The 72,089-nt window shown below is 41.6% G+C and overlaps 1 protein-coding gene across 1 annotated transcript; it reads left to right on the top strand.

The window, feature by feature from the left end:
• Window positions 1-14,014: 14,014 nt before the first annotated feature.
• slc1a9 (solute carrier family 1 member 9) lies at window positions 14,015-56,730 on the top strand. Its single transcript, XM_060902454.1, has 10 exons — window positions 14,015-14,153; window positions 16,437-16,589; window positions 17,634-17,887; window positions 25,310-25,415; window positions 30,925-31,051; window positions 35,582-35,815; window positions 42,393-42,587; window positions 49,471-49,605; window positions 52,302-52,758; window positions 55,468-56,730. The coding sequence occupies exons 1-10, from the start codon at window positions 14,015-14,017 to the stop codon at window positions 55,675-55,677; spliced, it is 2,010 nt and encodes a 669-aa protein (XP_060758437.1). The 3' UTR covers window positions 55,678-56,730.
• Window positions 56,731-72,089: the final 15,359 nt, after the last annotated feature.

Genomic DNA, 72,089 nt, shown 5'->3' with positions numbered 1-72,089 from the left:
CGTGTCCGCGTGGGTTTCCTCCGGGTGCTCCGGTTTCCCCCACAGTCCAAAGACATGCAGGTTAGGTTAACTGGTGACTCTAAATTGAGCGTAGGTGTGAATGTGAGTGTGAATGGTTGTCTGTGTCTATGTGTCAGCCCTGTGATGACCTGGCGACTTGTCCAGGGTGTACCCCGCCTTTCGCCCGTAGTCAGCTGGGATAGGCTCCAGCTCGCCTGCGACCCTGTAGAAGGATAAAGCGGCTAGAGATAATGAGATGAGATGAGATTGGTGGATGCAACATCGAAGCACTACCCCAGTCCTAAGGACCCAGAGTTTAACATACACGATATAGGCCTCCTTACCCTAACTTTACCTTGTGTTCACTTTTTGGTATGAACGCCAATAAAGCAAGATGCTAGCTTAGTCACATCTAGACTAGACTTGTACTCTTTGAAACGTGTTTCAGCTAGCATCCTTTGGTTTGTCCCTATAGGTTAGCACTTATATGTAAAGATTATAAGTAGACTGAGGATTTAGAAACAGTTCCCTTTTAGAAAAGCTGTTTCCTAAATTGCTATGGTATCAGAGGAATAAAACACTTCACAAGCTGGTATTATTTAAAAAAATGCTAAAACTTCAGGGTGGTAACTGTATCTACGTTTCATCATTTTGTCACAAGAGCCCAAGTGGCATCTCAGTTTCAGATCTGCAATAAGTGTCGCAGCCATGGGCGCCACCGGGGGGGAAAGGTTAGAACAATTCTAGGGGCCCAGCACTGCCATGGGGCCCTTTAAGGGGCTGATAATATGCTTTTAATGATTTTAATAAGACTTTTGAAATAACAATGCAATATTCCATCTGGTAAAATGAGCTAACTGAACAAGGTTGTCTATTTCTTGAGTTCTTCAACATATTGTCATTTAACCCTCCCCCTTTTGCGAAATGGTACGGTCCAGTTCTGGTAGAAGCGCGATGCGTTAAATCTGTGTGCTGATCAGTGCAACGCTACTTGCTGCTGTGTCGCGGTGCAGCAGCCAGCCAGCCAGCAGTGGAGTGCGTACAGTCTATGATCGCTAAATATGAAGAGTGGCTGTCAAAAACGTAAAGAAAGGCAGCTGAAAGCTGAGAGGGACCGGAGAGGCAGGCAACTGGTCACTCAGTTTTTCCCAAAGAAAGGTAGCTATCACTCACATGTGTGTTCAAAATATTAGCGAATGGTAAATGAACAGTATGAACGTGGTTGGATTAGCCTATCAAGAGAACACTTTTACAGTTTGTACAGTGACATTTTTTCCATTTTAATAACTGAACTGACTTGTGTGATAAACAAGATGAAATATTACGTTATGCTGGTGCTAATAACTAGTGCTAATAACCAGTTTCATAACTAATGGGGTGCTCTAAATATGCACAGATTCAGCCTCAGGGGGACCTCCGCCCTACCAAACCACTGAACCCCCCTTTGGAGAAGGAGGTAAGCAGCAATACAACCCATAAATGCTTTAGGATTGAAGTTTTTAATGAGCGAGCGCCATATACAGTTTGCTAGATTAAAGTGTTGCTAATAGTTTGCTAGATTAAAGTGTTGCTTAGCGGTCACATCACACATTTCACTACCAATTGTCCTAGCACAAGAAGGCATGTGGCAAAATCTTGAATTTTCATTTGTGATTGTAAATGCACCAGAATTAGTCACTGACCAGTTTTCATCTAGTCCCTGGTAGGTTAATACATAAAATGTAATAACAAAGTCACAAACTCAAGGTCCATGGGCTATCAAAAGTCAAATAATGACAATAGTGCAATTGTGACGAGGGTGGGCAAAGTTGGGGGGCCCAAAATTCTAATCTTTCATGGGGCCCAAAATTTCTGGCGGCGCCCCTGGTTGCAGCAAGACAGAGCAGGATGAACCGAGATCTCAGGCCAAGGCACGAGAAACAGGTTACTCACAGCATGCTGCTGCAGAGCTCCATGGTCCATGCGCAAGACGGGTCATGGTGGAGACAGCTGTGTTGTGAATATGAAGTCACTTTTGTTTATGAGCTGGGTTGGATGGTGCAGTGCTCATGCCTTGTGTGTGTGTGTGTGTGTTTGTTTTTCTGCTGATCTTCGCCATGCAGATGTTTGTAATAAATCTGAGTTAATTAGATAAGGTGTCTCTTTTTCACTGTAAATAATTCTGCCTTCATAGAGTTCTGAGTTTGTTCAGGAACAGGCATTGACACAGGAAGCCTTTTAGGGTGCAATCTAGAGGCCATGAAAAACTTTAACATCACACCTGTTTGGTCTGGAGTGTAGCTCGTTATGAGGTGAGGTGAGTGAGCTTGGAATAAGCTGGGCGTGGAATAAAAAAGGCATGGATTTGGATGGGCGTGGAATAGGACAAGTATGGATTAGGATGTATGTGGATTAATATGGCCATGGATTAGGAAGGGTGTGGAATAAATCAGGCATGGATTAGGATAGGCATGGAAAAGATGTGCATGGAATAAGATAGGCATGAATTAGGATGGACATGGAATAGGACAAGCATGGATTAGGACATGTGTGGATTAGGAAGGGTGTGGAATAAAATGGGTATGGGTTAGGATTGGCATGGATTAGGATGGGTGTGGAATAAAATGGGCAGTGATTTAGGATGGGCGTGGATTAGGAAAGGTGTGGAATAAAATGGGCATGGATTAGGATGGGTGTGGATTAGGAAGGGTGTGGAATAAAATGGGCATGGATTAGGGTGGGCGTGGATTAGGAAGGGTATGGAATAAAATGGGCATGGATTAAGATGGGCATGGAATAGGATGTGTATGAATTAGGATGGGTGTGGAATAAAATGGGCATGGAATAAGATAGGCACGTATGAGAATGGGCATGGAATAGGACAAGCATGGATTAGGATGTGTGTGAATTAGATGGTCGTGGATTAGGATGGGTGTGGATTAAGATGGCCATGGATTAGGATGGGTGTGGAATAAAATGGGCATGGATTAGGATGGGATTAGGATTCCACGCACATGTTATGTGTGGAATAAGATGGGCATGGATTAGGCATAGATTAGGACGGGCATGGTATAAGACAAACATGGATTAGAATTAGTATGGAATAAAATGGGCATGTATTAGGATTAGCGTGGAATAAGATAGGCATAGTTTATGATGGGCGTGGAATCACATAAGTACTGCCCTCTTCAGTTAAAAGAGTCTTTATGGTAAAGACATTTCGCATCCATGTTAATCATACATGCTCAGTAACAGGAGGAACATGAAACATCCTCTACTGTGTTATTGGAGTCAATGTCCACACATTCCTTATAACAGTTTTGTCAGATTTTTAATGTGTATGCTGCTTCTTAGAATAGTCTTTGTCGACAAAGCATTGGAGTCGATCACGTCACTGCTTGCAGAAAATTGGCCATCACTCGTCTCCAACTCAGACGGAACATTGCTGTTCTCACAGTGCTCGACAAAATGCATACCAGTCACTGTCCCAGAAACCTCCAGGCAATGTTACCAAACTTATATACATCCTGCAGAATTACTTGTGCCAGCACATCTTTGCCTGATCATACCCTGGCAATGCCAAATGCAGAAACATCAACACTGGACAGAAGTTTCCTTCACTCCACAATAAGAACCTTCCGGACACGACTGTAGGAAAAATTAGGAAAGCTTGATGGTGTCCAGTCTTTTAAACAGCAAGTGAATAAACATTTGATGACCCCATTCACAGGCAGACTTCAATTTGTGTAACTATTCATGTTGTCCTTGGCAGGTGATCTTTGTTTGGAGTCCAGGAGGGTGGTATGCATGACTGGATGACTCATGTGTTGGAGGTAAATCACCTGGTGGACTAGAGCACTTGTGATTTATGAGCTAGCTGGACTTGCTCCTTAAACTGCTGGAGAACAGTGCAGTAAGACCTGGTTCTGTCTTTTCTGGTTGGGTTAAGTTCTTTTCTGATCACATGGGTTTCCAGCCTTGCATGCTTCCTCCTCCATGAATTTTAGTTCCATGTGATAAACAACTTTTGTCCCTCGGATAGGACGTAAAATGGAGGTCCTGTGTATTATGGAGCAACACTCAATGCACGTTAAAGAACACACTCCACTTTACTTTTAAAGAGTAAGTAGGGTGTAAACCCGATGTAGTGTTTTGTACTGGCTTATTTTCTTCTAAATACTTTTTCATAATTATTTTGGTTTAATAATCCTGAGCAGCAGCGAACCAGTTTGATTGGCCGATTTGGGAGCACAGATACCTGAATAGGCTATTGTTCCCAATTGCACAATATATACAAAAAAAGCAGCTTTAGAGAAATCTGGATGTAGGTTTATATTTAGATCCTTAAAGAACAATCCATTGGTGAAGAAAAACTCCCTGAAGAAACCCTGTGAGGAACCAGACTCAAAATGGATCCCATCCTCTTCTGAGTTAACTGGATAAATCATACATCTCAAATCTGTGTCTGATTTTGGGCTCTCTTCCTGATATTAAAGGACTGAAAACAAGTGCTGAAAAGTGTTTCCAAGGTGCCCAATGAGTGGACAAGAAGGTTTTTGTGTGGAATGGGGTGTCTTCAGGCTGCAGTAAGACTCTTGAGCCTTCGCTGGACAGAATATTGATGTAATGGGTTGGGGAAGAAGTCGAGGTGGATGGGATAGATGATTGGTAGTGTCATGGTTGAAGGGGTGATGGGGTCAAGGGTTTGTCTATGGCCATCCGTCTTTACTTCAGACCCTTGAGGACTGAATCCAACTTATGTTGAGCAATCTAGCTTATACAGTGGTGCTTGAAAGTTTGTGAACCCTTTAGAATTTTCTATATTTCTGCATAAATATGACCTAAAACATCATCAGATTTTCACACAAGTCCTAAAAGTAGATAAAGAGAACCCAGTTAAACAAATGAGACAAAAATATTATACTTGGTCATTTATTTATTGAGGAAAATGATCCAATATTACATATGTGTGAGTGGCAAAAGTATGTGAACCTTTGCTTTCAGTCTCTGGTGTGAACCCCTTGTGCAGCAATAACTGCAGCTAAATGTTTCCGGTAACTGTTGATCAGTCCTGCACACCGGCTTGGAGGAATTTAGCCCATTCTTCCATACAGAACAGCTTCAACACTGGGATGTTGGTGGGTTTCCTCACATGAACTGCTTGCTTCAGGTCCTTCCACAACATTTTGGTCAGGACTTTGACTTGGCCATTCCAAAATATTAACTTCATTCTTCCTTAACCATTCTTTGGTAGAACGACTTGTGTGCTAAGGGTCGTTGTCTTGCTGCATGACCCACCTTCTCTTGAGATTCAGTTCATGGACAGATATCCTGACATTTTCCTTTAGAATTCACTGGTATAATTCAGAATTCATTGTTCCATCAATGATGGCAAGCCGTCCTGGCCCAGATGCAGCAAAACAGGCCCAAACCATGATACTACCACCACCATGTTTCACAGATGGGATAAGGTTCTTATGCTGGAATGCAGTGTTTTCCTTTCTCCAAACATAATGTATCTCATTTAAACCAAAAAGTTCTATTTTGGTCTCATCTGTCCACAAAACATCTTTCCAATAGCCTTCTGGCTTGTCCACGTGATCTTTAGCAAACTGCAGACAAGCAGTAGTGCTCTTTTTGGAGAGCAGTGGCTTTCTCCTTGCAACCCTGCCATGCACACCATTGTTGTTCAGTGTTCTCCTGATGGTGGACTCATGAACATTAACATTAGTCAATGTGAGAGAGGCCTTCAGTTGCCTAGAAGTTACCCTGGGGTCCTTTGTGACCTCGCCGACTATTACATGCCTTGCTCTTGGAGTGATCTTTGTTGGTCGACCACTCCTGGGGAGGGTAACAATGGTCTTGAATTTCCTCCATTTGTACCCAATCTGTCTGACTGTGGATTGGTGGAGTCCAAACTCTTTAGAGATGGTTTTGTAACCTTTTACAGCCTGATGAGCATCAACAACTCTTTGTCTGAGATCCTCAGAAATCTCCTTTGTTTGTGCCATGATACACTTCCACAAACATGTGTTGTGAAGATCAGACTTTGATAGATCCCTGTTCTTTAAATAAAACAGGGTGCCCACTCACACCTGATTGTCATCCCATTGATTGAAAACACCTGACTCTAATTTCACCTTCAAATTAACTGCTAATCCTAGAGGTTCACATACTTTTGCCACTCACAGATATGTAATATTGGATCATTTTCCTCAGTAAATAAATGACCAAGTATAATATTTTTGTCTCATTTGTTTAACTGGGTTCTCTTTATCTACTTTTAGAACTTGTGTGAAAATCTGATGATGTTTTAGGTCATATTTATGCAGAAATATAGAAAATTCTAAAGGGTTCACAAACTTTCAAGCACCACTGTATGCTTATGTTTAGCTAACTTTTGGTACATAAAGTGAGCTCCATAAAGATATGGTGTGTTAAGGTTGGCATGGAAGAAGCCCTGACTGAAGTCAATCCCACTGAACACCTTTGGGATGAACTGGAATGCTGACTGCACCCCAGACCTCACTATGTCTGTGAAGGTTCTCAATCATTCAGGTCATCGTAACTATAGGTGCTAAAGAAGGCAACTGGACTTGCTTGAAATCCTTGAATATGTTTCACCTCTCATCCAAAAGGCTTTTTCAGTTCTGTCTGACTAGTGGGGAGTTTCAGGTATTTATTCTCTAGTGGACCAAAAGTAACCCTAAACAGAGTTGTTGGGGTCACGTGGATTGTTGACCCTCTTAGTCATCCTGTAGGTTGTTAGGGTCACTGGAGGCCAGGTGTGAATGGTGTTAGCAGCCTAAAGGATCATTACAACCTACAACCTACAGGATGACTGAGAGGGTCAATGACCCATGTGACCTCAACGACTCTCTTTAGGGTTGCTTTTGGTCCACTAGAAGATAAATACCTGAAACTCCCCACTAGTCAGACAGAACTGAAGAAGGCTTTCAGATGAGAGGTGAAACGTCTTCAAGGATTTCAAGCAAGTCCAGTTGCCTTCTTTTGCACCTACAATCCCAGACCTCACTAATGATCTTGTAGCTGAATGAATCCAAATCCCCACAGCGATGCCCCACAATCTAGTGAAAAGCCTTCTGAGAAGAGAAGAGAAGAGAAGAGAAGAGAAGAGAAGAGAAGAGAAGAGAAGAGAAGAGAAGAGAAGAGAAGAGAAGAGTGGAGCTTATTATAAGAGTAAAGGGGGAATAAATCTGGAATGAGATGTTCAACAAGGCGTTTTCAATATGGATGTGATGGTCCAGGGTACACAAACTTTTGGCAATATAGAAGAAAGACAAAGGTGCAGTGCTGATCCCATTGGGCATTGCAATCCAAAAGTTTTTAGAATCATAACATTCTTGGGATGGGAACATACAATCTACTGGATACCACTTTTACTATTCTCCAGTCAATGTACAAAAGGTACGCAGGTGAGCACATGAACGATGCTGTTCATCGACATTGAAAATGTTCTGCGGATCTAAATTAGTAGTCGGAGTCTCTCTGATGTCACTGGGAGCAGCTCACTTCATGTATTACTTCACGTCTCAAATCCTGAAACTAGTACGGATAAATCTGGAAAATGACTTGCAAAAAGTTTTGGGAGAGGTTTCATTCTTTTTTAATTTTGTCATGTTCCATATTCAGTGGGGTTTTTTCCCCCAGTTTTTCCTGCAGATTTGACCTGCTTTTCTGCTGTGCTGGCAACCGTTCACTCCGAGCATCAGTTTATCCCTCTCTAATCAAAACAGTGTCTGGGAAGATGGAGATTCTTGACTCACAAACAGCTGGAAGCTGTCTGATGTGCTCATACTGCAAGTGTGTTTGTGCGATTTTAAGACCTGGAACACATCGGCTTTCTGACAGAGATCTCACCGAAAATAAAGCGTGCTTTTTCTGTCCGACTCCGCCCAAGCTCCAAGTAGAACAAGGGTTACAAAATTACACACAGGAACAACAACCATGCACATCAGCGACACTTAAACACTGGTATCTGTACTCCAGGTATTTGTAACAGGCTGAGTTATTGCGCAAAATATAGATAGATTTATTTTATCTCATTGCCAAGATTTTTTAATGAAAAAAAAGTAAGGAGCAGGGGGATGATGTGAGCAAAACCTAAGCAACAAAAACTAAACAAAACTTTAGCTCCATCACTTCCAGTTAGTCGGGGCGGCACGGTGGTGCAGTGGTTAGTGCTGTCGCCTCACAGCAAGAAGGTCCTGGGTTCGAGCCCCGGGGCCGGCGAGGGCCTTTCTGTGCGGAGTTTGCATGTTCTCCCCGTGTCCGCGTGGGTTTCCTCCGGGTGCTCCGGTTTCCCCCACAGTCCAAAGACATGCAGGTTAGGTTAACTGGTGACTCTAAATTGAGCGTAGGTGTGAATGTGAGTGTGAATGGTTGTCTGTGTCTATGTGTCAGCCCTGTGATGACCTGGCGACTTGTCCAGGGTGTACCCCGCCTTTCGCCCGTAGTCAGCTGGGATAGGATCCAGCTTGCCTGCGACCCTGTAGAACAGGATAAAGCGGCTAGAGATGATGAGATGAGGTTAATCTTTGGCATGTTTGATTTAGTCGATCAGATGATCTCATGTAATTGTGGTCAGACTTTCATGTCGTGTGGAATGTGGTGTTTAGCTCATGCAGCTGTAGGCCAGGTCGGATAAGCTTATGCGATCACGTGTCATCCGTCCACAATTTACAAAAATCGCTACTCCTCCTACAGGATTGATCGCATTTCAATCAAACTCATATACAATGTTCCCCAGGTGGGTGTGCATAAAAGTTGTCAAGATGGTGGTGCCACCTGTCATATTTAACATTTTATGGGCGTTTAAAAATTTTGGGTGACTCGTCACACCAAACACTACTGTTCGTAAACTGCTGGGACGTTTTCACTGAAACTCACCCAGAAGACTCTAAAGACAGGTGTACCCTGGGTGTACTCTGCCTCTCACCCATAGTCAGCTGGGATAGGCTCCAGCTTGCCCGCGACCCTGTAGAACAGGATAAGTGGCTACAGATAATGGATGGATGGATAGTCTCACTAACAAGTGGTTTTCTTACAGACACACAGCTGTTTAGTCCCAATGCTGTGGGTTCTCATCCCACTGTGAATGGAAATTATCTTAATTTCACAATTAAACACAGCCGTGAGTTCTGCTGAGAATTTTTTTTATGATTCGACTTCACCAAGCATTGAAGTAATCTCTGATCATGGTCAGTCAGGATCTTTTTCCAACCATGTTTTTTCCATGAAGTTGACGGTTCATCACTATCCTTCAGGTTTTAATAATGCGTTGGTCAGTTCTTAACCCAGTTCCAAACATTTTAGCTCAAATCTCCTTAGTTCTTTTCTTTGCTTGATGCGGGACAATAATTTGACCTAATGAAACACAGTAACATCTTTTCCATGAGCATGGAATACGTCTTCCAACATGTTTGTTTAAGAAATGAGAAGCTACTCACTGCATCAGTTAGAGTTAAAAGAATTGTTGCAGCTGAAACAATCACTGCAGCAATGATTGGATAATCAAAGACTTTTACATGTTTACTTATTTAAATCCAAATGCCGAGGTTTTTTTTTTTGACCAAGCAGTCTATTAGAATGAGTGCATGAATTATAAATAAAGCTGTGATTTGCGGTTACACTACTGTCAGAGCTGCTGCTATAGAGAATCAATCAACACCTTCTGACCAATCAGAGTCCAGAATTTAGAAGGTAAGGAAACCTATAACATTTGTCTGAAAGACATTTTAACGAAAGTTTACACACACACACACACATCACAGCATCTACACTTCGCTTAACACATTCATGATACCCTGTGGGATAAAGACACACACGCGCGCAAACCCCATACTGTGTTAATTTGTGCAGGATTTTCAGCCTGAGGCTGGAATGAGGAGCAGATGAGGACGGAATGATGTGGTGAGAGCTCAGAGGAAATGCGAGTGTGTGGACAGGATGTGAGAAATGACATGGGATCTGTGATGTGATCAGAGTACAGTGTGGTGCGAGAGGAATTTCCACATAAACAAGTCATGTGAGAGCATGTCAAAAACGTTCCCTCACTCGCTACAGAGGAGAACGAGGAACAGGAACTCATCCAGGAACTCCTTCATATCTCAAGGTCTTGAGAGGAACCTCAGACTTGAAGATTTGGAGAACTCTAAGAAAATAATGGTTCTTCAAGGGTTCATTAGAGTTCATGAGCTCAGGTGACTTCTTATTAATTAAGGCTTCTTAGCTTTTACTGTACTTCTCACAGGAAACACTCATGGAGGTCTGTCGTAAAAAGAAAGTAGTAACTATTAAAAAGTAAGTTTGAAGGTACACTCCTGAGGGAGCTCTTCTGTTGCTCTTCTGTTGAAATTCTAGAAACAAACATCAAAACAAAGTCAAATGTGTCTCACATTTCCTAATATAACATTATAATTCAATCATTTATAAGATTCTGGACATTTTTGCGAAAACACCAAATCAGAAAAAGTTGTGATGGTGTGTTGAAATTGAAATTAAAACTGAAAACAATGATTTGTAAATAATTTTTGACTTGTATTACACTCAAAACAATACAACAGCACATTATTTGATGTTTTAGCTCACAGTCCCTCCCGTACCAGGACCTGGTCTTCCCAGGCAGTCTCCCGTCCCAGTACTAACCAGGCCCTTAAGGTGTATTGAGCAGCGCCAATCTCAGTTTCTATAGCCCTCGGCCTCTTGTCTACTACATAGTTAGGGTTACAGTGGGGGGCGGGTCACACCTGATTGTCATCCCATACAGAGGGGACACTCACACCTGATTGTCATCCCACTGATTGAAAACACCTGACTCTAATTTCACCTTCAAATTAATTGCTAATCCTAAAGGTTCACATACTTTTGCCACTCACTGATATGTAATATTAGATCATTTTCCTCAATAAATAAATGACCAAGTATAATATTTTTGTCTCATTTGTTTAACTGGGTTCTCTTTATCTACTTTTAGGACTTGTGTGAAAATCTGATGTTGTTTTAGGTCACATTTATGCAGAAATATAGAAAATTCTAAAGGGTTCACAAACTTTCAAGCACCACTGTAGGTACCATTTTTATGATGGTCTTTGGTATGACTCGACCATGAGTAGAACTCACAATCTCCAAATCAAGAGGTGAACACGCTAACCACTAGTTTTACCTCATGAAATTTTTTTCAAAATAAATTTTATTTAAATTCTGTTCTTGCAACACATTTAAAAAAAGTTGGGACGGTAAAATGTTTACCACTTTATAACGTTCCCATTCCTTAAACTGTAGGTGCTAAAGAAAACGACTGGACTTGCTTGAAATTCTTGAAGATGTTTCACCTCTCATCCAAAAGGCTTCTTCAGTTCTGTCTGACTAGTGGGGAGTTCAAGGTATTTATTCTCTAGTGGACCAAAAAACAAACCTAAGGGGAGTCGTTGAGGTCACATGGGTCATTGACACTCTCAGGCCCTGTCCACACGGCAACGGATTCAGGTGAATCTGATACAATTGTTTATCGTTTAGGCCTGGTGTCCACACGGCACCGGCGTTTTGGGTGCCCCAAAACGCAATCTTTTGAGAACGGGTTCCAGAGTGGAAAGATCTGGCAACGTTGTCGTTGCGAAGTCGTCTGGATGAGTAGAACGGATTTGTTTACGATGACGTCACAACCACATGACTGTGAGTGCTTCACGCCGGGTAGAAGTGTAACGAACTCGATGCGAGTTCTCAACAAATCCTATAACTTGGTTCATGAAACGCGCTTACAAAATATTTTCACTGTGAATATTTGTGTAATGGTGCAAAGTGAGAGAGAGAGAGAGAGAGAGAGAGAGAGAGAGAATAGCCCTTAGGGCAGAGTCAATCCCGCCAGCAAAAATAGGGAAAAAAAGGAGCGATCTCACCTCTTCAGATGTTGGTTTAAGTCCTACAATACATTCCTCAAAAAGGGCGTAGAAGAACAAATGAATCCATCAATGTGTAGCATTCAATTTATTCCGGACCATTAAAGACGCCGCCTTCCGCGTAGAATCATACGTCATCCTCACCGCCATATTGGATGGGTCAAAGCGGAGAATAAAGATGCCTCATTCATGTGCTGCGTTTAACTGTACCAACAGGTTTACCGTCCAAACGAGATCACATGGGATTACCTTTCACAGGTGAGACTGGAAAAATACTTTTCATTGTATTTGGTCATTATAATGTAATTTTACAAACAGATTTTTCTGACTTTGTGGCTAATATGAAGTCTTGCGCATAATAGTTTATGCGCATGCGTCCTTACTTCTTCTATTGTTCTGGTGTCTCCGAAGGGACCATCTTACAGCACCCCTAGAGGTGTGGCATGTGTATTGCATCGTTTTCAGCAAGCGTTGCGTTGCCATATGGACCTGATATTTTACTGATCGTTGCCCATGTGGACGCGATATTTTTTTAAATAACATCTCGTTGCCATTGCCGTGTGGATGTAGCCTCAGTCTGTAGGTGTTAAGGTCCCTGGAGGCTGGGTGTGAACAGTGTTAGCAGCCTAGAGGGTCATTAGGGTGATCTGTGGGTCGTTGGCTCTCTGTGCCATCACGTGAGTCATTGAAGTCAGTTGAGTTTTGGTGTGGATGTGTATTCAGTTTTCTGGGACATGTCTCAAGGACTGCACTGTAGGTGGCTCAGACCACCTCCTCTGTTCAGGGATGGTCATTCCAGGTTGACAACAATGGCTTCTTTTACTCCTCTTTCAAACCACTGGTCTTCTCTGGCAAGAATGCATACATTGCAGTCCTGAAACGAGTGTCCTTTGTTCTTGAGATGAAGATAGACTGCAGAGTCCTGGCCTGAGGAACTGGCTCTCCTCTGTTGAGTCATACACTTGTGAAGTGGTTGTTTTGTTTCCCCAATGTGCAGGTCTGTGCATTCCTCACTGCATTGAATTGCACACACTATGTTGTCCTGTTTGTGTCTGGGTATATTCTGTCCTTCAGGTGGACCAATTTCTGCCTCAGAGTGTTCCTGGGTCTGAAGTATACAGGGATGTTGTGTTTGTGGAAGAGCCTCCTGAGTTTCTCAGATAGTCCAGAAATGTAGGGAATGATGATGCCGCCTTCTTTAGCACCTACAGTTTACGATGACCTTGATGACTGAGAACCTTCACAGACATGTTCCCATTCCTTCTCACAACCCTTCAAAGATATTTCAGGACTGAAGACACCAAGTGATGAAGTGCTTCAGGTGTTATTTTGCCCTTTTCTTCCTGTAAACCCGTCGCAAGGTGTGCAGAATCATCACTGTTGTATTTTTCATTTCTAAATTCTCCACACATTCTCTATTGGGGACAGAGGGGACATGTCCTCTCCTTCCACAGCCACACCTTTGTAATGTGAGCAGAATGTGGTTTTGCATTGTCTTGTTGAAATCTCCCCGGAAAAGACGTCGTCTTGAAGGCAGCAGATGTTGCTCCAAAATCTCAGTGCACTTTTCTGCATTAATGCTCCATTACAGAAGTGTAAGTTACCTTTACCAAGGGCACTGACCCAACCCCATACCATGGCACATCCTGGCTTTTGGACTTGTTCCTGGTAACAGTCTGGTTGGTCCTTTTCGTCTTCAGAGCACACGGCATCCATTTCTTCCAAAAAATACCTGGAACACTGATTCGTCTGACCACAATACCCATTCCCACTGTGTGATGGTCCATCCCAGACGCCTCCAAGCCCAGAGAAGTCGACGGCGCTTCTGGACACAGTTAACATCAGGCTTCCTTTTTGCACAGTAAAGTTTTAACTGGCGTTTGTGGATGTGACTCCGTATTGTCGAACTTGGTAAAGGTTTGCCAGAGTAATACCGTGTCTTTCTGTCTATCCACCCGTATGTTCGTTGTTTTCTCACGTTATCTCACTCTTTGTTTTTCTGTCTCTCTTTTTTCTTTTTCTGTTGTTCTCACGCTCTGTTTGTCTCTTTCTCTGTTGTCTCTCATTTGTTTTCTCTTCCCCTCCCCCACCCTCTCTTCTCTCTCTCAGTTAGGATGATGAATGATCAGTTGGAGAAACAGATGGGCGGAGCCAGCCTGGTTGATAAGGAAGTGAAGGCAGAGCCTAAAGAAGACCTTTTACAACAACACTGTGGCTGGTTTGCACGCAACCTCCTGCTTGCCCTCACCATTCTGGGTACGTGTGTGTGTGAATTCAGATATACATGCAGTTCACTTTGCTTGACATCATTTTTTTTGTCACAAAAAACACTTTAGCGCCCCCTATTGGTGTCATTTAGTGTTTAGTGCAGTTTAGTTTTTGTCCTGTTAGTGTTACCATAGCTCATTGCTGTATATCATAGCTGTATTGCTTCCTGAGCTGAATTCTTCTTGTGAACGTGACAAAAACAGTGTGTGAAGTATGCACCCACTGCCATGTTGGAGGATATACAGATCCAAAACGCCATGTCATGCGAACAATAACTGTGATGCATCTCCAACTTTCTCAAAGTATTATGATTCTCTGGAGTCCCCTGCCGAGTCAAGATTCAGAGGAAAATGTTTAAATTTGTGGCTTTGACCTAAAGACGTCCAATTATACAGAGGATTTCGCCTCATTACCACTGATCAAATACCCTAATATCAGTGTGAACTGTCTCATTCCACTCATTCTCTGCTCCCCGGGCGCTGTTAGCATGGCTGCCCACTGCTCTGGGTATGTGTGTGTGTGTGTGTGTGTGTGTGTACTCATTGCTCACGTGTGTGTGCATGTGTGTGTTCACTGCTTCAGATGAGTTAAATGCAGAGAGGAAATTTCACAAGTGTGTAATGAATAAAGTTGTGCTTCCTTTCTTTTTCTTTCATTCTACCAAAAAAAAGTGCATCAGTAAACCGAGATTACTGGAACGGCGTCACTAATCTCTCACCTGGCAGTGTTGACCCACGTTGTTCTCCTTGTGTATCCAAACTCACTAAGCTTTCTCGCGCTGCTTCGAATCTGGCTTTTTTGACAGATCTTTTATTTATCCTGTTGCTTCTTGATACTGCGAGATGAGTTTTTGTCTTGATCCTAATGATCATGTCCTAATGTGAGTGTTGGTGCCCAATCTGGATTTGCTTTATCGTGTAGGTCCCCCAGTGCTCCTGCGAGGTGACAAGCAGAGTGTTCACGCTAAAGCTCAAAAGTTCAATTTAATCAGCAGAAAACATTGCTTTAATTAGCAATGAACTCTTACCAGATATAAAGTGGTCGCCACACACACGCAGGTGTAATTAGCTTTTTCCTCAATTAAGTCCTAATGGTGTATGTTTCTGAACCACAGCATATGCACAACGTTCTCTGAGCAGTTCTTCATCTGTTTTGTTGCTGTTTTTAATTATTTTGGGAATTCTGAAGAACCGTTTCTCTTTGTCACGAGTAGCATTATTACCGCAATAATATCCTGCACACAAAGGAGTTTGAGAGTTTGAGAAAGGCGCTATATAAATGTAACATTTATTATTATTATTATTATTATTAAAGGAGGCATTGTCTTTCTTCAAAGGCAATGAAATCAAAAGAAAATCACGAAGCATTGCAGCAGCTCACACGTGAAGCGCCGCTATCTTGGTTGTTGTTATCATCCAACATGGCCGACTTCCAGTTTGGAAAATAAGTGTGACATCACATGCACATGAAGAATCATGGTCCTGCATGTCATTACACATCAAATCTATCAATATAGATTCAAAGGAGTTAGCAATAAAATCATAAAAATCAGTTCTTCTTCTTCGATAGTGTTATAGTGCTGCATGTAGCTTTAATTCGTTTGATTTTTCCAAAATTTATGAAAAAATATGCAAATGAGATGCTCAGAACAGTGTTTCACTTTTTTTAAAAATCAATAAAAAGCTGTCATACTGTAATGATATTATCAATGAATATTGTGTATTTATTAAATGATTGTACAGGGAAATTATATTGGACACAAAAAACGTCATGACTCGCTTCCGAGTCAACTGGAATGTACCTCAGTAGCATTTTTCTTATATTTTGATTCATAAATATTAGATTTCTACACTTTTTGTGGTCAAACATGTAGAATTAATAAACACAACACAACTCACACCGCCCCTGTACCTGTATATAACGCTGTAATGTATGCAGCTGTATCTCGTGTTGGTGTTAGAGTCTGTGTTTATGGCTGGCAGGATGCAGGGTTGTGTGAGGATGAATCCAGGATGATAAATCAAACACTAATCAGGAATCAGCGTGAGGCTTTCAGACTACAGTACAGATGCTTAGATGATGGAGATGATGTTCTAAGCTGCTCTGAGCACAAATAGTTACCGCCACCGTGACGTCCGTCTGTTTTATTAACTCCAACCTCCTCGAATTGTGACTCTATAGCTGCCAGTGAGGAGCCTTCAATAGTATTGATTTCTCTCTCTCTCTCTCTCTCTCTCTCTCTCTCTCTCTCTCTCTCACTCACATGCACAGGTGTGATAGGAGGCTCAGTGCTTGGCCTACTCTTGCGTTATGTTCCTGATCTGGACTCAGACACGCTGATGCTGGTCTCCTTCCCTGGAGACATCCTCATGAGGATGCTGAAGATGCTCATCCTCCCCCTCATCATCTCCAGTCTCATCACAGGTCTCACACGCACACACAAAATCAGTCAGGAATCAAACACACCATGAAGTACCGTTTATCCATTTATAGTTATATTTCACATTGTCAAACGTTAAACAAGTTACTTGTTTAAAAAAATTAATGCTGAATGATATAAACACGTTTCAGAGCAATACACTGCCATCCAGACAAAATCTTTTTCAGGGAAGGCCTTCTTTCTTTCAGCAAGACAATGTGAAACCGCTTTCTTTCTGCACATGTTAAAACTGCATGGCTCCGTAGTAAAAGAGTCCGGGTGCTAAACTGGCCTGCTGCAGTCCAGACCTGTCTCCCATTTAAAACATTTGGTGCATTATGAAGTGCAAAATAGGACAAAGATGTGAGACCCTGAACTGTTGAGCAACTATAATTGTATATCAGGCAAGAATGGGACAACATTTCTCTTCCAAAACTACGGCAATCGGTCTCCTCAGTTCCCAAACATTTATGGAGTGTTGTTAAAAGTAGAGGTGGTAAACATGCCCCTGTCCAAACTTTTTTTGAAATGTGTTGCTGACATCAAATTCAAAATGAGCACATATTTTTAAAAAAACAATAAAATTTCTCAGTTTCAACAGCTGAAAAAAAGTTACTTCCTGTTCTCACTTACATTATAGCACCTATATATAGTCCTTCCCTCACCAGCCTGTCTTTATTCTCTCTCTTTTAAAGTTAATAAGATGAGAATATACAGATTACCGAGAAACTACAAAGTGTAAAAAAAAAAAAAATCCTCCGTCCTGCAGATGCTGTAAAACTTACAAGTTACAGCTTTTCCTCGGACTATTACAAAGCGCTGACACTGGAGACTCTTCCATAACTGTTAACAAAACATCTCCTTCAATAATTTTAAAATCTGTTTATGTGGAGCGTCTGCTGTACACGTCCCTGTGAATGATTTTAGTTACTATGGAAACGATAACGAGAACATTAAATTGTAAATAAACCTTTGATTTGCGGCTGCGCTACTTTCAGAGCTGCACTTCTAGAGAATTAATCAGCACCTTCTGACCAATCCCTGGTCAGGTCTGGCAGGTCTGGACGCTCGCTCCAGTGGGAGGATGGGCACCAGGGCCATGGTGTACTACATGTCCACTACCATCATCGCGGCTGTGTTGGGCGTCATCCTGGTGCTCGGGATTCACCCAGGAAACCCCAACCTCCGGAGCACTCAGGCCAACGCTGGACCCAACAACCAGGAGGTCAGCAGCCTGGACGCTTTTCTGGACCTGATCCGAAACCTGTTCCCTGAGAACCTGGTCCAGGCCTGCTTCCAACAGGTAGATCCACCTCACACTCCTCACACACTTGGTGAGTTAGGGCTGAGTGATAATGATCCTGTGATATTATCACACCACACATTCTCTACGGGGACAGTTTCCATACTTTAAGAGTTTCTGAGGCTGAGTTAATATTCTGAAGCCACCGTCTTCTTATCTCATAGTGATTTATAAAAGATAGCCACCACGTCACCTCAACAATTCCATAACACAAAGTCATTTGCACATTAAAATGATTTTTGGACCATTTGTTATATTCTCATCTCATCTCATTATCTGTAGCCGCTTTATCCTGTTCTACAGGGTCGCAGGCGAGCTGGAGCCTATCCCAGCTGACTACGGGCGAAAGGTGGGGTTCACCCTGGACAAGTCGCCAGGTCATCACAGGGCTGACACATAGACACAGACAACCATTCACACTCACATTCACACCTACGCTCAATTTAGAGTCACCAGTTAACCTAACCTGCATGTCTTTGGACTGTGGGGGAAACCGGAGCACCCAGAGGAAACCCACGCGGACACGGGGAGAACATGCAAACTCCGCACAGAAAGGCCCTCGCCGGCCACGGGGCTCGAACCCGGACCTTCTTGCTGTGAGGCGACAGCGCTAACCACTACACCACCATGTCGCCCCCATTTGTTATATTTCCCCTCATTTTCTTTATTAAACACTTTCATTTTTATCAAAGCTGGACACAATTCTCTGAACCGAATCTCTACTGATGCTCTGAATTTACTGCAAAACCTCATTGAAAGATACGGAAACTGAATCAACAACTCTGACCAATCAGAACCCAGAACTCACCAGCGCTTTATTGGGAAGTGATTTTCACTAAAAGCCACTGAGTATCATTTCTAAACTTAAAAAAAAGGCATTTTTCAGTGTTATTTCCTGTCTATAACAAAAGAGTCACTGTGAAGTTTATTTGAGAGCATGTTGGATGAATGACTTGGGTGATATGATGAAAATATCATAACACAATACTTCAAGACACAATATGCATCATGATATATAAAAGTTTTTCCAAACATCCTGCCAGTGAAAGCATGAAAGTAGGGTTGCGTCGACAAAAATTCAACAAAACAATGAAAAGGAAGAAAGTTTCAAAATTCTGTGAGGATTTTAACTTTTTAGAAATTTAAACATTCAAAAATGTTCATATGTAATCAGCAGCTTTTCGATCGCGTACCATGAAGATACGTGTGATATCTGAGGAGGAAAATGAAACTATTTAATGTCTAATGATACGAAACAGAGTATCAGGATGTGATTATCATGATATTAGGACCATACTGTCATATTGCTCAACCCTAATGTTGACCATTAACATACTTAGAGAGAGACAGACAGACAGACATATCAAGAGAGCGAGAGAGTATTGTTGGCCAGATGCTAAACTCAGTTGAGTGTAAAGAGATTTCAATTTCAGGTAATCTGTCCAACTACACACACACACACATTTTATATATATATATATATATATATATATGGCGGCACGGTGGTGTAGTGGTTAGCGCTGTCGCCTCACAGCAAGAAGGTCCTGGGTTCGAGCCCCGTGGCCGGCGAGGGCCTTTCTGTGTGGAGTTTGCATGTTCTCCCCGTGTCTGCGTGGGTTTCCTCCGGGTGCTCCGGTTTCCCCCACAGTCCAAAGACATGCAGGTTAGGTTAACTGGTGACTCTAAATTGAGCGTAGGTGTGAATGTGAGTGTGAATGGTTGTCTGTGTCTATGTGTCAGCCCTGTGATGACCTGGCGACTTGTCCAGGGTGTACCCCGCCTTTCGCCCATAGTCAGCTGGGATAGGCTCCAGCTTGCCTGCGACCCTGTAGAAGGATAAAGCAGCTAGAGATAATGAGATGAGATGAGATATATATATATATATATATACTGTATATATATATATATATATGTATGTATATATATATATTATATATATATATACTGTATATATGAGCATAACTTCAGGTTTCTAATCATTGTGATACACTGGCAGGAAGTGAACGGCAGGAAGTTGTAACTCCACCCCTGCACAGTTCATTCGGTTCAGCGTGCATGAACACAGAGCTACAGCTGGAACCCATTCCCTCAGATGTATCCTGCTTAATGCAGTGTGGAGTTTTAGTGTCTTAGCCATGACGTGACACATGCATCCATTAAGACTCTGTTAAACTGAAACACCGCAAAGCAGGAGATAAACGTGACTCTCCTGTCTCACTCACACGCTGATGCTTTCTGTTTCATCATATTCTGATTAAAAAAAACCTTACAATACAGTAAAACAGCAGCTGAGTGGCATGGTATCGTGATCGTTTCTATATATCGTTATCATCATTTTCTATTCAAAGACATGCGGTTAGGTTAACATGGGGTGGCCTTGGGCTGAAGTGCCCTTGAGCAAGGCACGGAACCCTCATCTGCTCTCCGGGCGCTGTAGCACAGCTGCCCACTGCTCTTGGTATGTGTGTGTGCTCATTACTCACGTGTGTGTGTGTGTGTGTGTGTGTGTGTGTGTTCACTACTTCAGATGGGTTAAATGCAGAGGATGAATTTCACTGTGCTTGAGTGTGCATGTGGCAAATAAAGGCTTCTTCTTCTTCTTCTATAGACCCTTTTCAGTCACGTGACCTTCGTAAACGCGACCACCATTTTGGACATGTAGCGGACTTCGGCTCGAATTAGTTTGAATGCGAGGAAGGCGACAAACAGAGAACATACAAGAAAAAGGAGCGAGATGCAGAAAACACCTCCGCTATCCAGCGACGTAGGGCATTTACAGGGCGAGCAGAGGGAAAAATAACAACAGTAACGACACATTAGCAACAGAAATAACGGTTTATGGCACAGACCCTTTCGGTTCTCGCTCATCTAGCTGCTACAATGACTGCTTAGACTGCAACAATAATACCTAACACACATTTAAGTATCCGTCGTAAAGACGTGAAACTCGTCGAGTGACGAGTGTGTTCATTGATAAGCTAACACAATCTAAAAGTAGACATACCATCACACTGCCCTGGCGCTGTGTACAGTTTACCTTCTATGGTTTGTGCACTCACTATTTGCCATTACTTTCTCCAACCGTTGTTACAGATTACAGGGAACGGCCTGGATTTAAGAGACAAATACATGTTCCTCTTGTTTTGAACACTTATTTGTAGGCAGTGCTTAATTTGTAAAGTGGGAGGTCCCGGAGCGCAGAGGATGAGCGGCTCCAGTGCGGGAAAAAAGAGGGGGGGAGGGGGGCGCGGCGCTGCGCTTCTGGGCATCTTTTGTAATAACACTGCAAATTAAGTTCATCTGCAGATATTTTGTGGATGTCGTTTCATGAGAGAAATGACCAACAAGACAGATATCAAAACCAGACATTAACACTAAAACTTGCATTTTTTTATTTAATTATTTGGTTTTTTTTTTTTGTTACATAGTCAAAAGAGGTGTCGGATCACCGGATCCAGTGTAAATAGCTGCCGGAGCCAACGCCCAAGGTTCCGGAGCGCGCTCCGGCTTGCTCCCCCTCAAATTAAGCGCTGTTTGTAGGACACTGCCTCTGATCTGTCCTACAGTCTACCAACAGCAAAGGAACACAACGCTAGCTAATGTCGTTAGCTAATAGCTACTACAGAAGAACAAAGAGGTTACAATGGGTTATTTTAGCCTATTTGGTTACACACTCGCCGCCACAGAACGTTAACAGCAATGTAATGCCTTTTCTGGCTAATTTTATTCGTCTTACCTCCAACAAAGTGGTCACTACACAAGCGTTGGTATGCCGAGGGCTGCCAATCTTTCCTGTTTATGGCCGCTATCCATCTTCTCCGTCGGGATCCGATAAAATGATAAACCTTGCCTTGTTTGTTGATGGTTACTACATCCAGGTGCACAACAATATAGTGGCATGATGGAAGTCTTGCTGAAAATAAACACTTTCTTTGCTGCCGTTCCTCAATGCTGGCTGTGGTAAACTACTGGTAGTACATGTCCAAAATGGCGGCCGCGTTTGTCGTGACGTCACGTGAAAAGGGTCTATAGCAACAGCTTACTCACATGAAGGACGCTTTAGAGCTGTAATCGGGCCTGAAAAGTCAAGCCCAACCCAGCCCGAGCCCAACAGAATTCGACCTGAGCCCGACCCGAGCCCGACAAGTACACCGTTTTAAAAGCCCGAACCCGTTTACAGCCCGACATTAGGCTATTCAAATGTGCGCAGGCACACAGCTCTTTTGCCTTTTGTCAAGAATGAGTCATTTATACATTTTTTAACATCATTTATTCATGACTGATGTACAGTAGGTTATAGGCCACTTGGAAAAAATAAATAAAATGTCCCCTTTTAACATCGTAATATCTCAGGCCTACATATAGTCTATAAATAGGCCAAAGCCTACAGTATTAAGGCCTAAAAAAATGATTAGCGACAAAAAAAAACAAAAACCGACAATTCTAAACTAACATAGGTAGGCCTATTTGGAACTAATGAAATAGGCCTGACACGAAAAGTTACATAAAATTGAGATTAGGCCCAAGACGAATGAAAACTGGGCTTGCTTGTGGTCGCCTTTCTCCACAATCATCACGAATGTGAATAGGCCAATGCACCAATAAAAATGTGTTTTTCTTAACAAATTTAATTAAGATACATTCTAAATTAAGATGTGTATTTGGCAATAACAAAATTAAGATAAAGGCTCCGCAGGCTTTGTTTCCCGACATCTCTCCACAATCCGGCCTCAAAGGATTGTGAACAGCAGCTGAAATTTAATAAAAGAATAATACCTACATTAGCCTATATGCTCTGTCTACATTGTGCGTTTAAGACTCAATTAATGTTTAGTTATAATTTGAAAAACCTTTACTCACCAAGATTAGGCTACATGTTTTTGTGGAGGAAAATGATTGAATCCACTGTAGATGGCTTCAGCGTGGTTCTGCGCTCACTGATGGTGCGTCCAGCAGCACTGAACACCCTTTCACTGCTGCTGCTGCTGCTGGCCGCGATGCATACCGTAGTACTGATCTGGCTAATTTTGCAAGTTTTGGGTAGGATGGTTTGTTTATCTTCCACCAGCCAAGAACATCCATTTCATTTTCCATGACAGCCGTTTCAATGTAGCGAGTGACCTCGTCATCTTCCCAGTCAGCTGCTGTACATTTTCCCACTCTGCAAAATTCGCTCTTTTTGTCGGAGGAGTGGTTTCGACTGCGGAGAGCTCTGGGTCCACATCTTGTGCACCTGCAGCCATGGCTTGCAGAAGAGTGCAGGCATGGGCATGTACGGCATTCCTGTCTAAGTGTGACAGCATTCTAAGTTGGTTAAACTTTGGCCAGAGGAATGTTGCGATCTTGTGGCGGTCCTGTATTATCACTTTACTCGCGAGCCAGTCTTCATGCCGTTTACGCATGACAGCTTGCTGAGGGGAGTCCAGGGCATTGGGTTGACAGTGGCGTTTCAGTTTCTCACACCAGAGACACACACGATTAAGTGTTGGATAGTTGTCTCCCTCAAGTTCCTGCTGTGCATCATAGAACAGCCTCAGAAAGTTAATCAAAAAGCCCAATGTGTCCGGTGCTATTTTTTCAATGCGTGCGCTCTCCCCTCGTGCCTCCAGCTTTTCATGGAGCTCATGATACAGTATATGGCCTGTATAGAGGTCAGTGTGAGGTACACTGTACTGAACTGAGTGTCTCCCATTTGCAGCAATGTTGTTGACAGTTGCGCAGCCAACCCAGACTGTTTAGCGTACCTCACTAATGATTTAGCAGCAGAAATGGTATCTCCTATGTCCGGAGCACCGTAGGCTTTGGATAACTCGGCAATGTCGAGTCCATGGCGCAGTACCGTGTTAATGACATGGTCAATGCAGTCCAATCTCTGGTATGGCCGCAGAGCTAACTTAATGTTTGCCCCCTCATCGGTCACCCATACAATTTTGCTGAGAGAGGAAGCGTCAAGGCCAAACTTTGTCACCAGTAATTTCAATATCTCCTGTCTGATATTTTCTCCCGTCTTTGCCTCTTCCAAAGGGAACATTGCAGTTGTCAGGGTTTTATTCACCAGTTCCATATCCTCACTTATGAAATGGCATGTGATTGTCAAATAACTAATTTTCCGATAATCCTCTGTCCACATGTCTGTGGTCATTGCGACTGTGCCATCCTTCAACAAATTCTTAAGTTTCTGCACTAAAGCTTCTCTCTTTTCTTCTGCCATGTCAGTGCACCTCTTCGCAATTGTCACATGGCGGGGAATAACAGACTTTACAGGAACCCTCCCATATGCAGCCCTGACATTAATTAGTTCTTGCGCCAGCTCTTCAAACCCCTCACCATTTACGACATTAAAAGGCCTAAAGTCTTTACAGCAAAAGCTGACACACGTCTCCGTCACCGAATGTTTCACCGTGGCAGGGATGGGTTTAAATGCTGTAACAAACGATTTGACTGTAGGTTGATCACTGGCAGGTGTTGAACAGCTTCGATCAACATGTCTTATCAGCGACAAATCCCCTGTTGTTTTGCTATCATACTTAAACAGGACGTCACATCTTTTGCATTTCACATAACCCACTGGCTCATCATTCTCATCATGGACATGGTCAAAACTTTTCCACACCTCAGACTTTACTTTCGCTGACGGTGCAACCAAAACGTAATCGCCAGAGGCCAGCCTCCGTTTCACCTCCTCGGCGTCCATTTTTGCATGTTTCTGGCACTAATCGAAATGCATCACCTGACCGCTCATTTACCGTGCAAACCCGAGCCCGGCCCGAGCCCAAGTAAAATGACAGAAATTAAGCCCGAACCCATCGGGTCCCGTCGGGTTCGAGCAAAGATCTTCAGCTCTAGGACGCTTCACATAAATGATGAGCTGCTATAGCTGCTTCATGGACATGCCACAAGGTTAAATGTGCCTATAAAGGGATAAAAACTACAGCATGTCATGCTTTTAATAAATAAATAAATAAATAAATAAATGATTGTAGTCCTTGGCAAATTGAGGAAAAAAACACTTCAGGAGGCGCAATAATCAGCATTATGGTCGAAACCGGAACTCTGCTTCATCACACCACACATGATTATTTTCCTGTAACTGCATGACACGTAGTGTTCTATTCCCAACTTGTAACCTGTACCATTAAGTAACAAGTTGCAAATATGCAAATTAAAAAGTAAAGCAGTGTTACGTGGTTTGTATTTGCATACTGGAATGTGATAGGCTCGTATATTTTGTGATGTAATAACACTTGGCTGTCACATGTTCAGCACTAATTCAGACTTTTACAAGAAGAATGTGGCAAAACTGCTACAGTGAGCATTCCTGCACATGTTCTAAATTTTAGGTGTGACTTTAAACATGTGAGATAATACAATAATAATTTTAAAAAAAAACTATCTTGTATGTGGTGTGTGCTCTTGCTGCAGGTTCAGACGGTGGTGAAGAAAGTATCTGTGCCCATTCGCAACCAGAGCGAGCCTGTTCCTGTCAGCAGGAAGAAGCTGGAGTTCAAGTGGGGGATGAACGTCCTGGGTAAGAAACGCCACTCCTGTGTAAACACTGTGAGTCGTGTACATTTAATCAGCCCGTCACGTGATTCACGCTGATTACTGTTTGATTTCATCATGCTGTTACTTGTTGCTGTTGAGCTTTTTCATGCTGATGAATGGACATGTTTTCCTTCGCTCCGGTTTCCTGATATTTTTGCGAGGATATTTGAAGGAGAATCCTGTCTTATTTATCCGTCCTGAAAACGCATCACTTGTGCACTGAGCTGCAATTTGTCTTCTCAACACTTCTCAAGAAATGTTGTCTTTGTAAAGCTCATGTGATTCTCCGGTGTAAATTGATAGTGTTTTGATGTGGATGAAATTATACACCACTGCTGAACAACGTTTTAATCCAGGGGTTTTTCAAAGTGTGGGAGAGTCAGCCCCCCCCTCAGAGAGCAAATAAACAACAGCGCCCCCCCTTACAATTTTTGTTGTTGCTATACTTAATGTTTCATTCGTATTTAAAAAAATGGTTGTTGTACACATTTTTATTTTTTTTCTTTTGCACATTTTAAACATCTGTGCTTTTTTAAAATCTCTTTTGTACACATTTAAAACATCTGTGCTTTTTTAAAAACATCTTTTTTTTACACATTTTAAACATCTGTGCTTTTTAAAACATCTTTTTTTTACACATTTTAAACATCTGTGCTTTTTTTAAACATCTTGTTTTACACATTTTAAACATCTGTGCTTTTTTTAAACATCTTGTTTTACACATTTTAAACATCTGTGCTTTTTTTAAACATCTTGTTTTACACATTTTAAACATCTGTGCTTTTTTTAAACATCTTGTTTGACACATTTTAAACATCTGTGCTTTTTAAAACATCTTTTTTTTTTTACATATTTTAAACATCTGTGCTTTTTTTTTAAACATCTTGCTTTACACATTTTAAACATCTCATAGCATCGTTAGCTAGCACCTCTTGGCAGACAACACACTGTGGCAGTGGAGCATCTTCAGATCCAGTCCATGAAAATCCAAACTTTAAATAATCGTGGTCAGACTTCCTTCTTTGTTTGCTTGGCCCAGACTCTGTCTCCTCACTCACTGTAGCTTTAGGTACTAAATATCGATCCATTTTGTCTCTGGCAAAGGCTAGCTGAAGTTCGCTAAATGTCCGCAATAGTAACTTATTCTGGTTTATTTTTCCTCACGTTGTGCCCCCCCTGAAGAACTCTGGCGCCCCCTAGGGGAGGCGCACCCCACACTTTGAAAAGCCCTGATTTAATCCACACTCACTGGTCACTTTATTAGGAACATCCACACATCCACCTGCTGTTCTGTTTGATGCAGTTCTCTAATCAGCCGATCCCTTGATTCATAAAATCACAGTGGTGGCCCCCCCAAAAAAAATTGTGTTGGGGGGGCTGTGCTCCCCAAGTTACAATGGGAGTCCTTTGACTATTTATAAGGAAGAAAAGGAGAGAGTAGTGTGAATAAACAACCTGCTGTGCGCCTTTGTTTTCCCTTATTAAATCCCGCTGCATCCCTTCATCCCAGTGCCTTAATGGCATCCCTTTGTACTGTAGGTTGGTATCACCCATTTGCACCAAAACCGATGCAAACTAACCTGGCCCTGACATCACCGATTGCCTCCGCTTTCCAGGATTTCCCTTATTTGGCTTACGCAGAACTGCAAAACCCATCACTTTTAGTAGACAAGCTGATTTATGAATATTCTGTGGACTAATTAACCCGCTGCTGTAGCAACTGTCTAGACATGTCTGGTCTCCTTGGGTACTCACTCCAAAGTGGGGACCCTGTGACAGCAAGGCTATGACAGTGTCACTATATTTGTATCTGACTGATAACTCGTGTCCTGTCCGGATGGCTAGATAGCGTTCACGAGGCGTACAAGCAGTTTTGGGCGCCCAAAAACTCGATGCTGGTCTCGATCTACATGAATTCGCTTGCTGCCCTGACCACTCACTGAAAATCAGTATGAAGAGGAGTTTCAGACAAATATCCATTGCAAACTTTTTGGGCTCGACAAAGGCACTCAAGTTGCTTGATGATAACGAGGTAAGTTTTCAGTATAAATTTTTTAACACCCCAAGTCAAATTTCGCAAGCCAAGAAATGAATGACTGTTTACTCGCACTGAAGACTAAAGGAAAGACAGTTATTTGTGCTCGTGCTTTATACCATGTAGCTGAGCAGGTAAATAAATCTATTAGCTCTTTAATGCAACAAGGACATTGAGGACAAATTTTATCACTTTTTTTTTTTTTTTGTGTGTGTGGGGGGATCCGTGAGAAAACTAAGTAGTTTGTCCAATTTACCGATACAGCCCCATATGTCATTCATACATGCTTCAATACACCAATATCACACAGTTTTGATTTGAAAAATATGCAACAAACAGAAAAAAATTCATTCGCACCCGATCTTGGGTCACGACCGATCATTACCAGTCAGTTGGATTTCCCGGGAGCTGACAGCGATCCTTGAAGGATCAAGAATATTACTTTCACAGGCTTATTCCTCGGTCAAAACAGGATTGCCGAGCGATGTGATCGGTTTTAGGTATTATTACGTGTTTATTCAAATTTTCCAAGGCTATTTGACCTCATCTCATCTCCTTATCTGTAGCTGCTTTATCCTGTTCTACAGGGTCGCAGGCAAGCTGGAGCCTATCCCAGCTGACTACGGGTGAAAGGCGGGGTACACCCTGGACAAGTCGCCAGGTCATCACAGGGCTGACACATAGACACAGACAACCATTCACACTCACATTCACACCTACGCTCAATTTAGAGTCACCAGTTAACCTAACCTGCATGTCTTTGGACTGTGGGGGAAACCGGAGCACCCGGAGGAAACCCACGCGGACACGGGGAGAACATGCAAACTCCGCACAGAAAGGCCCTCGCCGGCCACGGGGCTCGAACCCAGGCCTTCTTGCTGTGAGGCGACAGCGCTAACCACTACACCACCGTGCCGCCCGGCTATTTGACCTAATCATTAAAATATTTGACTGGCATTGTGTGAAGTTTCGTCATGATACGTGTTGACAGCAACCCATGGTAAGAGGGTGTTATCCTCTCAACGATACTAAGTAGATGTAATTACATTATAGTATCATTGGTTCTGTTTCATATAGAAAAAATACGAAATGTACTCTAATAGAGACATTAAACTTAGCTTTACTCCACCAAAATTTGCCTCTCAAAATGTGGGAAATGGCGTTTTAGACGGTTAAAAATTCCAAAATTTCCCGGATTGGCATGCTCCCGGACCCCCCTAGATTTGGTCCACCTTTGGCGTGCGACATATTACCCCCCCATCCAAAACTTCCTGCCCCCGCTTCTGAATCATGCAGCTACAAATCAAGAGCTTCAGTTAATCTTCACTAACATTCATACATCAGAATGGGAAAATTTGTGATCTCAAAGTGTGACTTTTTAGAAGTTATTTTGATAAATAATACAATTAAATATGATAATGACAAAAACGAGACCATTGATGATGGTGTAGCTCACTCCGGCCCCATCTAGTCCAGAAGGAACGATCTAAAGTGGGCCACCTTGCACAATAAATGTTGCGAGCTATATACACTATATACAAGCTATATATAGAAGTGATATCCACCCTAGGAATACTGACCTATTTACCAGAAAGAATCCAAAATGGTGAGGAATTGACTGAGAAGAAATGATTTTTGTTGAACTGCTCATTAAGGCTTAATTAGTCCATAACTTCATTAATAATTGTAATGAAGCAAATCTGGGTAGCAGTTATATGCACCCTAGGTACCCCTACCTTCATGCCAGAAAGAATCAAAATCAGTGAAGAACTGAGGAAAAAGAAGTGATTTCCATGAAATGTGGACGATGCCATTAGCAATTTATAATAGTCATTATTGACATTAACATTGACTTTAGGCATATTAAAGTTTGGTCTGTAGTCACTGGATTTATCTAGATCTCATCTCATTATCTGTAGCCGCTTAATCCTGTTCTACAGGGTCGCAGGCAAGCTGGAGCCTATCCCAGCTGACTACGGGCGAAAGGCGGGGTACACCCTGTAAAAGTTGCCAGGTCATCACAGAGCTAATGATCAATGTCAATAAAATAAATACATGGAAAAAAGAACAAACTTTAATTATTTACTATCAAGGAACCTTTCACTGTTCTTTTAAATTTCTTAATAGTTGACAGCGATTGAATGTGATCCGGTAAAGAGTTCCAGCTGTGTAGACACGAGACTTGAGATCTGAACAGACCCCAGTTCATGTTGGATTTAACTGTTCTCAGCATATTTTTATTGCACGTATTGTACTTGTGGATCTGTACCTTTAGAGAAACTTGATGTATCTTCAGATACTTTGTTATACCTGTGGACACAGAGATGGAGTTCTGTTCAGTGAGATCGGTCCAGCCACTTGAGTTCTTTGAGTGTGTCAGTAGAGGACCATGGTGATTGATTCAGGATTAATTTGGCTGTTTTGTTATGAAGTACTTGGAGCAAGTTCATTAACGTTTTATTGTCCTTATCCAGACAGTGGACACATAATCAAATAGAGGGACTGTTAATGTCATGACATGGAGTTTCCTGAAAACAAAAGCAGCAGATGTTTTATCCGCTTTAAAACTCCAAGCTGTTGTGCAACCTTAGTGTTGCATTTCAACAGGATCGTGCCAAGTGAGATGTTGGTTCATGATGATCCTGAGATATTTGAGCTCTGTAACGTTCTCAAGTTCATCTCGTTCCACCAATAGCTGCACATTTTGAACGTTCTTTAACTTCTTCTACCCATAATCATGAATTTATTTTTTTTATTTAATATTCAAACTAAGCTGGGGCGGCACGGTGGTGTAGTGGTTAGCGCTGTCGCCTCACAGCAAGAAGGTCCTGGGTTCGAGCCCCGTGGCCGGCGAGGGCCTTTCTGTGCGGAGTTTGCATGTTCTCCCCGTGTCCGCGTGGGTTTCCTCCGGGTGCTCCGGTTTCCCCCACAGTCCAAAGACATGCAGGTTAGGTTAACTGGTGACTCTAAATTGAGCGTAGGTGTGAATGCGAGTGTGAATGGTTGTCTGTGTCTATGTATCAGCCCTGTGATGACCTGGCGACTTGTCCAGGGTGTACCCTGCCTTTCACCCGTAGTCAGCTGGGATAGGCTCCAGCTTGCCTGCGACCCTGTAGAAGGACAAAGTGGCTAGACATAATGAGATGAGAAACTAAGCTGATGATTCTGTAACCATGAAGAGACAGATTGGAGATCCTGGTTAAACTTGCATTGTAGATGAACAGGTGAAATCTCCGAGCAGTAAAAGGCCATGTCATCAGCAAACATCGTCATCTTGGAAAACTGGAGAGGAGACTCTATCCCACTGATGTATACTCACTGGGAAACTTTCAATCGTGCAGCAAAACAGAGATAAATTTGTGTTTGTGTTCATTCTGAATAATGTACTGAATTTATATTTGGTTACTTCCTTAATGTGCACATTGGAGTATGTTTCTGATTTTTTTTTTTTTCCCAGGTTTGATCGGCTTCTTCATCACGTTCGGGATCTGCATGGGTAAAATGGGCGAGAGGGGAAAGATCATGTCCGAGTTCTTCAACATCCTCAATGAGATCATCATGAAGATGGTGTCCATGATCATGTGGTCAGTGTGTGTGTGTGTGTGTGTGTGTGTGTGTGTGTGTGTGTGTTTCAGTACCAGATGCTTTGACTTTAAAATGGAGCAGCTGGACAGATAACAACTGCAGATTTTCAAACATGAGTCAGTGGTTTTCTTTCCCTGGATCCAATCATTCCTGAACAGCCGGTTTTAACAAATCTCATGTGTTCTTACTGCAGGTCATGAGTTTTATTCATTTTGAAGAAAATAGTGGGAATTTGATACTTCTTGTGTATCCATGAACCCAATAGATCCAACTCGGTCTTTACGAATGTCACATGATGACGGGATTGTCGTTGATTGTCTGGAGGGATTTTGAGATTCGTATTGTTACGAAACTCATTATGGACATCTGCAGTGTGCGGTCATCTAGCATGCATGCTTTTATCACAAAAACAAAAAAAGAAAAACATTTTTGTTTCAAAAAAATCTGTCATTACATGTGAGAGGCTCTGCTTTTGCGACCTGTTAGGTCTGTAGTTTTAAATCACAAAAAAGAGACACTTGTAATAAAGAGAGGCACTGGGAATAAATATGATTTTATAGAAGTAGAAAAAGTTACAAAGTAAGCAAGAGAAGGTAGAAGGAGAAAAACGTTATCCATTACGATGATATCTGTGATGACAGTCAGCAGGTCAGGAGCCAGCGAACATCAAATGAAAAGTATGAAGGTGTTCCAGGATGTAACACACACAGCCTCGCTTAAACCTCACCCTGACACAGTGCCAACCCGATCTGTGCCGACCTGAGAGCTGGAAGGAGTAAACAACTGATAATGAAAAAGCGCTGAGAGCTGAACTGATGGAAATATGAAGCTGCGGCAAGATGAAACACGAAACACACGCCGAGCGCCAAAATTAGAACTGAGAAGATCCAGACCGGACAGTTCCACACCGGGTCCTGTTTAAAGAGTACACAGGGGACAATTCAGCACAGGCCACACAAAGGACGTAATACACACACCTTTGACCTGCATGTTGGAAATGGCATGCGATGCAGATCCCGCTGATTTAATGCAGGCCTGCGCTGGGAATAATCCCCCAGATACAAACACGAGATCCTTGTACCATTTAAGGCTTCAGTCCATTTCCAGACCACATCGTCACTAAACGAGACAAGCTGCCAGACTGCAAATTAATTACTCTGTTCCAGAGCGTGTCTGATTCTGATGAGTAATCTAGTTTAACTTTATCACTATCATTCCCATTAGTATCTTCATGCTTTTATTATTATTATTATTATTATTATTATTATTGTGACAGCCTTTCCCCCCTCATTATACTACTGTTACATTTACACTTTTGTTTATCAATTAGGTAAATCATATCATTTAATTCCTTCACTGTAGTTCTTTTATTTTAAAGACGCCTGATTTATATCCAACCTCTCTGTCTAACTATCAACCGATCTCCAACCTCCCCGTTTTAGCAAAAATACTGGAAAGAATGGTTGCTTCACAACTTCACTCCTTTCTCATTGAAAACTATCTTTCAGTCTGGTTTCCGCACACATCGCAGCACAGACTGCTCTCCTGCGAGTGGTAAATGACTTCCTCCTGTCTGCTGATAGTGGTTCACTTAACATTCTCATTCTCCTTGACTTATCTGCTGCATTTGACACCGTCAGTCATGACACACTCATCTCCCGTCTGTCAGATATTGGTATCACAGACACAGCCCTCCAATGGTTTCGGTCCTACCTCACCAACAGATGACAGTTTGTCACACTGGGTCCACATAAGTCCTCCATGTCCCCTGTTACTTGTGGTGTCCCACAGGGGTCTGTTCTTGGGCTCCTCCTCTTCCTTATGTACATCCTTGGTCAAATTATTCATAACAATGGTCTTCACTTCCATTGCTATGCTGATGACATTCAGTTACCGTATATCTCACTACATCCTCCCCCACTGACCCCTTCCCAGTTCCCTCAATGACTGTCTATCAGACCTAAAGTTGTGGACGCAGAATAATTTTCTAAAACTTAACACAGATAAAACAGAAATCATGCTTATCGGCCCCAAATCTTCATTATCCAAATCTTCTAGCTTTAGTCTTAACATCAACAGTGCACTTGTTAAATCTTCACCTGTTGTTAGAAACCTTGGAATATTGCTCAACCCCTCTCAATGTTTTCCCCACATTAAATCTCTCACCGAGACTGCTTTCTTCCACCTCCGGAACATTGCCCGCCTTCGCCTCTTTCTTTCCAATGGTGATGCTCAATCTTTGGTCCACTCCTTCATTATGTCCCACCTAGATTATTGTAACTCCCTTCTCCTTGGCCTCTCCACTAAATTCCTTCAAGATTACAGTACATTCTGAACTCTGCAGCGAAACTCCTCACCCAGACCAAACCATCTGCTCGTATCACCCCCATTCTTTCTCAACGTCACTGGCTACCTGTTCTGTCCCGAATTAAGTACTACTACTCACCTTCAAAGCCCTCCATAACCTTGCTCCTCCTTACGTCCGTGACCTTACACTTCATCCCGCTTTATCAGATCCTCTAGCCATAATCTCCTTGCTGCCCCCTGCACCAGATTCCCTACCCTGGGTGGCAGGTCCTTCAGCGTCATGTCCCCCAAGCTCTGGAAGACCCTCCCTCAACCACTCCATGACTGCACTTCTCTTCCTTTCTTCAGATCTCATCTCAAAACTTTTCTGTTTCATGAACATTTCTCCTCCTCCACCACTGCATAAACTTACCACTCTTTAGCAACTGTGTGTGTGTGTGTGTGTGTGTGTGTGTGTGTGTGTGTGTGTGTGTGTGTGTGTGTGTGTGTTCTGTTTTCTTTGACCTATGTAAAGCGACCTTAAGTTTGAGAAAGGTGCTATATAAATGTAAATTATTATTATTATTAGTAGTAGTAGGTAGTAGTAGTAGTAGTAGGTAGTAGTAGTAGTGGTGGTGGTGGTAGTAGTAGTATTACTTTATCTCAGATAATTTTTCCTCTATTAGTATCATAGTATTGTTCAAATTTTAAATTTGACCTATTTTTCATATATCTCCAATATTTAGTATTATAAGTAAAGAGGTTTTTTTGCATCTCAGGCTAGGAAATTTTCTTATCTTTTATATTTAGTATTATAAGGTTAACAATTAGTATTTAGGATTTTTAACATTAGTCGAGGATGTATATTTAGCTTGTATATCAGGTGAAGAGCCATATTTGTGGAAACTCTGATATTATTATTATTATTATTATTATTATTATTATTATTCCCTTCATGCTGACGCTGCTTTGGATCCAAGAGTCTCATAAAATAAAGTTGAAAGCAGACAATATTTCAATTTCAAAATCAAAACTGTTTACAAGCACTGAGTAAAAGGTCACATGTCACGGATGGTCAGAGCATGACACAAATAACAAAGTACAACAGTCCGTAATAAGCATTCGCCATAGAATCGTTTTGATATTTGCTAATTTATTAGCAGAATCTTTTTTTTTCTTCAGACTATGTGTCAAATATTGTTTGCGTTCTCCAGGGAACAGCTTATTTCTTTCTTAAAATTTTACACACAACCCAAAATTGCATGATTTTGTAACACACAATGACTTCATCTCATCTCATCTCATCTCATCTCATCATCTGTAGCTGCTTTATCCTGTTCTACAGGGTCGCAGGCGAGCTGGATCCTATCCCAGCTGACTACGGGCGAAAGGCGGGGTACACCCTGGACAAGTCGCCAGGTCATGACAGGGCTGACACATAGACACAGACAACCATTCACACTCACATTCACACCTACGCTCAATTTAGAGTCACCAGTTAACCTAACCTGCATGTCTTTGGACTGTGGGGGAAACCGGAGCACCCGGAGGAAACCCACGCGGACACGGGGAGAACATGCAAACTCCACACAGAAAGGCCCTCGCCGGCCACGGGGCTCGAACCCGGACCTTCTTGCTGTGAGGCGACAGCGCGAACCACTACACCACCGTGCCGCCCCACAATGACTTCATGGTAGCTTAATCACAACCATGAACATGGTGACTGAGACCCCTAGTGGACAGAAGGACGATTGCAACATGAAACTCTTATCAGAGAATCAGATCATTTGACTCACCTGTAAGAGTCGATTCTTCAGGCTCCCAAATGATTCCGAAATCAGACAAAGTTTATGATGTTTACGAGAGCAGTCATTGCTCTTCTTTGCTGAACTTGTTTCATGAACAATTCCAGATTCCCAAAAGCCAAACACTCCAATCAGAGACAATGTTGTAACCATGGAAACATGTAGCTACACGACAACAGCTTTAATAGAAACAAGCTGAAATTGGAGGGAAAGCAATTGAATAACTTGCAATGCATTATGGGAACACTAGTTGTATCTTTGGTCTCGTACAATATATTTGTCTACAGCATTTGTTTCATTTTTGCCACTTTAAACTGAAGAAATTTCTGAAAAAAAGAACTTTTAGAAAAGAAAACTCTGAGAAAATGGCTTAAATGGAATGATGGGAATGGAGTTTAAAACCTAGTGTGACTTCCTGATGTCCCCGTGGTGCTTTAGGTACTCTCCAGTTGGGATCGCTTCTCTGATCTGTGGAAAGATCGCCGCCATCGGTGACCTGGAGTCTGTGGCACAGCAACTCGGCATGTACATGGTGACGGTGATGGTTGGCCTCATGATCCACGGTGGAATCATCCTGCCCATCATATTCTTCTCCGTGACAAGAAAAAACCCTTTCATCTTTTATTCCGGGATCTTCCAGGCCTGGATCACGGCACTCGGAACAGCCAGCAGGTGAACACCTCACACGCTTTCATGGTTTTCCTGCACATCTTATCTTCACTACATAGTGCACTTGTTTCCTAGTCATGTCTGAATACATGGCTGAGAAAATTCAGAAGTTATAAGCAGGATAAACTTAGGAGCCTCCGAGCCAACAGGGGGTGCTGTAAGAATGCAGGATTTTAAAAATGAAAATTACAGATACATTTATTCATCTTTAGTAAGTGCTTTATCCAGATCAGGGTAGCCATGGATCTGGAGTATATCACAGGAACTTCAAATACAAGTATAACTATTTGGTCACTTTCAATATCAAAATAAAAGTACAAATAAAAGTCAATTTAAAGGTACATGGCAAAATTTAAAAGTCAAAACTAGTCAAGAGAAGCTCTCTAGCAGTTCACAGAAGGGATGAAAAACATTTTACTGGGGATTTTTTTGCCCTACTTCATTCCCACCTACATACACAAAGCTCCGCCCCCAAAACCTGGAGTTCAAATAGACTTAGAATTAGCAAGAACAAGGGCTGTAATAAATTTCTTTTTCATGTGAAATGAATGAATAGTCAAAAACATGTATACCTGCTTGAATTTTTATGTAAATCTTTATATTATACAGACACGGGTGTTTTAGTGGGAAATACACCACTGGTATTTTTCATCCGAGCTCCATCCGGGACGTGGAGAACCAAAACCGTGACATAAATCTCTATATGTCACTCATGAGGAAATCGATGATTTATTTTTGATAAATTTTGTGGATGTGTCGATATAATAAAAAGAAAATCATGTGCTGGCTTGAAGATATGAAGTTTTTCTTCTTGTGTTGAAAAATTCAAATTTTTCATATGAAATACATCACGGATCTGAGTGACATATAATATTCACTGGCTTTTTTTTGTGGTCTATCAAATATATTCCATTCATCAAGCATGATACTGAACGAGTCGAAGACAAGTAGCTGAATGGAATATATATGATAGACCATGAAAAAAAGCCAGCCAATATTATTATTATTATTATTATTATACTGTGCATACACATTCCTTTCGGGTGTTCAACACGTCTTTCTCTTTCAAAATTCTCTCAAAATCTTCTGTATTTAACAAAGCAAACCTAGCGGCCATGTTTGTTTACAAATTGTCACAGTTGATCACTAGCGCAAAAGTTTTACGTCTCCGACGTGTGACGTCAGGTTGTCTTAACAACCAGGCAATATCGTAAACCATATTCAACGCTCATTCTCCACTGGGTAGAGTGACGTAATACACGTAGGATAAGCGATATGCTAACAATATTGCATGCTATCAAACCAAATGAATGAAACCGACTAGAAGGGAATAGAACACGTTTTAATTCCATCAAAAAAGTGTCCTGGACAGGTAATAATTCCCGATATTTCACTCTGATGACATCACTCCTAGTGTTTTCCTGCTGACGGGACGTGTGTTGTCAAAATGGTGAACCGGTTCAAAATTAAAATTCTTTTGATGTGTCCATATAATATAAAGAGCATTACACGGTTGTGCAAAGACATGAAGTTTATCTTTTCGTATTGAAAAATATGTTCACTCGTTCATTTCACTCACTCATGAATACGTTCACCACTCGAAGATAAACTTCATATCTTCACACAACCGTGTAATATCCTCTATATACAGTGATGCTTGAAAGTTTGTGAACCCTTTAGAATTTTCTATATTTCTGCATAAATATGATCTAAAACATCATCAGATTTTCACACAAGTCCTAAAAGTAGATAAAGAGAACCCAGTTAAACAAATGAGACAAAAATATTATACTTGCTCATTTATTTATTGAGGAAAATGATCCAATATTACATATCTGTGAGTGGCAAAAGTATGTGAACCTTTGCTTTCAGTATCTGGTGTGACCCCCTTGTGCAGCAATAACTGCAACTAAACGTTTGCGGTAACTGTTGATCAGTCCTGCACACCAGCTTGGAGGAATTTTAGCCCGTTCCTCCGTACAGAACAGCTTCAACTCTGGGATGTTGGTGGGTTTCCTCACATGAACTGCTCGCTTCAGGTCCTTCCACAACATTTCCATTGGATTAAGGTCAGGACTTTGATTTGGCCATTCCAAAACATTAACTTTATTCTTCTTTAACCATTCTTTGGTAGAACGACTTGTGTGCTTAGGGTCGTTGTCTTGCTGCATGACCCACCTTCTCTTGAGATTCAGTTCATGGACAGATGTCCTGACATTCTCCTTTAGAATTCGCTGGTATAATTCAGAATTCATTGTTCCATTAATGATGGCAAGCCATCCTGGCCCAGACGCAGCAAAACAGGCCCAAACCATGATACTACCACCACCATGTTTCACAGATGGGATAAGGTTCTTATGCTGGAATGCAGTGTCTTCCTTTCTCCAAATATAACGCTTCTCATTGAAACCAAAAAGTTCTATTTTGGTCTCATCCGTCCACAAAACATTTTCCCAATAGTCTTCTGGCTTGTCCACGTGATCTTTAGCAAACTGCAGATGAGCAGCAATGTTCTTTTTGGAGAGCAGTGGCTTTCTCCTTGCAACCCTGCCATGCACACCATTGTTGTTCAGTGTTCTCCTGATGGTGGACTCATGAACGTTAATATTAGCCAATGTGAGAGAGGCCTTCAGTTGCTTAGAAGTTACCCTGGGGTCCTTTGTGACCTCGCCGACTATTACACGCCTTGCTCTTGGAGTGATCTTTGTTGGTCGACCACTCCTGGGGAGGGTAACAATGGTCTTGTTTCCTCCATTTCTACACAATCTGACTGTGGATTGGTGGAGTCCAAACTCTTTAGAGATGGTTTTGTAACCTTTTCCAGCCTGATGAGCATCAACAACGCTTTTTCTGAGGTCCTCAGAAATCTTCTTTGTTTGTGCCATGATACACTTCCACAAACATGTGTTGTAAAGATCAGACTTTGATAGATCCCTGTTCTTTAAATAAAACAGGGTGCCCACTCACACCTGATTGTCATCCCATTAATTGAAAACACCTGACTCTAATTTCACCTTCAAATTAACTGCTAATCCTAGAGGGTCACATACTTTTGCCACTCACAGATATGTAATATTGGATCATTTTCCTCAATAAATAAATGACCAAGTATAATATTTTTGTCTCATTTGTTTAACTGGGTTCTCTTTATCTACTTTTAGGACTTGTGTGAAAATCTGATGATGTTTTAGGTCATATTTATGCAGAAATATAGAAAATTCTAAAGGGTTCACAAACTTTCAAGCACCACTGTATGCAAAGCTTTATACAGAGTCTGTTTCTGGACCTGCCCAGGTGTGACATCACTAATTCTGCATCTAGTCAAGTCAAGTCAAGTTTATTGTCAAATATGCTATACATGCTCGACATACAGCACAGATGAAATATCAGTCCTCTCTGACCCACGGTGCAAACAGGCAATGCAATAAATAAAAATAGAATAATAGCTTCATTTCCTTCATCAGTAATAAAGTGCTCCATCTTGGAAAAGCATCACCTGTGTTTATTCTAGATTTATTGCATTTTGTTTGCTCACAGGATGATAATTATCTGGTTGCACTGGGCGCTTGCTGATTTCAGCCAATTTTCCCTTTTTGGACAGACTGAGATGGGCAGAGTGAAGAGGCGTTGTCTATAAAATGGCTGACAGGAGGCTCATGTAGACACAAACAAATGCTCTGCACCATAGCGCAGTTTTCCAAAAAGGTTTTCTCAGCTACATTATATGTAATTAAACACTTTATTATTTTTTAATCACATTCCACATATTTTCCAGGATATTTATAAGTAGTAAGAAATAATAAAAAGACACTCATGCACCTTGAACCTGTTTTAAATTCTGGCAGTTTTTGATGAGGGTTCAAGCCTGACCTCCGTCTGAACTGCTGTTGGAGTCTCGAACTATTACTAGTTCATCATGGATGAGCGACATGGGAAATGACGGGTTCTTAAATCTGCCTCTCATAAAGAACTTTAGTGGGGTTTTTAGTGTTGGCTGGGAGATTACACTCAGACACAGATGTGATGCTCTTCTGCTCTTTCCATCAACCTATTTCAGTTTAGTTTGATGTCGGTTCCAGAGCCAAGCAGAAATGTAGAACATCTGGATGGATGTACCTGTGAACTCCAGCTCAGTTCTCTATAAAGTCTCTGTGAAACTGATCAAACTGGACATGAATGAATTTATTTGTGAATTTAATCGTATTCAAAAGGGCATTAATTAATCCAGAAGCACATTCACATCCTACATTTCTCCTGAATTTGCGTAAATTTCCATTCGAGCTGACTCACTGACCTGAACCTCGATCAACTGTCTTCAAGCCGTATCACTGTAGATGAGTTACTGTGATTTTACATTATATATGGAGCATTCTGTCAGGTTTAAATCGCTTGTCTCTTTCACTAATCCAGAGCCTCTCCATGAAGTAAGAACAGCTATTCCCTTGTCCATTAGGGCAAAAGTGATGGCGCCCTATAACAGGAGGAAGAGTTAGCATGTGCCTAGATTAGATTAGATTAGATTAGATTAGATTAGATTAGATTAGATTAGATTAGATTAGATTAGATTAGATTAGATCAAACTTTATTGATCCCTTTGGGAGGGTTCCCTCAGGGAAATTAAAATTCCAGCAGCATCATTACAGATAAACAGAGAATAGAAAATAGAGAAAACTTCTAGATAAATTAAATTAAGTGTTTACATATACAAATATAAAAAAAGAATAAGACATGGGAAGAGAAGAAGGAAAAAGAAAAAAAAGAAAAAAAAGTCCATCAGGAGAGATATTGCACATTATATTGCACATTGTCCGGTATTGCTTATTGTCAGGCTCGGCTACTGCTCCTTCCCGTCCTCTGTCCTCCTGTTCCCCCTCCTCCCCCCCAGAGAGGAGTTGTACAGTCTGATGGCGTGAGGGACAAAGGAGTTTTTGAGTCTGTTCGTCCTGCACTTGGGAAGGAGCATTCTGTCACTGAACAGGCTCCTCTGGTTGCTGATGACGGTGTGCAGAGAGTGACTGGCATCGTCCATGATGTTCAATAGTTTGTCCATAGACCTCTTCTCCGCCACCGTCACCAGAGAGTCCAGCTTCATGCCGACCACAGAGCCGGCCTGCCTGATCAGTTTGTCCAGCCTGGATGTGTCCTTCTTGGATGTGCTGCCCCCCCAGCACACCACGGTGTAAAACAGGACACTGGCGACCACAGACTGATAGAACATCCACAGGAGTTTCCTGCAGATGTTAAAGGACCGCAGCCTCCTCAGGAAGTATCGCCTGCTCTGTCCCTTCCTGTACAGGTGGTTGGTGTTGCAAGTCCAGTCCAGCTTGCTGTCCAGCCACAGCCCGAGGTACTTGTAGGAATCCACAGCCTCCACCTCGACTCCCTCGATCAGAACTGGTCGTGACCTTGGTCTGGACCTCCCAAAGTCAATGATCAGCTCCTTGACCTATGACATATCCAGTCTATGTGAGCTGGTGCTGCAATGGCCAAGCTGCGTTATTGGAAGATTTAGCTCATACCGTATTTTCACTGCTGAGTGATCATTTTGACGTTTTCACATTTCTCTGTGAAATGTGCTGTGAAAGTAAGAGAGAAAATAACACTTTATTATTCCCAGGTAGGAAATTCCAGTGTTACAAAGGCAGCCAAGAGATGATAGAGAGTAGAGAGAGAATATAGCAATGGAAGAGTTTAAAAAAATAAACAACTTAATTATTACATTAATTAAAATGTGCAAATCTCATCTCATCTCATTATCTCTAGCCGCTTTATCCTGTTCTACAGGGTCGCAGGCAAGCTGGAGCCTATCCCAGCTGACTACGGGTGAAAGGCGGGGTTCACCCTGGACAAGTCGCCAGGTCATCACAGGGCTGACACATAGACACAGACAACCATTCACACTCACATTCACACCTACGCTCAATTTAGAGTCACCAGTTAACCTAACCTGCATGTCTTTGGACTGTGGGGGAAACCGGAGCACCCGGAGGAAACCCACACGGACACGGGGAGAACATGCAAACTCCGCACAGAAAGGCCCTCGCCGGCCATGGGGCTCGAACCCGGACCTTCTTGCTTTGAGGCAACAGCGCTAACCACTACACCACCGTGCCGCCTAAAATGTGCAAATATATGAAAAAAACTGTAGAGAAGATAAAGGAAACAGAAAAATAGATGTGCAAAATGGAACAGAATCTAAACCAAATGCACTTGTATGCTGAAATAAATCTTCGTGAAAACTTCATCACACTTTATTTGTTATTCATCATAACAAAGGAAAACTTTTTTAACTTAAAAAATAAACATAGCTGAATCCCTGGATTTGGGTTTCAAACCACGAACACACACAATATATTCATGAAGGGCTTTGGATTGTGTGATTGGTGTGTGTGTGTGTGTGTGTGTGTTGCATCAGAATAAATCTGCAGTTCATCAACTGACACGACTTTATCCTGCCAAATTCTTCTGTCTGTTTCTCTTATATTCTGTTTTCTGTTTAATTAAAGAAAAAGATAGAATTATTCTCATTTGTATGGCTCTTGATAAGTGATACTTACTTTCCTCTCACACACACTCCCAGCGCCGGCACGCTGCCTGTCACCTTCCGCTGCCTGGAGGAGAACCTGAAGATCGACAAGCGGGTCACCCGGTTTGTGTTGCCCATCGGCGCCACCATAAACATGGATGGCACAGCGCTGTATGAGGCTGTGGCAGCTATTTTCATCGCCCAGATGAACGGCATTGAGCTCGATGGAGGACAGATCGCCACCGTGAGGTTAGGATCAGCACGGCGCAAATAAAATCACACAGTTATCTGGTTTAAGAAAAGCAGAGCATGCTAAATAAAGCTTATATTTGGTGTATAGTCTATAAATATGTAGTAAAGTCTTTGAAGAGGGCTGGGGAGCAGTTGGGGATGAGGTGCCTTGCTCAAGGGCACTTCAGCCATTCCTGCTGGTCCAGGGAACCAAACCAGTGACCTTTTGGTCCCAAAGCTGCTTCTCTAACCATTAGGTCATGGCAAAGTATTTAACAGTTATTCCACAAAATTGAATCGTACATCAGCTGTATGCACCTTGTTGCCTATAATCCATGTACGACCAGATTGAGTGGAATAACTGTTTTATTCTCTCCACATTCACTGGATTTTGAGAAACAGAGCATTTTTATTTTTTGCAAATTCAATAAATAAAAACTTTATACAAAACCTCTGACAAAATAATTTCCACTTAGAATGTAAACAAACTGGCAAAATGACAGGAGCAATTTGTGAAAAATGCGATAATAATAATTCTTGAAAAATAAAAGAAGATATATTCTTACCATCAAATACTTTCAAATACCATCAAATTCCATATTTTGTTGCTTTTTTTTGTATTTTGGGGGGTTTTGTTTTCAAGTAAAGTTTTTGAAAACACTCTACTTGAAAACAAAAAGTTTTCAAGTAGAGTTTTGAATCCAGCCACTGGGAGTGCATAAGCGTACTCTTGGTGCCGGTCCCAAGCCCGGATAAATTGGAGAGGGTTGTGTCAGGAAGGGCATCCGGCGTAAAACTGTGCCAAATCTAACATGCGGATTGAAAAGACAAAATACCATACTGGATCGGTCGGGGCCCGGGTTAACAACGACTGCCTCTGGTACTGTTGGTCAACAGGGTGCCGGTGGAAAGTGTGCTACTGTTGCGTCAAAACGGAGAAGGAGAAAGAGAGGGGGGAGGCGTTTTAGGAGAGAGTGTGAAAGATGGAAGGGAAGGAGCTTAGAATTGAGGATAGGAACACTGAATGTGGGAACATTGACTGGCAGAGCGAGAGAGTTAGCAGGTCTGATGGAAAGAAGGAAGTTGGACATTTTGTGTGTGCAGGAAACGAGGTGGAAAGGAAGCAAGGCCAAGAACATTGGAGGTGGATGCAAGTTGTTTTATTATGGAGTGGATGGAAAGAGAAATGGTGTTGGTATTGTTTTGAGGGGAGAGTTGGTCAGCAGTGTGATTGATGTGAAGAGGGTGTCAGATAGAGTGATAGGCATGAAGTTGGAGATTCAAGGAGTGGTAATCAGTGTTGTGTGTGCGTACGCCCCACAGGTTGGATGTGAGAATGAAGAGAAAGAGTCTTTCTGGGAAAAGATGGATGAAGTGGTAGAAAGTATACCAAGGGAGGAGCGCGTGCTGATAGGAGCAGATTTCAGCGGACATGTTGGCGAGGGAAACCGAGGAGATGAGGACATGATGGGCAGATATGGTGTAAGAGAGAGAAATGTGGAAGGGCAAATGGTGGTTGATTTTTCAAAGAGGATGAATTTGGCAATAGTCAATACATGCTTTGAGAAGAAAGAGCAGCACAGGGTGATGTTTAAGAGTGGAGGAAGATCTACACAGGTGACCTACATACTCTGCAGAAGGGGTAACCTGAAGGAGATTGGAGACTGTAAAGTGATGGCAGGGGAGAGTGTAGCTAGACAACATTGAGCGGTCGTGTGCAGGATGAGCTTGAAAGTGAAAAAGAGGAAGCATGAAATAGTGGAGCCGAAGATTAAATGGTGGAAACTAAAAGAGGTTGAACATCAGAAGGAGTTTAGGGAAGAAATGAGATGAGCATTGAGTGGTCATGGAAGTCTGCCAGAAGATTGGAATACTACTGCTGTACTAGTAAGAGAGGGAGAGGCAGCAAGGAAGGTGCTAGGGTGGTCATCAGGAAGGAGGAAGGAAGACAAGGAGATGTGGTGGTGGAACAAAGAAGTGCAGGAAATTATAAAAGAGAAGATGCTAGCAAAGAAGAATTGGAACAATCAGAGAGATGAGGAAAGCAGGCGGTTATACAGAGAGATGAGACAGAAGGCAAAAAGAGCGGTAGCAAAGGCGAAAGCAGATGCATACCAGGAGTTGTACGAAAAACTGGAGACCAAAGAAGGAGAGAAAGACCTGTACAGACTAGCTAGGTAAAGAAACAGGGAAGCGAGGGATGTACAGCAGGTAAGAGTGATGAAAGATGTAAATGGAAATGTGCTGACAAACAAAAAGAGTGTATTAAGAAGGTGGAAAGAGTATTTTGAGGATTTATGAAATGAGGAGAATCCAAGAGAGAAAAGGTCAGATTCATTGGAGACGGCAAATCAGGAAGCAGAGTTGGTTAGTAAGGATGAGGTGAGGGCAGCCATGAAAAGAATGAAGACTGGGAAAGCAGTCGGACCAGATGGTATCCCGATTGAGGCTTGGAGATGTTTGGGTGAGACGGCTGTGGAGTTCCTAACGAGATTGTTTAATAAGATCCTAGAGAATGAGAAAATGCCAAATGAATGGAGAAAGAGTGTGCTCGTCCCAATATACAAGAATAAGGGAGATGTACAGAGCTGCAGTAATTACAGAGGGATAAAATTGATGAGCCACACCATGAAGCTATGGGAAAGGGTATTGGAGGTGAGACTGAGAAGAGAGGTAGCAATCTGTGAACAGCAGTACGAGTTTATGCCAAGGAAGAGCACGTCGGATGCAATTTTTGCTTTAAGAATATTAATGGAGAAGTAGAGAGAAGGCCAGAGAAAGCTAGATTGTGTGTTTGTAGACCTGGAGAAGGCATACGATAGAGTGCCGAGAGATGAGTTATGGTATTGTATGAGAAAGTGTGGAGTGAATGAGAAGTATATTAGAGTGGTGCAAGACATGTATGAGAACAGTGAAACAGCAGTGAGGTGTGCAGTTGGAACGACTGAATGGTTCAAGGTGACGGTGGGACTCCATCAAGGATCTGCTTTGAGTCCTTTCTTGTTTGCCATAGTGATGGATAGCTTGATGGACGAAGTGAGGCAAGAGTCACCATGGAGCATGATGTTTGCGGATGATATTGTGATATGTGGTGAAAGTAGAAAGGAGGTTGAGCTGGGTTTGGAGAGATGGAGGGATGCATTGGAACGAAGAGGAATGAAGGTGGGGTGGCATGGTGGTGTAGTGGTTAGCGCTGTCGCCTCACAGCAAGAAGGTCCTGGGTTCAAGCCCCGTGGCTGGCGAGGGCCTTTCTGTGCGGAGTTTGCATGTTCTCCCCGTGTCCGCGTGGGTTTCCTCCGGGTGCTCCGGTTTCCCCCACAGTCCAAAGACATGCAGGTTAGGTTAACTGGTGACTCTAAATTGAGCGTAGGTGTGAATGTGAGTGTGAATGGTTGTCTGTGTCTATGTGTCAGCCCTGTGATGACCTGGCGACTTGTCCAGGGTGAACCCTGCCTTTCGCCCGTAGTCAGCTGGGATAGGCTCCAGCTTGCCTGCGACCCTGTAGAACAGGATAAAGCGGCTACAGATAATGAGATGAGAATGAAGGTGAGCAGGAGCAAAACAGAATACATGTGCATCAATGAGAATGGGGATGAGAGTGTAGTGAAGATGCAAGGAGTAGACATAAAGAAAGTTGGTGAATTCAAGTACCTGGGGTCAACTGTGCAGGAAAATGGGGGCTGCGATAGTGAGGTGAGAAAGAGAGTGCAGGCAGGGTGGAGCAGGATTTCGGGAGTCGCTTGTGATATGAAAGTCCCAGCAAAAGTGAAAGGTAAGATGTACAAGACAGTAGTGAGACCGGCTGTGATGTATGGATTGGAGACCGTACTCTTAACGAAGAGACAGGAGTCAAAGTTGGAGGTGGCGGAGTTGAGGATGTTAAGGTTTGCGATGGGAGGTTGGACAGGATAAGGAACAAGCACATCAGAGGGACGGCACATGTGGAGAGCTTGGGAATGAAGCTAAGAGAGATGAGACTGAGATGGTACGGGCACATCCTGAGAAGAGATGCAGAGCATGTGGGAAGGAGAATGTTGAGGATGGAGCTGCCAGGCAAACGAAAACGAGGAAGGCCAAAGAGGAGATACATGGATGTGGTGAGAGAGGACATGAACATGGCAGGTGTGGTAGAGAAGGATGGAGAAGACAGGGAGCAATGGAGACAAAAGATCCGCTGTGGCGACCCCTAATTGGGAGCAGCCAAAAGAAGAAGTTGTTTTCAAGTAGAGTTTTTATTTTTATTTAATACACTCCGCCATTTTATTTTTCTCTACCCACAGTATATGAGCTGATATCCTCATAGTAGAGTAGCTAATCAGAGTGCGTGATTGCTCATATCCAGTGAATGTGGATAGAATAAATAGAATTATCCTCCTGCTATTAAAATCTCTCGAATGAAAAGCATCTCTATGGAAAGCATTTCCCTTCCAGTATTTTATAGAATGTTTAACACAATTTAATCCTCTGGCCTACAACCTTCTACAACCCTCCGCTTTTATATTTATATATTAATCAATTATTTATCTTTTATATTTATATATTTAATAAATTATTTATCTGTCAATCTTTTCCAGTTTAATTAATCCAAAGTGACTAGAATTCTACAGCATTAAAGTCATTTAAATCCTTTATTTTATTTTATTCCTCATTTATACCACAGTGCTGTTGTATTCTGGATTGTGACTGGTCAGGAGGTGTTGATTCATTTTCTAAAACAGCAGCTGTGCCAGTAGTACAGCCTTATATGAACAATAAATGACTGTTGCTATAGTAACAGCTTGTTCACTGGGATTTGTACAGTGAACGCTCCATATAAACGGATTAAAAAAGTTGTCTGTAAGGAGGTGTTTCTTTAACATTGTTGGAAGAGAGGCTGGTGATGGAACAACTGTTTGAATGTAACTCAGGACAGGAACTAAGTCATGGATGTTCCACAACAGAACGAGTAACTATAAATGGATAAAATATACGGTGTAGTATAATGTGGTATAAGAGGAATAAAGCACTTGGGGTCATGTGATTGCAGGAAAATAATCCACTTCTGAGATAATGGGTTTTTTTTGTTTGTTTTTTGTAGTATTTACTTGTAGATTTGGTACTTTTGGTTACTGGATTATGTGCAAGAATTACAGCGGTTATGTTGACATTAGCCAGTAGACTGAAATTTAATTCAAATGTACATTTTGACTATCTATCTATCTATCTATCTATCTATCTATCTATCTATCTATCTATCTATCTATCTATCTATCTATCTGTCTGTCTGTCTGTCTGTCTGTCTGTCTGTCTGTCTATCTATCTATCTATCTAGCTCTGTCTGTAACTCCACTCTGTCACACCATTACATTGTTGATTATTTTCCTGCAACAGAATGACACATTTTGTTTACAAAAAGGTGTTTCATCTACAACCCCGATTCCAAAAAAGTTGGGACAGGGTCATGTTTCCCACTGTGAGACATCCCCTTTTCTCTTTACAACAGTCTGTAAACGTCTGGGGACTGAGGAGACAAGTTGCTCAAGTTTAGGGATAGGAATGTTAACCCATTCTTGTCTAATGTAGGATTCTAGTTGCTCAACTGTCTTAGGTCTTTTTTGTCGTATCTTCCGTTTTATGATGCGCCAAATGTTTTCTATGGGTGAAAGATCTGGACTGGAGGCTGGCCAGTTCAGTACCCGGACCCTTCTTCTACGCAGCCATGATGCTGTAATTGATGCAGTATGTGGTTTGGCATTGTCATGTTGGAAAATGCAAGGTCTTCCCTGAAAGAGACGTCGTCTGGATGGGAGCATATGTTGCTCTAGAACCTGGATATACCTTCCAGCATTGATGGTGTCTTTCCAGATGTGTAAGCTGCCCATGCCACACGCACTAATGCAACCCCATACCATCAGAGATGCAGGCTTCTGAACTGAGCGCTGATAACAACTCGGGTCGTCCTTCTCCTCTTTAGTCCGAATGACACGGCGTCCCTGATTTCCATAAAGAACTTCACATTTTGATTCGTCTGACCACAGAACAGTTTTCCACTTTGCCACAGTCCATTTTAAATGAGCCTTGGCCCAGAGAAGACATCTGCGCTTCTGGATCATGTTTAGATACGGCTTCTTCTTTGAACTATAGAGTTTTAGCTGGCAACGGCGGATGGCACGGTGAATTGTGTTCACAGATGATGTTCTCTGGAAATATTCCTGAGCCCATTTTGTGATTTCCAATACAGAAGCATGCCTGTATGTGATGCAGTGCCGTCTAAGGGCCCGAAGATCATGGGCACCCAGTATGGTTTTCCGGCCTTGACCCTTACGCACAGAGATTCTTCCAGATTCTCTGAATCTTTTGATGATATTATGCACTGTAGATGATGATATGTTCAAACTCTTTGCAATTTTACACTGTCGAACTCCTTTCTGATATTGCTCCACTATTTGTCGGCGCAGAATTAGGGGGATTGGTGATCCTCTTCCCATCTTTACTTCTGAGAGCCGCTGCCACTCCAAGATGCTCTTTTTATACCCAGTCATGTTAATGACCTATTGCCAATTGACCTAATGAGTTGCAATTTGGTCCTCCAGCTGTTCCTTTTTTGTACCTTTAACTTTTCCAGCCTCTTATTGCCTCTGTCCCAACTTTTTTGAGATGTGTTGCTGTCATGAAATTTCAAATGAGCCAATATTTGGCATGAAATTTCAAAATGTCTTACTTTCGACATTTGATATGTTGTCTATGTTCTATTGTGAATACAATATCAGTTTTTGAGATTTGTAAATTATTGCATTCTGTTTTTATTTACAATTTGTACTTTGTCCCAACTTTTTTGGAATCGGGGTTGTACTGTATCTCTGTTTGCTCTCTCACTCACTTTCCTCTTGCATAATGATGACATCATCGCGGCGTGATGCAGCATGACGGCCACTCTGGCGAGTGTCGGAGCTGCCAGTATTCCCAGTGCCGGTCTGGTCACCATGCTGCTCATCCTCACCGCAGTGGGTCTCCCAACTCAGGACATCAGCCTATTGGTGGCCGTTGACTGGCTGCTGTGAGTCCTCACACTTCAGTGTGTGTGTCTGTGCGCGTGTGTGTGTGTCCTGAAGTAATCAGCAAGCTTGTTTGCTGTATACTCTGTACTCAAGAGCTGAAAGGAAAAACTGAGCAGAAAAGTAAAGTGCAGAATGTCAGCTCTAATTTGTCAGGATTTACACCAGACTTTATTTCATCACAGATTTACAGCATTTCAACAGATTCTCAGTGTAAGAGCTCTATCCATGTGGTGCTGTTATTGGAAAATAATCAGTGATCCAAAGCTGATTACATTCCCATAACAGTACGTCCTGGACAACATTATTCGCCTCACACTACGGCAAAGTGCCAACATTCCATCCATCCATCCATCCATCCATCCATCCATCCATCCATCCATCCATCCATCCATCCATCCATCCATCCATTATTTCTAGCTGCTTTATCCTGTCCTACAGGGTCGCAGACAAGCTGGAGCCTATCCCAGCTGACTACGGGCGAAAGGCGGGGTTCACCCTGGACAAGTCGCCAGGTCATCACAGGGCTGACACATAGACACAGACAACCATTCACACTCACATTCACACCTACGCTCAATTTAGAGTCACCAGTTAACCTAACCTGCATGTCTTTGGACTGTGGGGGAAACCGGAGCACCCGGAGGAAACCCACGCGGACATGGGGAGAACATGCAAGCTCCGCACAGAAAGACCCTCGCCGGCCACGGGGCTCGAACCCGGACCTTCTTGCTGTGAGGCGATAGTGCTAACAACTACACCACCGTGCCACCCAGTGCCAACATTATCAGACTTTATTATTACAGAAGGACACTTCACGGTTTTTCTCCATGTTTATTTACACACACAATTTCCATTCATTTCTTCATCAGCCTCATGTGAAGTGAAACAGACAAAGAAAGAAAGAAAGAAAGAAAGAAAGAAAAATGCAGTTTATCATGTTCCCGAGAAACTGCAAAGAAGCTGTAAACTCTTCTCTTAAAGGTATTTTTATAGCACAGTTTATACACAGAGGTCATTCACAGTGCTTTACGCAGAGAAAAATCAGAAAATAAAATGTAATCATCCATCCATCATCTGTAGCCGCTTTATCCTGTTCTACAGGGTCGCAGGCGAGCTGGAGCCTATCCCAGCTGACTACGGGCGAAAGGCGGGGTTCACCCTGGACAAGTCGCCAGGTCATCACAGGGCTGACACATAGACACAGACAACCATTCACACTCACATTCACACCTACGCTCAATTTAGAGTCACCAGTTAACCTAACCTGCATGTCTTTGGACTGTGGGGGAAACCGGAGCACCCGGAGGAAACCCACGCGGACACGGGGAGAACATGCAAACTCCGCACAGAAAGGCCCTTGCCGGCCCTGGGGCTCGAACCCAGGACCTTCTTGCTGTGAGGCGACAGCGCTAACCACTACACCACCGTGCCGCCCAAAATGTAATCATAAAAGACAAAAAGTTAAATAAAATAGATTTAAAGACAAATTACAGAAAAGTGTAAAGTTATAGGTAGAAGAGAACAGAACAATTTTAACCTGGACTTAAAGACAGTAATATTAAGGACATTTCTAATGTCCTCTGGGAGTTTGTTCCCATTGTTTGCAGAATAAATGCTAAAAGCTGAAGACTTTCTCATGTCGAGTTTTTTCCGGATCAGTTCAGATCTCCTGAAAGATCACCCGTATGGCACTGATTAACCTCGAGAAAATCGAAGCTCTGTTGAAAAATGTCAACATCCTGGATACTAAAAAATAAAAATAGCCTCAGTGAGTCTGCAGCTCATACAGGCCACTGTCGTTGTGTCTGAGTTTGAAATCCGATCACTCCTGTAGGAGGAGGAGTGATTTTTGTGAAATTGAATATGACCCCTGTGTATGAATTGAATATGATCCATGGCAGATGGCGCCACCTGGTGAACAATTCTTGTTGGTACGTCTTTAGAGTCTTCTGGGTAAGTTTCAGTGAAAATGTCCCAGCAGTTTACGAAGAGTAGCGTTTAATGTGACGAGTCACCCAAAATTTTCAGACGCCCATAAAATCGTAAATATGGCAGGTGGTGCCACCATCTTAAGAACTTTTATGCACATCCACCTGAGGAACATTGTGTGTGAGTTTGATCAAAATACCAACAATCCTGTAGGAGGAGTAGCAATTTTTGTAAATTGTAGACGGACGATGCGTGATCGCATCAGCTTATCCGGCCTGGCCTACAGCCTGATGAGCTAAAAATGAAATAAAAATTTTCATACAGTATTTAAATATACTGAGCTGTGATTCTGAAAATCTTTGGTATCATGAAATAATGTTTTGTTAAAACTTTCAAATGAAAACTAATAAATAAAGATATTATTCTTTCATTAGTTCATCTTCAGCAGGAGCTTTATCCTGGTCGAGGTTGCAGCGTTCCGGAGACTTTCCCAGGAAAACTGTCCACAATGCAGGAGAATTCACCCGGCATGGGACTCCAGTCTGTTGCACACACTCGTTCACGATGATGGCCAATTTAATGAAGCCATTTTTATTGTCTTTAAACTTTTTTTTTTATCGTATGTATTACCAGAATGTTCGTCGTACTCACAGAGATAAAACTGTATCACTGTCCACTTATTCTTTTTATATTTTTTGTACTCATTTTTGTCCTGATGTTCACTCTTGGTATCATGTGCTGCATTGTGTATGTGTGTTTGATTTAGTGACAGAATGCGAACCTCCATCAACGTGGTTGGTGATTCCTTTGGCGCAGGCATCGTTGACTTCCTGTCTCGGACAGAGCTTTGTCAGATCGATGCCGACATTCCGCTATCAGACGAGGACTTTGTCCCCCCTCCCCCCCTCCTGACTGATATCGACCTGATCGACCCTCTGTGCCCCCCAGAACTGCCACCTCGCTTCCCCCGCCCCCCCAAAATCAACCACCACGCCCACCAGCAGCAGCACCACCACCACCACTACCCCCCTCCTGCGTCTCTGAGCCACTCCCGCTCTCACTCCACTCGCTCCGCTCGCTCCCTGTCCCCTCACTCCGTCCAATCGCCCTCACCTCTGTCCGTGTGTTCACACTCTCCTCGTCCTCACCGCACACACTCGCCCCGCCTCCTGAACCGACGCTCCGTCCACAGCTACTGCGCTCTGCCCTCGCATGACCACCAGGTGAGGATTAAAAAGATTAAAGAGTCCAAATCCACACACTGGTCACTGAAATTGTTCTCCAACCCCATTTCCAGAACAATTGGGATTTTTTTTTCCAAAATGCAATAAAAACAAAAAATCTGTGATTTTTAAAAAAATTCATGTGAAGCTTTATTTAACTGATAAAAGTAGCAGCACCAAAGGCTCAGTCTCTGCAAGTAAGGGCGGGGCATGGCTCACCGCTTTTACACTTCAGGAGAAGCTGTAACTCTGCTTCATCACATCACTTCCTGGTTGCTAGCTAAACCTTTCGTCTCATTACTAAGCTAGCTTCTGTTTGGCATCCATATTTCCCAGTTGCTTAGCAACAGTGCAAACTTGAATGATGAAAGCACAAATTCACAAATTTGATTTAAAAGCTTAAAGTGTCATTCCACCATTGGATGTATTCTTTGGCATAAAATACAATATATTTTATGACAACATGACTAGACAGAGAAATCTTTTAGCTTCAAAATGATATATCAAACATAATTTTTTGACAATGACAAATACAGTGGTGCTTGAAAGTTTGTGAACCCTTTAGAATTTTCTATATTTCTTCATAAATATGACCTAAAACATCATCAGATTTTCACACAAGTCCTAAAAGTAGATAAAGAGAACCCAGTTAAACAAATGAGACAAAAATATTATACTTGGTCATTTATTTATTGAGGAAAATGATCCAATATTACATATGAGTGGCAAAAGTATGTGAACCTCTAGGATTAACAGTTAATTTGAAGGTGAAATTAGAGTCAGGTGTTTTCAATCAATGAGATGACAATCAGGTGTGAGTGGGCACCCTGTTTTATTTAAAGAACAGGGATCTATCAAAGTCTGACCTTCACAACACATGTTTGTGGAAGGGTATCTTGGCATGAACAAAGGAGATTTCTGAGGACCTCAGAAAAAGTGTTGTTGATGCTCATCAGGCTGGAAAAGGTTACAAAACCATCTCTAAAGAGTTTGGACTCCACCAATCCACAGTCAGACAGATTGTGTACAAGTAGAGGAAATTCAAGACCGTTGTTACCCTCTCCAGGAGTGGTCAACCAACAGATCACTCCAAGAGCAAGGCGTGTAATAGTTGGCGAAGTCACAAAGGACCCCAGAGTAACTTCTAAGCAACTGAAGGCCTCTCTCACATCAGCTAATGTTACTGTTCATGAGTCCACCATCAGGAGAACACAGAACAACAATGGTGTGCATGGTAGGGCTGCAAGGAGAAAGTCACTGCTCTCCAAAAAGAACATTGCTGCTCGTCTGCAGTTTGCTAAAGATCACATGGACAAGCCAGAAGGCTATTGGAAAAATGTTCTGTGGATGGATGAGACCAAAATAGAACTTTTTGGTTTAAATGAGAAGCGTTATGTTTGGAGAAAGGAAAACACTGCATTCCAGCATAAGAACCTTATCCCATCTGTGAAACATGGTGGTGGTAGTATCATGGTTTGGGCCTGTTTTGATGCATCTGGGCCAGGACAGCTTGCCATCATTGATGGAACAATGAATTCTGAATTATACCAGTGAATTCTAAAGGAAAATGTCAGGACATCTGTCCATGAACTGAATCTCAAGAGAAGGTGGGTCATGCAGCAAGACAACGACCCTAAGCACACAAGTCATTCTACCAAAGAATGGTTAAAGAAGAATAAAGTTAAATGTTTTGGAATGGCCAAGTCAAAGTCCTGACCTTAATCCAATCAAAATGTTGTGGAAGGACCTGAAGCGAGTAGTTCATGTGAGGAAACCCACCAACATCCCAGAGTTGAAGCTGTTCTGCACGGAGGAACGGGCTAAAATTCCTCCAAGCCGGTGTGCAGGACTGATCAACAGTTATCGGAAACGTTTAGTTGCAGTTATTGCTACACAAGGGGGTCACACCAGATACTGAAAGCAAAGGTTCACATATTTTTGCCACTTACAGATATGTAATATTGGATCATTTTCCTCAATAAATAAATGACCAAGTATAATATTTTTGTCTCATTTGTTTAACTGGGTTCTCTTTATCTACTTTTAGGACTTGTGTGAAAATCTGATGATGTTTTAGGTCATATTTATGCAGAAATATAGACAATTCTAAAGGGTTCACAAACTTTCAAGCACCACTGTATATTAATTTTGTGACCAAAGTCACCTACCCTTTTAATTTCCGCGCGGTAGTGAAACGTGATGTCATCGGCAGGTTCCCCTTCTTGTGTACCACGTCACGTGTGACGTGGGACAGATTATCAGCAATGGCGGATAGAACGCGATTTCCACTTGTCGATTGCTGTGCCGATATTCACCATCGACCGTCTCCTTTGGGCATCACTTGCTATTTTCCTTCGCTTCTTTTCCGAAGCTGACAATCGCGTTCTATCCGCCATTGCTGATAATCTGTACCACGTCACACGTGACGTGGTACACAAGAAGGGGAACCTGCCGATGACATCACGTTTCACTACCGCGCGGAAATTAAAAGGGTAGGTGACTTTGGTCGCAAAATTAATATACTTGTCGTTGCCAAAAAATTATGTTTGATATATCATTTTGAAGCTAAAAGATTTCTCTGTCTAGTCATGTTGTCATAAAATATATTGTATTTTATGCCAAAAAAATACATCCAATGGTGGAATGGCACTTTAAATAATTTGGCTTAGGATCATGTTTCAGCAACTCCCACCTTTGTCGTTTCCTCAGGCATCTACATTGCCGCAGGACTACAGAGAGAGACACCGGGAGCGAGAGCGGGGCAGCGAGAAGCTGCGTAGACGAGAGAAAGGCCGAGAGAGCGAGACGGAGGAAGATGAAGAGAGAGAAAGGATGATGGACGAGGGCAGCGAGGGAGGAGAAAGCGACGACACCGCCTACGACCGGAGTCACGCCATCCCACCCTGTGAGCTCCCCTGAGGTGGCCGCTCTGTCACTCCCACCATCATCCGACCCTCATTAGGACACTTTTACTACAGTTCCTCACGCTTTCCAGCACCTGCTCACAGCATTTATCAAACTCTATACAAACTCATTTATTTATAAATTATTCACAGGAACATTGACACAAGAAATGTGGTGCCAGTACGTTCGGAAAATCACTCATATACTACATTTCACTCCTGACCTTGCGTATATTTAAGTTTAATGAAACTCGCTAATTTACTCATTTTTACTGGTTTCAAAATGTATAAATGTAAATGTGAGTTTATTTACTGTATAACTATCACTCATTTCCTGAAACTCATTTCCTATTTTCATATTCAGGACCTGAAACTAAACAAATACATAAACAAAGACAAGTGAGACTAGCCATTCACATCAGCACAAAAGTAATGGCACCCTATACAAGGAGTAGGGGTTAATGTGTGTCTCTGGTAACAATGTGCTGCAGTGGCTGAGCTGCATTACTGGAAGATTTATCACGAACTACATTGAGTACGCACTTAGTCGCCATTTTGTCCTTTTTTTTTTTTTTTTTAAAGCTGTCTGGGAGGGTTTATGGAGTTTTGTGGGCATGGCTAAATGCAAATGTGCCCTCAATATGTTTTTACAGCCGATTGGCGTTTATTAACATACACAAACACGCAAGTACAAAGAAAGTCAGTGAAACGTTTGGAGAAAACATTTACACACAACTTTAAACAAGTGATAACTGAGGCCCAACTTTTGGGACAATTAACAGTTATTTCACGAAATTGAGTCGTACATGAGCTGATAGGCAACGAGGCACATAGCGCTGAGTTGTCTATAATCCATGTATGATGAGATTGAGTAGAATAACTTTTATTCTATCCAAATTCACTGGATTTTGAGGAACGGAGCATTTTTATTTTTTTGCAAATTCAATAAATAAAAACTTTATACAAAATGTCTGACAAAATCATTTCCACTTAGAATGTAAACAAACCGGTGAAATGACAGGAGCAATTTGTGAAAAATGCGCTAATAATAATAATTCTTGAAAAATAAAAAAGATACGCTCTTATCATTAAATACTTTTATTCCATATTTTGTTATATTTTTTGGGGTTTTGTTTTTTGAGTAGAGTTTTTATTTTGTCCTCGGTTGGTTCCGCAACACGCTCCGCCATTTTGTTTTTCTCTACTCACGGTATATGAGCTGATATCCTAGTAGGAGAGTACCCAATCAGAGCATGCTATTGCTCATATCCAGTGAATATGGATAGAATAAACAGCGAATGTACAGTACATGCTAAACTTTCAAAAATGTTATCATGAGTTAACATGCTGTTCAGTTCAGTGTTTCGTTAGCATCCATCCATCCTCTGTAGCCGCTTTATCCTGTTCTACAGGGTCGCGGGCGAGCTGGAGCCTATCCCAGCTGACTACGGGCGAAAGGCGGGGTACACCCTGGACAAGTCACCAGGCCATCACAGGGCTGACACATAGACACAGACAACCATTCACACTCACACTCACACCTACGCTCAATTTAGAGTCACCAGTTAACCTAACCAGCATGTCTTTGGACTGTGGGGGAAACCGGAGCACCCGGAGGAAACCCACGCAGACACGGGGAGAACATGCAAACTCCACACAGAAAGGCCCTCGCCGGCCCCGGGGCTCGAACCCAGGACCGTCTTGCTGTGAGGCGACAGTGCTAACCACTACACCACCGTGCCGCCTTTGTTAGCATTAGAATTTTATTTTAATATAAATGTAAAAGCTTAGGCTAAAGCTTCATGTCACGTGACTTTAATGAATTTTTCAAGACATTGACCTCAAACCAACTTCAACTCATCTGTCCTATTCGGGAATAGTGGGAATAGTATACAGCTTTTGGAAACATACACTTGTTCTCTTGTTTTTGTCATTGTTCTGTCTTTTCCCCCCCTACTGAAATGAATGGAGTTTCAGAATCAGAATCGTCCTGGTAGATTGCGTTTCTTTGCTGAGACACCAACCTTCATATGACACCTCAGGCTAACTCACCTGACACGTCCATTTGAATCTGCTCTGACCTGCACTCATCTTTTTCTTGGTTTTCGTCCATCCATTTTTCTCCCATTGACGTTCATGCGTTTTTTGTTCCATTCAAATGAATGGGGTTTTGGTATCAAAGTCGTCCTGCTTTTTTTGTCTTGCATTGTCACTTCCTCATACATGTCAACCTTTGGTCAATCAAACCTGTATAACCAACCTCCAAAATCCATATTTCCCTTATAAAATCCTTATAAGATGCAAATTAAAATAATTTACCTAAAATTTGAATGATAATTAACAATGATATATCCAAGTTACTTTTTATTAAATATTAATAACAATAAACCTTCAGAATGAATACAAAGCTCCAATGTTTGACAAAAACACAAAGTGTCACTCTAATGTTCTGAATTGTACTCCATGACAGCTTTTTTAGCGCTCTGCACCAATACCTCACGAGGCTGCATGTCACAGCAAGTGTCTGTGTTGATCTTGCCGGAGTGCCCATTCAGAATCTTTTCAGTCGCTAGTGAAAGTCGTTCAGGTGGAAATACGCGTTTCAAACAAAATGTTACTTCCCGGTTGGCGGGATTCTCGCAATGCAGTGTGCGCATGATCAAAAGTGGAACGAAGTCTCACTACCACAAGATAACGCGCGATTTCATAAGACTCTTTACTGGCTGTCAGTGCTTTCTGTGGTGTACAGTACGTTTGTAAATGTTATGCGCTCTTTTATCATCATGGGAATTGATTTTAGCTCTAAATAAATATTGAAGTTTTTTTTAAAGAATCCGTATAACTTTATTTGTACGCCCGTATACTACGTTTATTGAATCAAATCCGTATAAAATACGGACATTCCGTATAGGTTGACATGTATGCTTCCTTTTGTAGCTCTGAACGACTCACCCGACACACATCCGTCTGTCATGAGGCACACTCGTCTTTTTTTGCGCAGGAGCAATCACACTTTGCATTTTCTCACGGAAATGCATCTCGAGTTATAAGTGAAATTTTACAGCTTCCCATGAATGATACACTTTATTAATTCATCTGTACATTCTAACAGTTAGAATTTATGTATGTTTATATTATTGGTGGAAATGTTCATTCAATTGACTTACCAGTTAGGAAGAATCCAATCCAAGCGCACAACTGTTTATTTCATTTTTCATATCTTAATTTATCATCCTGTTTAACTGTTGTACCTTCTTTCTTTCTTTCTTTCTTTCTTTCTTTCTTTCTTTCTTTCTTTCTTTCTTTCTCGATTTGTTGATTGGTTGGTTATTTATGTATGTATGTATGTATTTATTTATTTAACCATCTATCTACTGTATCTAGCTATCTATTTTTGATCACATTATTTGGTGTATACTTGTTTTTTTGGTGTGTATATCCAAAATGTCTCCGTTGTTCAGTGTCCCGATGAGTGTTTGTTGTGGTGTGATAGCCCCACGTCTCTCTGTCACTCCAAAATGCCTTTTGTTCTTCGTCCCTTGTTTAGATCAAGCGTAAAGTGTAATGTAATGTAATAAAATCTCAGAGAATCCTTTCTTTTCTTCTTCACCTGCAAGTCCCTGTCTGTTTCTTTTCTTATCTTCAGCATGAACATAAAGATGTCCTGCTTGCGATTTATATCCTTTGTGTGTTTGTTTGTTTGTTTGTTTGTTTGTTTGTTTGTTTGTTTGTTTTAACACTAAGATGTTGTTTGGACCTTTGACACTTTAATAATGACTCCAGGATGAAGGAAGGACCGAGCGCTGAGACGTCATGACACTTAATCTGCTTTAACATAGAACGACTTCTGAAGAAAGAGAAGGGGGGAGAGAGAGAGAGAGAGAGAGAGACAGAAATGAAGATGAAAGAGACAGATGGCTGTAAAGACATCAGGCTCCGTGATTCTTCTCTCACAGCCGTTAGACGTGACGTTAGAGATCAGAGGACATCAGAGAGCACAGAAGCTTAAGTAAGATGTTGAATGGGGACTCACATGCCCTCTGGAGATGGATCTAAATATAGCGTGGATTTTGATTGGCCACCATCATCAATGTTTGCCAGTGTTTTAGTTCTAGTGTAGACCCCATTGGTGTTTGTAAACAAAATGAAACGTGCACACAACCAAGCTGCAAAAAGACCTGAGTAGCCGTAAGCTGACACTCAAAGTCAAGTCAAAGTCCGTCCCACACCAGGATCTGGTCTTCCTAGGCAGGCAGTCTCCTGTCCTAGTACTACCCAGCTCTCTGAGGCGCATGGGTGTGGCACCAATCTCCATTTCCATAGCCATCAACCTCTCGCCGATTACATAGCTAGAGTTACGGCGAGGGGGCAGGTCCTCTGGTAACCACAAGAGTTTGACTCCCTACTCACATCTGTATTGCAGCGTGCCTCACCAGATGGCAGTAGGTACCATTTTTATGATGGTCCTTGGTATGACTCAACCACAAGTAGAACTCACAATCTCCCTGTCAAGATGCGGACACAATAACCACTAGGCCAGCTCCCGGTCACAAGCTGATGCTATTTGGTTATAATCTGACTGGAGAATTGCTGGAGAATTTTACTTAGGAATAAGATTGATCCTAGTTAAATATTCTCTAAATACTTTCAAATGGTGTAACTCTAGAGGATCCTGATGGTTTGGTGTCCTGTCAGTGGCTAAAAGATACTAATCTGTGATCTAGCCTGCAATGCCTGGACATACTGTGACAGGAATTAACACTCAGAACTTTGTGGACACGTTTAAGAAGTAACATTTTATGACTGCAACATTGAGAATGTCGTCATGGTGGTGAAAGATGAGTTGCTGCCCAGCCACTTCTCACACACCTTCTCGATCTCTGCTGATGGATGACGTGCTACAGGTGTGTAGACCTGACTGTCATGATTGTCACTGATTGGTTGCGTGAATCTACAGTCTGGGCTTGAAAGAAATCAGCCGCAGGCTCGATTCTCACTTTTGTACATCCTTTTGTGGGTTTTTATTACGACCTGATGATTCAAAAATAATCAGAGTTAAAGCTAGACTGCCTTTCAGATTTTTCAAGTGTACATCATAAAAAGAATTTTCCCTGACTCCTAATTATTTTTGTTTAGTGACCGAAAGCTACTGAATTCGAATCGCAGACTTCCAATATTATTAATTTTTTTAAATAGAACAATTAATGAATTTATTTCCATGTGGCCCTAAATTCTCAGCGAGTTTTTCCGGCTTCACCAAGACCCAATTCAAGATACTATGTCATGCATCACGTGGTGGGCTTTCCCCGTTCACGCAAGGCATTATGGGATACAAATTTGAACAGGAGAGAAAAATGGAGGGCGTGAGTGTGCGAATGAAACGGGAAAGACCGACTACAGTAACGGAAAGAAAGCAAGAAGAAAAGACGTTATGTTCTATACGAAGGAAAGGAAACGCAGGACCAAACTAATAAATATGGGCGCTCAGCGAGCACCTCGGTGTGATCAGCTGTTCGTTTAGCGACAGAATGATGGAACTGTCAGTGCACGCTCAAAGGGAAACCTGTAGATGGCAGTAATGCAACACTGTGGATGCCAGCTGCTGTAAAACCCAAAAGAAGAAGAAGGTAAACCTGCGCATGCGCACACGGACTTCCTCTGTCTGCTTGACTGCGTGAAGCGAGCGATTTCATGCACATTATTTGCTTTAATCCCCTCAAATTAAATAACTTCCCAGCCACAGAACGGCCTGATATTTTGTGGGATATTACAGAAATAAACATACATCACAATGATCACATTTCAGAGGGAACTAAATTTCACCGATTTTATGAAATTGAAAAGCCGTCTAGCTTTAAGATATTAGGATGGAAAATAACTTTAGAAAATTGTGAGAAAAACACAAATAACAACAAAACTAAGTTTTTAAAAAGCATTAACAGAATGTATCGCTTAAAAATGAATAATTTATGAAATAATAATAAAGGTTGAGGTAATTATTTTAAAGTAAATCATATATTTGTCACGAAACAGGTAATGTTTTGGGGTGTTTTATTTATTTATTTTAATTCATATACAATTATAACATTTCTGGTGCTCACTAATTCTTATTTAGTTACTTATTAAATCCACTTTAATCATAATAATAATTATTCATGATTACATTAAATTATTTCTGGGGAAAAGGGATTTTTTTTATTTCTTTTTCGCGCTCAACTCCAAACAAAAGTTGTGAAATTCTGCTTATTTGATAACAGCATTTATCTTTGAGTTTAGAGGGGGTTTTTTTACATTTTTATTATATGTAAAAATACTTTTCTAATAAATAAATAGTCTCATCTCATTATCTGTAGCCACTTTATCCTGTTCTACAGGGTCGCAGGCAAGCTGGATCCTATCCCAGCTGACTACGGGTGAAAGGCGGGGTACACCCTGGACAAGTCGCCAGGTCATCACAGGGCTGACACATAGACACAGACAACCATTCACACTCACATTCACACCTACGCTCAATTTAGAGTCACCAGTTAACCTAACCTGCATGTCTTTGGACTGTGGGGGAAACCGGAGCACCCGGAGGAAACCCACGCGGACAACATGCAAACTCCGCACAGAAAGGCCCTCGCCGGCCACGAACCTGGACCTTCTTGCTGTTAGGCGACAGCGCTAACCACTACACCACCGTGCCACCCTTATCTAGATCTGTTACTATTAGTAAGATTTAATTGACACGAAATGTGGTGAAGCATTCATATCATTATATATACTAGTATATATATATATATATATATATATATATATATATATATATACACACACACATACACACATAATAATCGCACACATAATAATCAACAATAAACCGAAGATTTCTTGATAATATCAGATATATAGTGCAATAAAAATGGACTGCTTTTTTACAAAATGATAGTGAAAATGTAATCAGCGTCTCAGACGCTTTTCAAAATAGGCAGTTTAACAATGAATAGCTTTTAAATGAACCAATTGCTGTTTATAAGAATTTGTATGTGAAGATGTAGTAGGGAAAGGAATACATCATAATAAATATGTTGTTTCTTAAATAATTCAAATTTTTCTAGTTTTGCTTTATCATTTCTCACAGCACTACTTGGATATATAGGCTCTAATCAGTTAATGGTTTTATAGCTGGTTTACAGGTACGTATAGAATATCATAGTATGAAATTCCATACAAACCTGCAAAACATAGACCTACTTTTTCATGAAAATACAGATAAGACTCAAGGCTTATAATGGCTTCTGGAAACTACTCAGAAAGCACTAAAATGCGCCTGAGAGCATCTATTTTCAAAAAATTTTCTGGGGGGGGGCCATGCCTCCGGACCCCCCTAGCTCACCTTCGCGCCTACGGCGCTCAAAGTTGTCTCTCTCCGAGCTACTCACAGAGAGGGAGAATCTCCCTCTTTGCAATTTCCCAAGTTGGAGCCTCTGATACCGTCACTGATTATACTTCGAATAGATCTGTTGATTGTGAAAGAATCTGAATCAGAGTCGAAAAACTATACTGTAGAGTCAACTCTTACGAATAGACTCTGCTGATTCAGAAAAATGTCAATCAGGCGGCACAGTGGTGTAGTGGTTAGCGCGGTTGCCTCATAGCAAGAAGGTTCTGGGTTTGAACCCAGCGGCTGGCAAGGGCCTTTCTGTGCGGAGTTCGCATGTTCTCCCTGTGTCTGCGTGGGTTTCCTCCGGGTGCTCCGGTTTCCCCCAAAGACACGCAGTTAGGTTGACGTGGGGCGGCCTTGGGCTGAAGTGCCCTTGAGCAAGGTACCGAACCCCTGGGTGCTCCCTGGGCGCTCTGGTGTGGCTGCCCACTGCTCTGTGTGTGTGTGTGTGTGTGTGTGTGTTCACTGCTTCAGATGGGTTAAATGTTTTTTTTTTTAAACTTTTCATTGATTCATTTGTGATTTAGAAGAATCAGAATCAAAGTTGACTCCAAATCATAGTGAATCGACTTGAGTAGTGTGAACGGGAGATAATCTGAATGATTTTTTTTTCCAGAAAGGAAGCAAATTGAGATAATGAAGCTTTTTTTTAATATTCTCAGCGATGAAAGAAATAGACATGACACAAAAAATAAAAATAAATTAAAATGGGAAAATGGTAAAGATGCATACAATTTCAGTAGATTATACACTCACCGGCCACTTTAATAGGAACTTGTTGTTGATTGTAAGATCCCTGTTCTTGGCTGCAGGAGTGGAGCCCAATGTGTTCTTCTGCTGTTGCATGCTGAGATGCTTTTCTGCTCACCACGGTTGTAAAGAGTGACTATGAGTTCCTTCCTGGCAGCTCGAACCAGTCTGTCCATTTCCCTCTGACCCTCTCTTATCAACAAGGCGTTTGTTTCCACCCGTAGAACTGTCACTCACTCCCTCACTTGATGTTTTTTGTTTTCTGCACCATTCTGTGTAAACTCTAGAGACTGTTGTGTGTGAAAACCCCAGGAGATCAGCAGCTTCTGAAACACTCAAACCAGTCCATCTGGATCAAACCAACACCCATACCACAGTGAAAGAAAGTCACACTGTGAGATCACAATGTTTCCCGTTCTGATGTTTGAACATTGTGAACATTATCTGAAGCTCCTGATTTGTATCTGTGGGATTTGATGCATCGTGCTGCTGTCGAGGGATCGGCTGATTACAGAACTGCAGAAAACAGCAGATGGGTGTATGGTTGTTCCTAATAAAGTGGCCAATGAGTGTATTATACTATAACAGCACAACACAGTGTTTGACTCCTTACACATGACATCATTTTGTTGATTAATGCAGAAAAATGAGATAAACTAATAACATCGCACTTCATGATGAAAATACTCTTTTATTGATTATTAAATATATTGCAAATAAAGTTCACACTGTCTCTGAGGATAAATACAAGTCTTATAAAGAATATGCACACTCTCTCTCTCTCTCTCTCTCACACACACACACACACACACACACACACACACATACAGTACATGTACAAAGAAATCACGTTAGCTTCCTTTCTCTTGATATATTTTTTGTATATTTTTATTTTATATTATGTCCCATTTTGTTTTCTCTTTAAGACTTTGTCCATCTTGTTTCTTGATATTTAAGTCTCTCTCTCTCTCTCTCTCTCTCTTCCTGAGTCTCATTTGTGTATTTAGCGTTGTAGCTTCTTTCCTATCAAGTCCAAGTAAAAAATATTTACGCCACAACAGTAGTTTAAGTGATATTTCCAAACAGATACAAGCATTGAGACAACTTCATAAACAGAAATAGTTACACAAATATAGATAGTTTTAAAGTGAGTGAGTGAATATACGTACTAGTCTTGGATGTGTTGTCATCTGTGTGTGTGTGTAATAATGGAAGACCAGAGTTTAAAGGAAATGTTTGAAGAAAAAAAAGTACACTTGTACAGTAAGAAATGAATGTAGTCGATCAGTCAGGATATGTTTTGTGTCCAAAGTCTATTTAAAATCTATTTCCCTGTCCTGTGGTGTGCAGTTACAGGAAAATAATCAACATCAGGTAACAAGTGCACACACACTGTTACCACCCTAAAGTTCATTATTTTCCTTTTACAACACACCCTGAAGTGTTTTATTCCTCTTCCACTACAGCGTTGTTCCAACAATTCACATTTTTTATTTATTAAAGAATGACATACAGTTTTTTATCCATTTATACTGTAGTTCCTCCTCTGTGATGCTGATGTTGGCTGATATAAGGTCACAGGCTGTTCTAAAGCTCTGACACTGGAGACTCATTCCATAAATGTTAAATAAACATTTCTTGACAAAAACATAGTGTGTACAAATCCCTGTGTGCTGTTACTGCAGAAACAATAACGTATTAGAATGAGTGCATTGATGTAAACCTGTCAGAGCTGCTATTAGAGGAACTTAATCCTATACATGACACCTTCTGACCAATCAGAATCCAGAATTCAACAGCGCTGTGGTGTAGTTTGGGTGAGACAGATTTACAGTTGCAGTGAGAGGTTTACATACAAGGACATGAACACCATCATGGATATGAAGAGTTTTAATATTATTATTGGGATTTCAGTGATCTCTCCGGACTGTTCTTTTTCTGGGGCAGAATGATTACAACAAAAATCTTTAATAGAAACACAAAACAAGAACTTGGTGCACACGTTTTAAATTATTTTGGGTTTTCTGAAATCAACACAGGGTCAAAATCATACACTACCGTTCAAAAGTTTGGGGTCGCCCAGACAATTTTGTGTTTTCCATGAAAAGTCACACTTTTATTTACCACCATAAGTTGTAAAATGAATAGAAAATATAGTCAAGACATTTTTCTGGCCATTTTGAGCATTTAATCGACCCCACAAATGTGATGCTCCAGAAACTCAATCTGCTCAAAGGAAGGTCAGTTTTATAGCTTCTCTAAAGAGCTAAACTGTTTTCAGCTGTGCTAACATGATTGTACAAGGGTTTTCTAATCATCCATTAGCCTTCTGAGGCAATGAGCAAACACATTGTACCATTAGAACACTGGAGTGAGAGTTGCTGGAAATGGGCCTCTATACACCTATGGAGATATTGCACCAAAAACCAGACATTTGCAGCTAGAATAGTCATTTACCACATTAGCAATGTATAGAGTGGATTTCTGATTAGTTTAAAGTGATCTTCATTGAAAAGAACAGTGCTTTTCTTTCAAAAATAAGGACATTTCAAAGTGACCCCAAACTTTTGAACGGTAGTGTACATACCGCCACTTAATATTAGATTTAAGGCCCAGTACCACAATACCAATACCTATAACTACAACTATAAACAAATTGGTCCCCTGCAGTTTATGTGGTCGGTGCTCACACCAGACTGATAACGATCGCTATAGCCCAGGCCTGGGTTTATCTGTATCAGTGAGATTGCTTCTGGAGCCATTTTTCCAGACCTGGACCTGATCCGATAAAACACCTGACCAATCAGGTAATTGTTTACATGTGACGTTGTCTGAGCACGTGCTATTTTTCCCCGGGCATGTTTATACATCCTTGTTGCATCATGAAGTCATAGAATACGGATTCACGGAAAATAAATAATAATAATAATAACAATAAGTTACATTTATATAGCGCCTTTCTCAAACTCAAGGTCGCTTTACATAGGTCAGAGAAAACACACACACAAAACAAAGAGTTGCTAAAGAGTGGTGAGTTTATGCACTGTTGGAGAAATGTTCATGAAACAGAAAGGTTTTGAGATGAGATTTGAAGAAAGGAAGGAAGAGAAGAGCAGTCACAGAGGGGTTGAGGGAGGGTCTTCCAGAGCTTGGGGGCCGTGGCACTGAAGGACCTGCCACCCAGGGTAGAGAGTCTAGTGCGAGGAACAGCAAGGAGCTTATAGCTAGAGGATCTGAGAGAGCGGGGTGGAGTATAAGGGGTCAGGAGATCACAGATGTAAAAAGGAGCAAGGTTATGGAGAGCTTAGAAGGTGAGTAGTAAAAAATATAATACAAAGCACAGATCTTTTATTCACAGATATGTGATTATTTTCTGTGAAATATCAACAGTAAATTAATAAAGTAAACATATAAATGCAGGTAAGATATTTTAATTATGAACTTCGGCAGTCCAAACATTTAATTGCTTAGGCTTCTTAATTTTTTATCCGTGATGCATCATCCATACGAAATCGGTAACGAATCTGTAATATACTGAAATGTCCATGACCAATCTGTAAATTATTAGCATCCGTGATGCATCCGGATTAAAATCCATAACCACTCCGTATTTTGTCTCGTCTCGTCTCATCTTCTGCCGCTTATCCGGGACCGGGTCGCGGAGGCAGCAGTCTGAGCATGGAAGCCCAAACTTCCCTTTCCCCAGACACCTCGGCCAGCTCCTTGGGAAGAACACCGAGGAGTTCCCAGGCCAGCCGAGAGACATAGTCCCTCCAGTGTGTCCTGGGTCTTCCCCAGGGCCTCCTCCCGGGGGGACATGCCTGGAACACCTCCCCAGGGAGGCGTCCAGGAAGCATCCGAAAGAGATGCCCGAGCCACCTCAGCTGATTCCTCTTGATGTGGAGGAGCAGCGGCTCTACTCCGAGCTCCTCCTGAGTGACTGTGCTTCTCACCCTATCTCTAAGGGAGCGCCCAGCCAGCCTGCGAAGGAAACTAATTTCGGCCGCTTGTATCCGCGATCTTGTTCTTTCGGTCATTACCCAAAGCTCATGACCATAGGTGAGAGTCGGAACGTAGATCGACCAGTAAATCGAGAGCTTCGCCTTTTGGCTCAGCTCCTTCTTCACCACGACAGACCGGTAAAGCGACCGCATCACTGCGGAGGCTGCAACAATCCGCCTGTCGATCTCACGCTCTAGCCTTCCCTCACTCGTGAACAAGATCCAGAGATACTTAAACTCCTCCACTTGAGGCAGGACTTCTCCGTATTTTGTATCCTTTGTTATTATATTTCCATAATCCATGACCTGTCTGTATTTTATCACCCACCGGAGTGTGTGCATGGGTTGTTTTGGAGTCCAAGCTGTACAGTACGACCCGGAATAATGTGCTACTACTCAGAAAAAACTTCCATGACTATTCCTAAGTTGCATGCGTTTATTTCCCTGAGTGTCAGGACCAAGCGATATTATAGTTGTGGTGTTTCTGCTCCAGACTGGAACTAAATTCAGGCAGAGGGAGAGTCAGAGTTGGAGTTATGGGTATTGTTAAAGTTATCACTGTTGTGGGACCGGGCCCTAAATGTCCCTTAACAAGTTTCATCTTCACCAGATGCCTTTGTTGGCCATCAACAAGCTTCTGGCAGAATTCTGGTTGGATATTTGCCCCCTCTTTTTGGTAGAATTGGTAGAATTCAATTAATTTTGCATGTTTCCTGGAACAGACCTGACTTTTAAACACAGTCCACATATTTTCAATAGGGTTGAGGTCAGGACTTGTTTTAAGCATAATGGTATCCTGCTTTATCCTCCACAACCAGCTTTGATGTGTGTTTGGGGTCATTGTGCTGTTGGAACACACAATTATACCCAAGTTTCTGATGGTTTGAGGTTCTGCAGAAGAATTCTGAGGTTCTTCATTATTCCATCCACTTTGTTTAACCATGAGTAATAGCTGTGTAACAGTTGGTACAGTATTCTTGGGGTTCAAGGTCTCACCTTGACTCCTCCAAACATCCCTCTGGCCATTGTGGCCAAACAACTCAATATTTGTCTTATCTGAACATAAACCTTTCCTCCAGAAGACTTTTTCTTTGCCCATATGATCAACTGCAAACTTTTGTCAAGCTTGAAGGTGTGAATTTTGTAGCAAAGGCTTCTTTCTTGGACGGCAGCCTCTCAGTCCATGGTGATGTAAAACTCACTTGACTGTAGACCATGATCCAGCAGCTTCCAGTTCATGGCAGGCCTGTGACTTGGTGGTTCCTGGGTCATTCCTGACCATCAGAACCAATTTCCTCTCAGCTGAGCAGGACAGTTTGCATCTTTTTCCAGCAAAGTGGTTTGGCAAAGTGGCTCCACCTCCTGATAACTTGTTCTTATGTGCAATTGTTTGAACTGATGATGAACTCTGCATCTGCACTTGTTTAGAAATGGCTCCAAGAGATATTCCTGAGTGTGTAAATCAATGATCCTCTTTCTCAGATCTGCACTAAGTTCCTGGGACTTTCCCATTGTACCATGCAATGGTCAATCCGAATTCTTTTGATGTTGTGAATAGAGAAGTCACGTACCAGCTGCAGTCATTCATTATCATTAACTTGAACTTAACAGGTCTTGGTCTTGGCAAGCTAAGACATTTTGGACTTTCAGCACCACTGAATTAATAATCTAAGTGGGTGTAGGGACATTTTGATCCTGTGTTGATTTCAGAAAACCCAAAATGAATTAAAATGTGTGCACCAAATTCTTTTTTTCTATTAAAGATGTATGTTGGACAATCATTCTGAAACAGAAAAATAACAGTTCACAGAAATCATTGAAAGCTCAGTATTACCATGACGTAAACATAAGCTTCAGATTGTTTATGTATTTTAGCTACAGACAATATTATAGAAAAAAATTAAAGAAGCAAACATGACGCTGATCAACTGTGTGTGTATATATATATATATATATATATATATATATATATATATATATATATATATATATATATATATATATGAGTGATTCCACACTTATGGGTACTGAAATGGGGACATGAACTTATTCACCTAAAACCATTTCTTTTTTTACCATCAGGTCACAAAACATGTAATCTTTAATGAATGATATGTTAAAAGATAACTTTAATTTTCTGAGATGTAATAAAAACATATTTATATGCCAAAGTCAAGCCTATGAGTTCCAAAATGATGTCTGTTACATTACTTCTGTTACGATTGTCCATCTCGCGTCTGTTACAAATTAATTACAATCTAGCTATATACCATGTTAATCTTATTGAAAGAATGTGTATGTTTATTCTACTACACATGTTTATTAATTATATTTGCTAAAACATCACCTTCCTATGTTTCAAAAAGTAATTCTACATTGTTAAAATTGAGAATATATATGTCCACAACACTTCTGTTACGTTCTGACTTTGGCATATAAATATGTTTTTATTACATCTCAGAAAATTAAAGTTATCTTTTAACATATCATTCATTAAAGATTACATGTTTTGTGACCTGATGGTAAAAAAAAGAAATGGTTTTAGGTGAATAAGTTCATGTCCCCATTTCAGTACCCATAAGCGTGGAATCACTCATATAGGTGTGAATGTGAGTGTGAATGGTTGTCTGTGTCTATGTGTCAGCCCTGTGATGACCTGGCGACTTGTCCAGGGTGTACCCCGCCTTTCGCCCGTAGTCAGCTGGGATAGGCTCCAGCTTGCCTGCGACCCTGTAGAACAGGATAAAGCGGCTACAGATAATGAGATGAGATGAGATGAACTGTGTAACTTTAATTTACCTGCAAACTGTTCCTTTAAAGAAGGTTTGTGATGATTGTGTAAGTCCTGTAACATCGTCTTGTTCTTGTTTCAGTTCAGTTTGTTTCTCTGTAGACATTTTTCAGTTTCTTTCTTTTCACTCCATCCAAGTTTCTCACATAGAGCTGGACAAAGGAGTTTCTCCTCTCTCTCTCTCTCTCTCTCTCTCTCTCATGTCAGGTCTGTTTCCATCCACATGTTTCACAAAAATGTATTTAGCAAAAAAAACAAGAATCATTGTGATTCCATTAAACACTGTCCTGCGTAATGATAAAGAGAGTTTGACTGTTAATAACATGTACACAGTGGTAATCTAACTCCAAATAAAGTTATCCAAAACATTTGCATACTGTATTTAGTTTAGCACTGGACATACTGTATTACTGAAATGATATAGAGCTGCCATGTTTTGTTCTCCTCTCCTGTTTTCGAGACACGCTCACAACAGCATTGTTAATCCCATCATTTCACCAGCGTCATTTATAAATCTGCTTTTTATCCCCTGTACAAGACAAACTGTCCACCACAGCCACATATAAATACTGTTTTGTTGTGGGGGGTTTTCTTTTCATTATTCACATTTCTGATTAGATTTAAATCTCATCCAAGGTTCATCAGTGGTAGAAGTGGGCTCTTATGGCCTCCAGGCCACCAGGGGGCGCCATGATTTTTAAAATACACAATAAAAGTATACTCTCTTTCTGAAAAAAGGCTTATGTGTCTGGCAGTCACAGGGCGGCCTCTTGTGTTGGAAAAGAATATAAACTGCAATTTCTATCATTAAATGAGGTCACTGATGTCACTAATGCTAAAAGAGTACGAAGAAATGGTGATCATGAAGTGTTTAAACTATCTGGGCCACCCATGAAAAATGAAAAAAATGAGCACAAATGAATCCAAAACACCAGTAAGAAATGAACGCTAATTGTCTATTTGTCCACCTTCTAGCTAGCTTGTATCTAGACTTGTATCTTTTCCCTTATCCAAGATGAAAATTAAGTTTATTCTTCCATTTAACATAATACTTTTAGAGCATGTGGGGACCCCTGAGGAAGTTCTCAATTAGAGCCTCTAAATGTTCAGAATCGGCTTGCTTATGTCACTGGTAGTTTGTTGCTTGTGGGCGTGGCCTGTTTAACATTGAGCCAAAATATACAGCCTTTAAAACATTTTTTAAATGTATTGAAGCTTCTTTTTTGAATTAGGATTAGCAAAGCATGCTAACCGTACTAGGTGCACACACTCAGCAAACACACGAGCAATCTCTGCTACATCCTTCCAAGATTTTTTCTTCGTAAATGCTCAATACACATTTAATGACAAAGTAAGAAACCACGGGTCTACGTTTTGTTGCGGTATGAGGAACTAAAGAACTGCAGTGTCGGACCATACGGTCCCTAGGATGAGACTGTTCTGAGGAATCATTTCAGCTG

The sequence above is a fragment of the Neoarius graeffei genome, chromosome 20 (genome assembly GCF_027579695.1).
Source record: "Neoarius graeffei isolate fNeoGra1 chromosome 20, fNeoGra1.pri, whole genome shotgun sequence".
Taxonomy (NCBI): domain Eukaryota; kingdom Metazoa; phylum Chordata; class Actinopteri; order Siluriformes; family Ariidae; genus Neoarius; species Neoarius graeffei.
Note: the sequence above shows the minus strand (reverse complement) of the source record. Positions and strands in the feature narration are given on the sequence as shown.

What these genes read in the sequence shown, in the direction of transcription:
- slc1a9 (XM_060902454.1), top strand. Translation starts at nt 14,015, where the DNA reads ATGAATGATCAGTTGGAGAAACAGATGGGCGGAGCCAGCCTGGTTGAT. An exon ending in GCTTGCCCTCACCATTCTGG is followed by an intron (nt 14,154 to 16,436) that starts GTACGTGTGTGT and finishes TCACATGCACAG; the next exon opens with GTGTGATAGGAGGCTCAGTG. An exon ending in GCACTCGGAACAGCCAGCAG is followed by an intron (nt 35,816 to 42,392) that starts GTGAACACCTCA and finishes ACACACTCCCAG; the next exon opens with CGCCGGCACGCTGCCTGTCA.